The sequence below is a fragment of the Papio anubis genome, chromosome 2, assembly GCF_008728515.1.
Source record: "Papio anubis isolate 15944 chromosome 2, Panubis1.0, whole genome shotgun sequence".
In the NCBI taxonomy this organism is placed as follows: domain Eukaryota; kingdom Metazoa; phylum Chordata; class Mammalia; order Primates; family Cercopithecidae; genus Papio; species Papio anubis.
The window spans coordinates 91,734,549-91,793,515 of NC_044977.1; the positions used below are offsets into that span (position 1 = coordinate 91,734,549).

The 58,967-nt window shown below is 47.9% G+C and overlaps 2 protein-coding genes across 2 annotated transcripts in view; both read left to right on the forward strand.

Moving 5' to 3' along the window:
- The first annotated feature begins 442 nt into the window (after nt 1–442).
- Nucleotides 443–42,678, forward strand: SLC25A20 (solute carrier family 25 member 20). Its single transcript, XM_003894462.3, has 9 exons — nt 443–747; nt 8,285–8,377; nt 18,244–18,371; nt 21,890–21,980; nt 36,921–37,038; nt 39,988–40,060; nt 40,408–40,517; nt 40,978–41,102; nt 41,831–42,678. The coding sequence occupies exons 1-9, from the start codon at nt 643–645 to the stop codon at nt 41,891–41,893; spliced, it is 906 nt and encodes a 301-aa protein (XP_003894511.1). The 5' UTR covers nt 443–642; the 3' UTR covers nt 41,894–42,678.
- A 9,965-nt stretch (nt 42,679–52,643) lies between these two features.
- The window catches only part of PRKAR2A (protein kinase cAMP-dependent type II regulatory subunit alpha), a 44,775-nt gene continuing 38,451 nt past the window's right edge, over nt 52,644–58,967 (forward strand). The window contains exons 1-2 of the mRNA XM_031662927.1: nt 52,644–53,356; nt 53,531–53,589. Coding sequence (XP_031518787.1) covers nt 52,966–53,356; nt 53,531–53,589 — 450 coding nt within the window. The 5' untranslated portion in view covers nt 52,644–52,965. The remainder of the gene's footprint in view (nt 53,357–53,530; nt 53,590–58,967) is intronic.

Below are 58,967 nucleotides of genomic sequence, written 5' to 3' on the forward strand. Positions count from 1 at the left end.
AGGTTCCTCACCCTTTACCCGGTTATGTATGAACAGAACTCCGTCTCTCATCTTAGGTCTTGAATCTTGTCACCTTTTCAGTTAAACCCTCCCTTATTCAACTAATTAAAATTGCAAATCACTTGTCCCACACGCCCTCTAACTCTCTTCCTGAATTTTTCTCGGTAGTACTTATTACTACTTGATACACTATGCATTTTTTGGTTATTTATCTTTGTTATGGTCTGTAAATTCCAGGACAGGGACCTGTGTATTGTACTACCAGAGGTGCCTCCAGCAGCTAGAAGGACGCCTGGTATTTGGCGGGGCGCAATTGATCTCTGTGGAGTGAGTGGATGAACCGGAGTTCAGAGGAGGAAACACTGAAGACTGGGAAGGCTTCCTGGAGGAATAGGCCCGTCGGCCGACACTCCCAAACCCCGCCCATGCGGCTTTGCGCTCTGCCGCGCCCATCGAGGCGGGGCCGAGACCGGAAGCAGCCCCGGGCGGAAGCCCGACAGTGTTCACTGGGCCCTCCTCCCGACCTGCCCCAGGCTCGTGCCCCGCCCACCCGAAAGTGGGTGAAAGGTCGGCGGCGCCGGCACTGCAGCTGGGGCTGAGACTGCCCGAGAACTGACAGACTGAGTTACAGACGGACTAACCATGGCCGACCAGCCGAAACCCATCAGCCCGCTCAAGAACCTGCTGGCCGGCGGCTTTGGCGGCGTGTGCCTGGTGTTCGTGGGTCACCCTCTCGACACGGTCAAGGTGCGGGAGGCTGGGTCGCAGGCTTTGGGGAGGAGGCGCGGGCGGGACGCGCAAAGCATGGTTCCCCGCGAGGCGCTGCCGCTGGGCAGAAGAGGGACCTGTGTGAGCTTCCGTGAGAAGTCTAGGGAATCTCTCTTTCAGGGGTGGGCAGGAAGCTGTACCTTCCGCCCCAAAGAGCCAGGCGGCGGCGCAAAGTGAGCAGCCTCTATCTGCCTGTCAAGAGCTCTGATGTAAAAAGTTCCCTGTCCCGCAGTCTCTCCTGATCCTGCGCCACTTCTTTAGGGATGGGAAAGAAAAAACGTCTCTCCATAGTTCTGGTTTCAGCCAACCCTAACATTATCATTAGGTTTGAAACAGGCCCCCTGTAAAGCCCGCCCCAGGAAGACAACTAAAGACAGGTGCGGTTGTTCTGGAGGTGTCCTTTGATACATTCCCCTGGGTCAAGAGTAACCATCTCTTTCGTACCTTTCCCGGCCCGGGGAGATACTTACTTGACACTCTTCGGCCTGTCACCCAACGGTGGCCTGCTCAGCCTACTGGGCAGAGGCATCCCTGTGAGAAGCAATGATGACCTCAGTGACCGAGCCCTTTCCACGGAAAGCAAGGTGATCAGCTTTGCACAAGGCCAACCACGTTCTCACAACTCCCAGATGAGGAAGCTATGGTCAGACTGAGGCTTGGGAGGGAGGCCTGATCAATGGATCAGGGATTGTTTTCTGGTCTTCCTCTTATCATATCTCAACTATTCCCCTTGCAACGCCTTCATTAATGCTTTGCTGGGGGACCAAAGTCCATCCCCCATGGCTTAGCACTCGAAGCTGCATCCAAGTTTTCTCACTTTATTTCTGGACATAGACTTGAAGGAAATTGATAAGTCATTGCCAGGGTGGGCCTGTGGGGAGCAGACATGAGTTTTAAAGGATTGGAAGCCCATGTGAGGGGGTTTGTTAGGATGTTGGGTCAGATTTCCTCCACAGCGAAATAGTTTTGTGGGCACTTCCTCTTGGCAGGCTTGGGCAGCAAGCTCTTTGCTGCCTTTCATCGAAGAAAGGAGCTGCCCTGAGGTAGAACTCATACTGGGGTCATTCTGTAGGAAGACCAGGGTTAAAGTAGCTGGACTGGCTACGTCATTGTGCAACATGAAATCAAATGTTTATTTAGCTGATGGTAAATGCCCTGTGTTAGTGCTTCCCTGACAGTGGTCATTCCAAGCAGCACTGTTTACTGAGGCACGATTATCTGGCCTTTCTTCCTGCTCTTGCTCCATATAGGCAGATATCTTATTAATTCTAGGCCTCTGCAGCCACCCTTAAAAAAAGGAAAAAGAAAAAATATATATACACGCATACATACATACATACATACCTACCAATGTCGCTCCTATCATCTTTGTCCTTGATGTCACTCCCAAGAAGGACTGGATGACTTCTGCACTGAAGTGCAAATAACTGAAATGCTCACTGGCATATTTAGCAACCAGAAAGCCTCTCTTTAGCTTAAACCAAAACCACAAATTGCTGACTGCTGTGTTTTTGGCCTTAGTAAGCTAGGTGGACTCCAATCAAAGCCTGACCTTAAGGTACTTTCAGAGGTCCAAGGTTTAGAAGAAAAAAAGAAGTCCAAGATAGTGTAACTGAGCTGTGGTCCGTGTGTCCTGACAAGCCAAAAGCTGCAATGCTTCAGAGTGGGGCATGAAAAGGCTCTATGGAAGGTGGTGCATTAGAACAAGCATTCAAGTGCTGGCTGAGTTCAGACTGAAGAAGTAGGGAGACCCAGACAGTCTGGTGTGGGGAAGGCAGGAGTGAAGGTGAGTGTGGCTTGCAAGTGGGGATCATAATATAAAATAATACCACCTAGGCTGGGCACAGTGAGCTCATGCCTGTAATCCCAGCACTTTGGGAGGCTGAGGTAGGTGGATCACCTGAGGTCAGAAGTTCAAGACCAGCCTGGCCAACATGGTGAAATCCCATCTCTACTAAAAATACAAAAAAATTAGCTGGGTGTGGTGGCAGGCGCCTGTAATCCCAGCTAATTGGGACGCTGAGGCAGGAGAATAGCTTGAACCCCCAGGGTGGAGGTTGCAGTGAGCTGAGATTGTGCTATTGCACTCCAGCCTGGGTGACAGAGTGAGACTCCTTCTCAAAAAAAAAAAAAAAAAAAACACACCTGCAAAGGACTTTAATGTCCTTGCTGGTTTGGTTGGATGGCTGATGTCCTGATGAGACAGGTATGAGGTATGAAGTGTATATAAAATCACAAAAAGGCAGCCTTGGCAACATGGCAAGACCTCATGTCTATAAAAAATACAAAAATTAGCTGGGGATGGTAGTGCACACCTGTAATCCCAGCTACTCAGGAGGGTGAGGCTGGAGGATTGGTTGAACCTAGGAGTTTGAGGCTGCAATGAGCCTTTGCACTGCAGTCTGGGCAACAGAATGAGACACTGTCTCAAAAGAAAAAAAATCACAAAAAAAGTATTAGTCAGTTTTTTTTTTTTTTTCTTTTTTTTGAGCCAAGACTCTCCCTCTGTCACCCAGGCTGGAGTACGGTGGCAGGATCTTGGCTCACAGCAACTTCTACCTCCCGAGTTCAAGCAATTCTCTTGCCTCAGCCTCCTGAGTAGCTGGGATTACAGGTGCGTGCCACCACGCCTGGGTAATTTTTGTATTTTTTTTTTTTTTTTTTTGAGACGGAGTCTGGCTCTGTCGCCCAGGCTGGAGTGCAGTGGCCGGATCTCAGCTCACTGCAAGCTCCGCCTCCCGGGTTCACGCCATTCTCCTGCCTCAGCCTCCCGAGTAGCTGGGACTACAGGCGCCCGCCGCCTTGCCCGGCTAGTTTTTTGTATTTTTTAGTAGAGACGGGGTTTCACCGTGTTAGCCAGGATGGTCTCGATCTCCTGACCTCGTGATCCGCCCGTCTCGGCCTCCCAAAGTGCTGGGATTACAGGCTTGAGCCACCGCGCCCGGCCTAATTTTTGTATTTTTAGTAGAGATGGGGTTTCTCCATGTTGGCCAGGCTGGTCTCAAACTCCTGGCCTCAAGTGATCCTCCTGCCTTGGCCTCCTGAAGTGCTGGGATTATAGGCGTGAGCCACTGTACCCGGTCTAGTCAGAAGCTTTGATCCATTTCTCTGTCTCTACTAACTAGGGAAGGTTATGCCTGACTATGGGAGGACAATATGAGGGATTTTGGATGTAAAGGTGTGGTGGCATCTGGGCATTTCTATTGTGTTCATAAACCCCTCAGACTTGCATGTCACCTCTGTTGCCCAGAGAGGGACTTCCTTGGTTTGATATGGAAGGCCCTGACAAATACAAGAATAAGAAATTCTAAAGAAATTTTAAAAAATGGTAGGAATGATGACATGGAAGGACCTGACAAATACAAGAATAAGAGATTCTAAAGAAATAAACAACATAGTAAAAATGATATTTTGGAAAGGTTAGTGTAATAGCAACCTTGAGAAGAATTTGGAAGCAGAACAGTGAGCAGGAAGAACATCCAGGAAGGGCTGCGTGTGGTGGCTCACGCCTGTAATCCCACTTTGGGAGTCTGAGGTGGGCAGATCACCTGAGGTTGGGAGTTTGAGAGCAGCCTGACCAACATGGAGAAACCCTGTCTCTACTAAAAATACAAAATTAGGCCCGGCGTGGTGGCTCACGCCTGTAATCCCAGCACTTTGGGAGGCCAAGGCGGGCAGATCACCTGAGGTTGGGAGTTCGAGATCAACCTGAGCAACATGGAGAAATCCTGTCTCTACTAAAAATACAAAATTAGCTGGGCGTGGTGGTGCATGCCTGTAATCCCAGCTACGTGGGAGGCTGAGGCAGGAGAATCACTTGAACACGGGAGGCAGAGGTTGCGGTGAGCCCAGATTGCACCATTGCTCTCCAGGCTGGGCAACAAGAGTGAAACCACGTCTCAAAAAATAAATAAATAAATAAATAAATAAAAACGAATATACAAATATAAAATTAGCCAGGCATGGTGGCACATGCCTGTAATTCCAGCTACTTGACAGGCTGAGGCAGGAGAATCACTTGAACCTGGGAGGCGGAGGTTGCGGTGAGCCAAGATCATGCCATTACTCTCCGGTCTGGGCAACAAGAGTGAAATTCTGTCTCAAAACAAAACAAAACAAAACAAAATTCAGGAAAAAGACTGCAAAAGTAACTGGATATATCAGTTATCTATTGCAGTTTAACAGTTTACTCCAATGAGGCAGGAGGATCACTTGAACCCAGGAGTTCAAGGCTGCAGTTAGCCAAGATGGCGCCCCTGCATGCCAGCTTGAGTGACAGAGCAAGACCTTGTCTCAAAAAAACCCAAAAAACAAAACCAACTTACCCCGAAACTTAGTGACTTAAAGCAACAATAAACATTTATCAGGGCCAAGCCGGTGGCTCATGCCTGTAATCCCGGCACTTTGGGAGGCCGAGGCGGGTGGACCACCTGAGGTCAGGAGTTTGAGACCAGTCTGGCCAACATAGTGAAACCCTGTCTCTACTAAAAAAAAAAAAAAAAAAACAAAAAACGAAAATTAGCCGGGCGTGGTGGCACGTACCTGTAATTCCAGCTACGTGGGAGGCTGAGACAGGAGAATCACTTGAACCCAGGAGGTGGAGGTTTTGGTGAACTGAGATTGAGCCACTGTATTCCAGCCTGGGTGATAGAGTAAGACTCTGCCTCAAAAAAAAGAGACAAATAATCCAATTAAAAATGGGCAAAGACTCCAGTCTGGGTGACAGTGTAAGAACCTGTCTCTCTTTTTTTTTTTTTTTGACATGGAATCTTGCTGTGTTGCCCAGGCTGGAGTGCAGTGGCGCCATCTTGACTCACTGTAAGCTCCGACTCCCGGGTTTTCGCCATTCTCCTGCCTCAGCCTCCTGAGCAGCTGATGCTATAGGCTCCCACCACCACGTCCGGCTAATGTTTTGTATTTTTAGTAGAGACGGGATTTCACCCTGTTGGCCAGGATGGTCTGGATCTACTGACCTCATGATCTGTTCACCTGGGCCTCCCAAAGTGCTGGGATTACAGGCATAAGCCACCACACCTGGCCGACCCTGCCTCTTAAAAAGAGGGGGAAAGAGAGAGAGAGAGAAAGAAAAAAGGACAAAGGATCTTTTTTTTTTTTTTTTTTTGAGAAGGAGTCTCACTGTTTCGCCCAGGCTGGAGTGCAAAGGTGCGATCTTGGCTCACTACAACCTCTGCCTCCTGGGTTCAAGCAATTCTCCTCCCTCAGCCTCCCTGGGCTTATAGGTACATGGGATTATAGGTGCATGCCACCATGCCTGCCTAATTTATGTATTTTTAATAGAGACAGGGTTTCGCCATGTTGGCCATGCTGGTTTTGAACGCCTGATCTCAGGTTATTGACCCACCTGAGCCTCCCAAAGTGCTGGGATTACAGGTGTGAGCCACCGCGCCTGGCCTTCTTTTCTTTTCTTCTTCTTCTTTTTTTTTTTTTTGTTTTGTTTTTAAAAGAGGCTGAGTCTTGGCTGGCCACGGTGGCTCATATCTGTGATTGTAGCACTTTGGGAGGCTGAGGCAGGCAGATTGTATGAGTCCAGGAGTTTCAGATCAGCCTGGGCAACATGGTGAAACCCCATCTCTGCAAAAAAAAAATTAGCCAAGCATGGTGGCCTGCACCTGAGGTCCCAGCTACTTGGGAGGCTGAGGTGGGAGGATCATCTGAGCCTGGGAGGTAGAAGTTGCAGTGAGCCAAGATCATACCACTGCATTCCAGCATGGGCGACAGAGTGATACCGTGTCTCAAATAAATAAATAAATAAAAAGAGACTAGGTCTTGCTCTGTTACCCAGACTGGAGTGTAGTGGCACCATCACAGCTTTCTGTAATTGAACTCATGGCCTCGGGTGATCCTTCCACCTCGGCTTCCCAAAGTGCTGGGATTACAGATGTGAGCCACCACACCCAGCCATGGATCTAAATAGACATTTCTCTGAAGAAGATGGGCTAATAAGCATGTGAGAAATTGTTCAATGTCATTATCCATCATGGAAACGTAAATCAAAATCACAATGACATACCACCTCATACCCACTATGATGGCTTAAAACAAAAGATAGATATAGCCTGAGCAATATAGTGAGATTCTGTCTCTACAAAAACAATAAAAATTAGCTAGGCGTTGTGGTGTGCACCTGTAGTCCCAGCTACTTGGGAAGCTGAGGTGGGAGGATTGCATGAGCCCAGGATGTCAAAGGTTGTAGTGAGCTAGTGACCACACAGCCTGAGTGACAGAGTGAAACCTTGTCAAAAAGGCCCGGGTGAGCTCGCCTGTAATCCCAGCATTCTGGGAGGCGAGGATCAAGGTCAGGAGGTCGAGACCATCCCTGGCTAACACAGTCAGAAACCCGTCTCTATTAAAAAAATACAAAAATTAGCTGGCACGTGGTGGCCGGTGCCACTGTAGTCCCAACTACTCGGGGAGGCAAGGTAGGAGAATAAAGTAAACCCAGAAGGCGGAGGGTTACAGCCGAGCGAGATCAGCGCCACTGCCTCCAAAGCCTGGAAGTGACAGAGTGAGACTCTGCCTCAAAAAAAAAAAAAAAAGAATTTTATATATATATGTAAAGATAATAAGTATTGAAGATATGGAGAGATTGGGACCCTTCCTAGACTGCTTATGGGAATATAAAATGGTGCAGCGACTTTGGAAAACAGTCTGGCAGTTCCTCAAAAGGTTTAAACAGAGTTAACATATAAGTTAGAAATTATGCTAGTGGATAAATACCTGTGATGGTGAATTTTATGTGTCATCTTGACTAGGCCACAGAGTACCTAGATATTTGGTCTCACATTTTTCTGAGTGTGCTTGTGAGGGTGGTTTTGAATGTTAACATTTGAATCTGTAGACTGATTAAAGCTAATTGTCCTCCTTAATGTGAGTGGACCTCATCCGGTTGAAGGCCTAAGTAGACCAAAAAGCTGACTGATACTTCCCTGCAAGCAGAAGGGAACTCCTGCCTGGATACTTGAGGTGGGACATTAGTCTTTTCCTGCCTTCAGACTTGAACTGAATCTTTGGTTCTTTTTGGGTCTCAAACTTGCTGACTACAGATCTTGGGACTTCTCAACTTTCATAATTGTATGAGCTAATTTCTTATAATAAATCTCTTGATATATATCTCCTGTTGGTTCTGTTTCTCTGGAGAATTCTGACCAATACAATACAGAAGAGAAGTGAAAACATATCCACACAAAAGACTTGTACACAAATGTTTATAGCAGCATTATTCATAATAATAAAAAAGGAAAAACACAAATGTCTATCAACTGATGAATAGGCAGGCATACAAAATGTGATTTATTCATACAATGGGATATTATTTGCTAATAAAAGGAATGAAGTACTAATGAAAGAGAAGTTTGAATCCAGCAGGTTAAGTGAATGCCAAAGACATGTACATAGGTACAGCCTTCCCTGTTCAGTTTGGTAGACAGTTGGGCCATTGCCTCTGACAGGCAGTTCTGATTCTGGTAGGTGACTGCATTTTAACTTCTGGTTTCAGGTCCGACTGCAGACACAGCCACCGAGTTTGCCTGGACAACCTCCCATGTACTCTGGGACCTTTGACTGTTTCCGGAAGACTCTTTTTAGAGAGGTTGGTATCTGGTGCTGGGCATCCTCTTACTCAGAACACATTCATGGGGTTGGTTTGTTACCCCCAAGGAGAGTAGGGTAACTGTGGTTCTGCTGGTCAGCTGGCTCACAGCTGCTGCTCCTTCAGCATGCCACCCTGTGCCCCCCGTTGTCATCTGCTTTGGGGTCTCTGATAGTTCTAGCTACTGTTTTATATAGATGAGTCAAGCTAATAAAATGGTTCTCTCTTTTGGAAGATGGAATTTAGACCACAGAGAACTAGTGAGTAATAATTGAGATGTGAAATGGAAGAAAATGTACATCTGAGCTGGGCGCGGTGGCTCACGCCTCTAATCCTAGCACTTTGTGGGCCAAGGCAGGTGGATCACTTGAGGTCAGGAGTTCAAGACCAGTCTGGGTAATGTGTAGAGAGTGTCATCTCTACAAAAAAATGCAAAAATTAGATGGGCGTGGTGGCGCGTGTACATCTGTAGTTCCAGCCACTCAGGTGATTGAGGATCACTCCACCAGGAGGTAGAGGTTGCAGTGAGCCAAGATTGCACCACTGCACTCCAACCTGGGTGACAGAGTGAGACCCTGCCTGAAAAAGAAAAAAGGCCAAGCATGGTGGCTCACGCTTGTAATCCCAGCACTTTGGGAGGCCGAGGTGGGTGGATTGCCTGAGTTCAGGGGTTTGAGACCACCCTGGCCAACACAGTGAAACCCCGTCTCTACTAAAAATACAAAAATTAGCTGGGCATGGTGGCATGTGCCTGTAGTCCCAGCTACTTGGGAGACTGAGGCACGAGAATTGCTTGAACCAGGAGGGAGAGGTCCAGCCCTGTGGGGCTTAGTGGGTGTTTTCCCCGTGTGCGGAGACAAGAGATCATAAGAAAGACACAAGACAAAGAGATAAAAAGAAAACAGCTGGGCCCAGGGGACCACTACCCGCAAGGCAGCGGAGATCTTTGAAGTGGCCCACCTCTATTAGTAGACGCTATTTGTGGAGATACTCCCCGTGAGAGGCAGCTGGTGTGGTGGCTCATGCTTGTAATTCCAGCACTTTGGGAGGCTGACGGGTGAATCCAAGATTGCGGAGAATCAAAGCCATACTAGCTAACATGTGAAACCCCGTCTCTACTAAAATACTGAAAATTAGCTGGAGTGGTGCAGTGGCGGGCGCCCTGTAGTCCCAGCTACCCAGGAAGCTGAGGGAGCAGGGGAGAATAAGCATAATGAACCTGGGGCCGGAGTTCCTGATGAAACCAAGATCATCACTGCCAGCCTTAACGTGAAGACAAAGAACAGGGACAGGTAAGAGGTGGGCTTCAGAAGTGATTGATAAGATCAAAATCACGGCAGTCAGGACAGGGAGAGAAGAAGGGGAGGGAGAAGAGGGGAGAGGCCCCGATGCCGCAAGAGGGGAAGGCAACCTCCGTCGAATTGATTTTCCTCATGCACTTGTAAGAAAGATCAGGCTGGTGGCAGCTCACGCCTGTAATCCCACTGGGAGGCGAGGCATGGATCCGCGAGGTTAGGAGGTGAGACCATCCCTGGCTATTACAGTGGGCTCTGTCTCTCTACCAAAAAATACAAAAAAAAAAATTAGCGAGGAAGGCGTGTGGTGGTGGGCCTGTAGTCCCTACTCAGGGAGGCTGAGGCAGAGTGGCAGACACAAAGGAGAAGGGCTTTGTTACCACTGCTGCACTCGAAGTCTAGGTGACAAAAGAAGTGAGATCAAGAGGAACCAGGGTGGGAGGAACATAGAAAGTGGTGGACAGGAAGGAGGAGGAGCGGTGAAAGCTCAAGCCCTGTAATCCCAGCTTGGGAGGCGAGGCAGAGGCGGATCAGTCAGGAGATGAGACCATCCTAGCTAGCAGTGAAACCCCGTCTCTACTAAAAAATACAAAATTGCTTGAGGCCCGAGGTGGGGCGCCTGTAGTCCCAGCTACTCGGGAGAGGCTGAGGCACAGGAATGGCGGGAGCCCGGGCGGGCTTGAAGTGAGCTGAGATCCGGCCACTGCACTAGCCAGGCAGAGGAGGCAAACTCCGTCTCAAAAAAAAAAAAAAAAAAAAAAAGAAAGTGGACAAAAATGTGACCCGCCAGAGCACGAAAAGCATCACAGGGAGGGTTTTGCGGCCTCCGGATAACACAATAGTTGAGCCTGGATATCAGCCTCCCAGAAGCTGGTGGAGTAGAGTGTTCCTGACTCCTCCAGGAAAGAGACTCCCTTCACGGTCATTTCGTGTAGTTGCCTTCAGGCACTGGCATTACTGCTTGACCAAGAAGGAATCTTAAAGCGGCCCTTGGTGTGACAAGAGGGCTATCTTGCCTTCTTAGTCACCTTCTCACAATGTCCCTTCAGCACCTGACCCTATACCTGCCGATTATTTAAAATAAAAGAAAAAATAAAATCATACACCTGCATCTGGATCAGTCAGTTTGTTAGGGATCCATGTCAGAAGTGCCTGTGAATGAAGTCTGAAGGAAAAGTTAGCCAGTCCTGAAACACTGAGAGAAGCTATCAGAGTCTCTAGTTCTCCTAGACAGGGACATTAAATTGGTTTGGAGTTATTATTATATACATTTTTTTTTTTTTTTGAGATAGAGTCTGGCAGCTGCTCCTTGGGAGCAGTGAAAGTGATCTCTGTCACTGCAAGCCCGCCTCAGGTTCCGCCATTCTCCTGCCCTCCCGGCCTGGTATGGAGTTCTGGCTGCCGGTAATTTTTGTATTTTTTAGTAGAGGAAGCGGGGTTTCACCGTGGTCTGATCTCTGACCTTGTAATCCAGCCGGCCTCCCAAAAAGTGCTGGGATGGGCTGACAGCATGCCCTCGCTTATGGTGAGACAGAGTCTGCTCTGTCGCCAGGCTGGAGTACAGTGGCAAGAGTTGCGGCTCACTGCAACCTCTGCTTCCCAGGCTCAAATGATTCTCCTGCCTCAGCTTCCTCAGTAGCTGGGATTACAGGCGTGTGCCATCATGCCTGGCTAATTGCACTCCATCCTGGGCAAAAAGGATAAAACTCTGTCTCAAAATAATAATAATATTAATAATGGCATAACAATGAATAACTGTTAACACAGAGTTAAAGACCTCATTGAGATCTTTTCCTTTGCTTCTAAATATAACCTTTTTTTTTTTTTTTCCTGAGATAGGTTGCTCTTGTTGCCCAGACTGGGTGCAATAATCAGCTCCTGCAACCTCTTTTTTGTTTGTTTGTTAATTTTTTTGTTTTGAGGCGGAGTGCCTGGAGATGCAGCGACGGATCTCAGCTCACCTGGCTTTCACCGGATCGCCATTCTCCTCAACCCGGTAGCTGAGAACTTCAGCGCTCCTAACGTAAGGGTTTTCACCCGTGTGTCAGCCAGGATGAGTCTCGATCTCCTGACCTCGTGATCAGCCATCTCGGCCTCCCAGATGCTGGGATTACAGGCGAGCTACAGCGCCCGGCCACAGCTCACTGCAGCCTCTTGAACCGTCTCCTTGGTTCCAAGTGATTCTCCTCCTCAGCTTCCTGAGTAGCTGGGATTTACGCGGGCTTTTTCCACCATGTCTGGCTAATTTTATATTTGTAGTAGATAGGGTTTCTCCATGTTGGTCAGAAGTGGTCTCAAACTCCTGACCTCAAGTGATCCCGACCTCCCCAAGTGCTGGGACTACCTGGCGTGAGCTGCCAGTACTGGCCCTAAAATATGACTTTTAAATTTTATTTTACAGGCAGGTCTTGCTCTGTGCCCAGGCTGGAGTGCAGTGGCCACTGATCACCGGCTCCTGCAAGCTCCACCTCCTGGGTTCATGCCATTCTCTGCCCTGCCTTAGCCTCCCGAGTAGCTGGGACTTCTGGCTTAGCCACCAGCCTGGCTAATTTTTCTGTTACCCAGAGTAGAGGCCGCGTTTTCCCTTGTTAGCCAGGATGGTCTCAATCTCCTGACCTCGTGATCCACCCGCCTCGGCCTCCCAAAGTGTTGGGATTACAGGCGGGAGCCAGCGCGCCTGGCCCTAAAATGTAACTTTCATATAAACACTCTATTATACTCTATAAATTTATAGCCTTGATTAAATATGCGGAAACTAAGTAGTTGTCATCCAGATTTAAAAGGGGGTGATGGTAAATGATGGACTCAGCCTTGGAGAAGTTGTTCCCAGGATTCCTGTAGGACTTGGGTGCAGAAGAAAGATCTTTTTGCCGGGCGCGGTGGCTGGAGCCTGTAATCCCAGCACTTTGGGAGGCCGAGATGGGCGGATCACGAGGTCAGGAGATGGAGACCATCCTGGCTAACACGGTGAAACCCCGTCTCTACTAAAAAATACAAAAAACTAGCCGGCGAGGTGGCGGGCACCTATAGTCCCAGCTACTCCGGAGGCTGAGGTGGGAGAATGGCGTAAACCCGGGAGGCAGAGCTTGCAGTGAGCCGAGATCTGGCCACTGCACTCCAGCCTGGGCGATAGAGCAAGACTCTGTCTCAAAAAAAAAAAAAAAGATCTTTTAAAAATGTTTATTTATTTATTTAGAGACAGAGTCTTGCTCTGTTGCCCAGGCTGGGGTGCAGTGACGTGATCTCAGCTCACTGCAAACTCTGCCTCCCGGGTTCAAGCGGTTCTCCTGCCTCAGCCTCCCGAGTAGCTGGGATTACAGGCATCTGCCACCATGCCTGGCTAATTTTTGTGTTTAGTAGAGATGGAGTTTCACCATGTTGGTCAGGCTGGTCTCAAACTCCTGACCTTGTGATCTGCCCACGTGGGCCTCCCAAAGTGCTGGGATTACAGGCATGAGCCACTGCGTCTGGCTTAGAAAGAAGATCTTGAGGCAGTGCCTGCCTGACCATCCTTGAGTGAGATGGTGCTACCCTTCTTTTTTTTTTTTTTTTTTTTGAGATGGAGTCTTGTTCTGCCACTCAGACTGGCATGCAGTGGTGCAATCTCGGCTCACTTCAACCTCCGCCTCCTGGGTTCAAGCGATTCTCCTGCCTCAGCCTCCCAAGTAGCTGGGATTACAGGCACCTGCCACAATGCCCAGCTAATTTTTATATTTTTAGTAGAGATGGGTTTCGCCATGTTGGCCAGCTGGTTTGAATCTCCTGAGCTCAGGTGATCTGCCTGCCTCAGCCTCCCAAAGCGCTGGGATTACAGATATGAGCACCATGCCCGGCCTGCCCTTTCTTCTTTTTCTTCATCGTCTTTTTTTTTTTTTTATATGGAGTCTCATTCTGTCACCCAGGTTGGAGTACAGTGGCATGATCTCAGCCCACTGCAACCTCCGCCTCCCGGGTTCAAGTGATTCTCTCTGCCTCAGCCTCCCAAGTAGCTGATACTACAAGCGCCTGCCACTACGGCCAGCTAATTTTTGTATTTTTAGTAGAGATGGGGTTTCGCCATCTTGGTCCAGCTGTTCTTGAACTCCTGACTTTGTGATCTGCCCTCCTTGGCCTCCTAAAGTGCTGGGATTACAGGCGTGAGCCATGGCACCTGGCCTTGTCCTTTCTTCTTTAAACTCCTCTTCCTTACATCTCTAATGTCCAGGGTGGAGTCTGATCAGTGTCTGATGGAGGTTCTAGGCTTCAGGTCCACTCAGAGTCCTCTACCCTTACAGAAGGAAGGTAGGCTTACCTGCCTCTTGGTCGTTAGATGTTATTGAGCACCTGCCTAGGGGTGGGCAATGTGCTGAGTCCTGGAGTCGTGGTGAGAATGTCTTGTATAAACCCAAATCTTTGAAGAGTTGAATAGGCTTCCTTAGTCCATATTTGTGCATGTCCTGGTTTTTGCTGTGCCAGATTTGAGCTTTCTGCTCTCTGGAGCTGCCAGGCAGAGGTCTGTAGGTTGTGCTACATGGAACTGGGTTGGCCATTCTAGTGGAAGGAAGACTAGACAAGTTGTTCAGGAGGAATGGGCTTGACCTCTCAGGACCTGCTCATCCTTTTAGGTCATGTAGGGAGCTATGGGAATGGCTTTGAATGGACTTCGTCATATGCTGCTTTTGTAGATCTTCCTCAGATCTCTGTCCTTTTCCCATTTACTGCCTCTATACTTTGTTCTTGGAGTTCACCTGCAGCCTGTAGCAGTTTAGGCTTTTGCAGGAATTAGGAGGAATGCTGACAGGTACAGTTGTGCTCCCTTGATTCTGAAAAGAAAGTTTGGATACCCAGGGTCTGCAGTGAGGCAGGTTCTTCAGCCTGGGTCTGTGGAGCCTTCCCAGTGTGCAGCCTCACCTTGATTCTCCTGCTACTCTCTATAAAGATCAACTTTAAAAGTTTTTGTATTTTTTTAAAAAAATGGTTTTGAGATGGGGTCTTGCTATTTTACCCAGGCTGGTCTTGAACTCCTGAGCTCAAGTGATCCCCCCATCTTAGCCTCCTGAGTACCTGGGATTATAGGCCCTGATACAGGCACTTCATTTGTTACTGAGAAGCTTATAACAAAGTAACAAAGTGATATTTATCTCTTTCCTTCGTTCTCCAGAGGCAACTACTTTCAATTTTTTCAGTTGTTCATGCTGTTCTCACCTATCTACATAATACACATTTACTTTTTTTTTTTTTTTTTTGAGACGGAGTCTCGCTGTGCTCCCAGGCTGGAGTGCAGTGGCGTGATCTCGGCTCACTGCAAGCTCCGCCTCCCGGGTTCACGCCATTCTCCCGCCTCAGCCTCCCAAGTAGCTGAGACTACAGTCGCCCGCCACCACGCCCGGCTAGTTTTTTTTTTTTTGTATTTTTAGTAGAGACGGGGTTTCACCATGTTAGCCAGGATAGTCTCGATCTCCTGACCTCGTGATCCACCCGCCTCGGCCTCCCAAAGTGCTGGGATTACAGGCTTGAGCCACCGCGCCCGGCCTACACATTTACTATTATTTTTATTTTATTTATTTTTATTTATTTATTTTTTTGTTTGAGACGGAGTTTTACTCTTGTGACCCAGGCTGGAGTGCAGTGGTGCAATCTCGGCTCACCGCAACCTCCGCCTTCCAGGTTCGAGCCTTTCTTCTGCCTCAGCCTCCCTAGTAGCTGGGATTACAGGCATGTGCCACCACGCCTGGCTAATTTTGTATTCTTAGTAGAGACGGAGTTTCTTCATGTTGGTCAGGCTGGTCGTGAACTCCCGACCTCAGATCTGCCTGCCTCAGCCTCCCAAAGTCCTGGGATTACAGGTGTGAGCCACTATACCTGGACATTGCTGTTATATTTTATACATTTATATATTGTTTAGCTACCTATTTGTGGTAGATTATTTTATATTTTAGCTCTTATACTCCCTATCCCCTCCTTCTGCCCTGTCCATCTATATGATTTTATCACCCTTTGTGGTTTAATCCAATTTACCATTTTCATGATTACAACTTTATATATATATTTTCTCTTAAGTATGAAGTATGATGTGTATTCCATTCCTTGTGTAACTTTTTGTTTCCCTTAGGATTGGGTTAATAATTGTGTTAAATCTTTTGTTTGTTTGTCTTTGAATCACTCTCTGTCATTCTGTACCCTAAATGCTCTGTAGTGTACCTCTCTGTTTGGTTTGCTACACACTGCCTTAGGAGTTATTTTCTGTTGTTCTAGTGTGTGTTGTTTTGTTCTGTTTTAGTTTTAGTTTAGTTTTGTTTTTTTGAGATGGAGTTTTGCTGTATTGCCAGGCTGGAGTGCAGTGGCACAATCTCGGCTCACTGCAACCTTTGCCTCCCAGGTTCAAGCTATTCTCGTGCCTCAGCTCCTGAGTAGCTGGGATTACAGGCATGCACCACCACACACAGCTAATGTTTGTATTTTTAGTAGAGATGGGGTTTCACCATGTTGGCCAGGATGGTCTTGGTCTCCTAACCTCGTGATACGCCTGCCTTGGCCTCCCAAAGTGCTGGAATTACAGACGTGAGCTACTGCACCCGGCCTTGTTCTGTTTTTCTTGCAAACATCACTTTTGGAGTCCTCTACTACGCTGTGGACTGACTATTTCCCAGGTCCACTGCACCCATTGCCATCCTAGAAACCCACTTCATCTCTCTTGGACTGGCCCCCTGGTCTCCCGGGTCCTGAATCTTCCTCCTTGTTTACTACCTTGTTTGGTAGTGTATTTATGTATTTGTCTGTCTGTCTAATTATTTATTGGTTACTACATAATTCACTTTCTTTTTTTTTTTTTTTTTTTTTTCCTGGAGATGGGATCTCACTCTGTCACCCAGGGTGGAGTACAGTGGCAAGATCATAGCTCACTACAGACTTGAACTTCTTGACTCAAGTTATTCTCCTAACTCAGCCTTCTGACTACCTAGAACTACAGGCACACACCACCACGTTTGGCTAACTTTTATTTTTTATTTGTTTTTGTAGAGACACAGTCTTGCTATGCTGCCCAGGCTCACCTTCCCTTTCATTACTAGTGAAACTGTACTAGTGAAAATTGCTGTGCAGTTCTAACAAAATTCTCATCTTAATACCTAGAAAATTTAATACATTTTCTTTTTTTTTTTTTTTTTTTGAGACGGAGTCTCGCTGTGCTCCCAGGCTGGATTGCAGTGAGCCGAGATCACGCCACTGCACTCCAGCCCTCGAGTTCACTTCTCCCGCCTCAGCCACTCCAAGTAGCTGAGACTACGAAGCCATCACCATGACTGGTTTTTTGTATTTTTTAGTAGAGGCCGGGGTTTCACCATGTCCAGCCAGGATAGTCGATCTCATAGGCTATAGTGATCTACCAGCCTCGACTATCCCCAAGTGCTTTCAGGGATTACTGGAAAAGCGAAGAGCCACAGCCGGTAGCAAAACATTTTTTAATCACTTGTAATCTTACCCCAAAGAAGGTAGATCACATCGTGTATCCTGTTTTGTAGCCTTTTTTTTTTTTTTAACTTAATAATCTCTTCTCCTGTTATAATGTGATTTATAAGTTTATAATTTATCTCCTATTTGGCAGCTTTTGTTTTTTTCCCCAAAGTTTTGGTACCTTATAAATGCCTGAGGTTATTTTTACACCTCTGAGTATCTCCCTAGAGTAAATTCCTTGCAATAGATTTTCCATACAAAAAAATTTCCAGGTGAAAGAGTATGCTACATATTGGCAGATTGCTGGCCGGGTGCAGTGGCTCATGCCTATAATCCCAGCACTTTAATAGGCCAAGGCAGGAGGATCACTCGAGCCCAGGAGTTCGAGACCAGTTTGGGCAACATGGCAAAACCCTGTCTCTACAAAAAATACAAAAATTAGCTGGGCATGGTGACGCACGCCTATAGTCCCAGCTACTTGGGAGGCTGAGATGGGAGGATCACTTGAGCCCAGGGAATCAAGGCTGTGATCAGCTGTGATTGCACCACTGCATCCCAGCCTGGGTGACAGAGTGAGACCCCGTCTGAAAAAAAAAAATCCCCCAAAACAAAAACAGATTGCCTTTGAGAATGGAAACTGCCTTCAGTTTCTCCAGCAATACATAATAGGACAATTATTTCTGATAAATGTGGGAGATATTCTTCCATTTAAAATTCTCCTTGTGGCCGGGTGCAGTGGCTCACGCCTGTAATCCCAGCACTTTGGGAGGCCGAGGCGGGCGGATTACGAGGTCAGGAGATCAAGACCATCCTGGCTAACACAGTGAAACCCTGTCTCTACTAAAAAAATACAAAAAATTAGCTGGGCGTGGTGGCAGGCGCCTCAGGAGGCTGAGGCAGGAGAATGGCGTGATCCCAGGAGGTAGAGCTTGCAGTGAGCCAAGATCATGCCACTGCACTCCAGCCTGGGCGACAGAGCGAGACTCTGTCTCAAAAAAATAAAAAATAAAAATAAAGTTCTGCTTGCTTCAAGAAGAGGTGAAGGAAGCCACAGGTTAGAGGACACACTGCTTTCCTCTTTCAGTGATTTAAAAGGTGGTGGTGTCTGTAAACAGCTTCTGCTTCTGTGATTCCTTGCAGGGCATCAGGGGGCTATATCGGGGAATGGCTGCCCCTATCATCGGAGTCACTCCCATGTTTGCTGTGTGCTTCTTTGGGTTTGGTTTGGGGAAGAAACTACAACAGAAACACCCAGAAGATGTGCTCAGGTGAGTACTTACAGGCCAGGAGCACTCGCTATTCTGCCTGGTAGTGTGACATGGGTTAAATTAAAGAAACTTGGGCAGGGCACGGTGGCTCACACCTGTATTCCTAGCACTTTGAGAGACTGAGGCGGGTGGATCACCTGAGGTCAGGAGTTCGAGTCCAGCTTGGCCAACATGGCAAAACCCTGTCTCTACTAAAAATACAAAAAAATTAGCTGGGCACTGTGGTGGGCGCCTGTAGTCCCAGCTACTTGGGAGGCTGAGGCAGGAGAATCGCTTGACTGGGAGGCGGAGGTTGCAGTGAGCTGAGATGGCACCACTGCACTCCAACCTGAGCAACAGAGCAAGACTCCGTCTAACAAAAAAAAAAAAAAAAAAAAAAAAAAGAACCTTGGTGGGTCCTCCTGGGCCCTTAAGCCTGACTCCTGGGAGTTTTTTTTTCTTTCTTCCCTGAGACAGAGTTTTGCTCTTTTTGCCCAGGCTAGAGTACAATGGCATGATCTCAGCTCACTGCAACCTCCGCCTCCCAGGTACAAGCAATTCTCCTGTCTTAGCCTCCCAAGTAGCTTGGATTACAGGCATGCGCCACCACACCTGGCTAATTTTTTTTGTATTTAGTGGAGAGGGGGTTTCACCACATTAGGCTGCTTGCGAACTCCTGACCTCAGGTGATCCACCTGCCTCGGCCTCCCAAAGTGCTGGGATTTCAGGCGTGTGCCACTGCACCTGGCCCAACTCCTGGGAGTTATACATGAAGGAGTACTTGAGTTTTAAATTTTTTTAATTTTTAATTTTTTTTTTTGTTTGAGACTGAGTCTCACTCTGTTGCCCAGGCTGGAGTGCAGTGGCTTAATCTCGGCTCACTGCAAGCTCCGCCTCCCCAGTTCTCGCCATTCTCCTGCCTCAGCCTCCCTACTAGCTGGGACTACAGACGCCTGCCACCACGCCTGGCTAATTTTTTGTTTTTTTGTATTTTTAGTAGAGACGGAGTTTCACCATGTTAGCCAGGATGGTCTCGATCTCCTGACCTTGTGATCTGCACCCCTTGGCCTCCCAAAGTGCTGGGATTACAAGTGTGAGCCACCGCGCCTGGCCCAAGTACTTGAGTTTTTGAGATGGGGTCTTTGTTTGTCACCCAGGCTGAAATGCAGTGGTGCAATCACGACTCACTATAACCTTGAACTCCTGGGCTCAAGTGATTCTTCTGCCTCAGCCTCCCGAGTAGCTGGGACTACAGGCACACACCACCACTCTGGGCTAATTTTTAAATTTTTTTGTGAGACAGGGGCGGGTCTCATTATCTTGCCCAGGCTGGTTTCGAACTCCTGGAGCCAAGCAATTCTCTTGCCTCGGCCTCCCAAATTGCTAGGATTACAGGTGTGAGCCACCACACCTGACCAGTTTTTCATATTTCTTTTATAAGGTAGTATCAATTATTGGAGAGATTTGTAACCTCACGAGGCTGTTGAGAGGTCTGAATGCTTAAATATGTGTAACATGTCATAGGCAGCACCTGGTGCTGCCCTAAAGCCAAAAGCAGTCTTTCTATCACCTGATTGAGAGAAGAGAAGGTTCCAACTTTTGTTGTGCTTCATTTTTACAACATGCTAATATGACTATAAAGATTTCAGGTATTAGTTTCTGTGTTAAAGTGGAATAAGTTAATATGTTTTCCTTTTTTTTTTTTTTTTCTTTTTTTTTTTGAGACGGAGTCTCACTCTCTCGCCCAAGCTGGAGAGCAGCGGCGCGATCTCAGCTCACTGCAAGCTCCGCCTCCTGGGTTCACGCCATTCTCCTGCCTCAGCCTCCCGAGTAGCTGGGACTACAGGCGCCCGCCACCGCGCCCAGCTAATTTTTTGTATTTTTAGTAGAGACGGGGTTTCACCGTGGTCTCGATCTCCTGACCTTGTGATCCACCCGCCTCGGCCTCCCAAAGTGCTGGGATTACAGGCGTGAGCCACCGCGCCCGGCCCAATATGTTTTCCTTTAATAAACTTTAAGAAGTTGGATTTGGGTATGAAGAGGCACCTGAGACAGAATTATAGTTCAGAATTTACAAAGTAGCGAAAACAGAGGCTTCTCAGGATGCAGGGGAATTCTAAGTGGAAATATTGGGTGAAAATGTATCCACAATCTGAGCTGTGCAGGGTGCCAACCCCTGGGAGGGGCTATAGGCAGTACAGGAGCTACAAAGGCTGGCCTGCCCTCAGATCCGGGATCTCAAGGGAGGAAGCCCAGGGTGCCATGCAGTTGTATTCTGTCACCACTCTAGGCCACAGCAGGCTGAGTGAGGGTCTAGGATGTAGATGGAGGTGCTTGTAGAGTGAAACTCTATTTCTAGGATCCTTGTGACCCTCTGAATGTCCCTAGATTCTATAAATAGCCGCAAGTGGCCTGAAACGTGGGTGGGGTTGTTTTGGAGCTGCATCTGCCCATTGGTAGTGAGTGGATCACTTGAGGTCAGGAGTTTGAGGCCATCCTAGCCAACATGGTGAAACTCCGTTGCTACTGAAAATACAAAAATTAGCTGGGTGTGGTGGCGGGTTCCTGTAATCCCAGCTACTCGGGTCCTGAGGCAGCAGAATTGTTTGAACCCAGGAGGTGGAGGATGCAGTGAGCCGAGATCGCTTCACTACACTCCAGCCTGGGGACAGAGTGAGACCGTGTCTCAAAACAAACACAAACAAATAAACAAAAAGAAGAAAGAAAAGAAAAGGAGATGCCAGAGGTGGCACAGACAGCTTGGGGTGATAGATGGGTAGGAGCCTCAGATTGCTGTTTATACTCAGGGTTGTTCATTCTGTGGGGGCCAGAGTGAAGACCCATACCTCTTGCCACTGGGGGACTATTTCCCTGTACAGGGGCCACAGGACCTGTCATGCCTGCCTGGGTATCATCCCTGTCTGGTCCTTTCTCAGCATCTTACAGCATATTGCGTGCAGTTGACTTGGCTATCCCTTAGCCTTTAGAGGTGGCCACAGCCATCCTCCTTGGCCTTGAAGCTGTCCTGCTTGAGTCTTGGCTTAGAGTGTTCTCAGGCCCTTGGTAATCCAGGGGAAGTGAGACTGGAGGGGAACTACTGGGGGAGATTAAAGTCCAGATCTTGGGTTAGAGACTTCCCCCTCAAAATCCCCAGCACATTAACTATGGGGAATTGAGGCTCAGAGAGGCCTGGAAACCTGTCCATAGTCACTGTGCCTGGCAGGCGCATGGATGGAAACTGTGTTTTACTGTAAAACTTCTCTTACAGGTCAGGGATTCAGAGCATACACCGCATGGGGTGGGCCTTGTGACCAGACTCCCATTGCTCTTGCCACTGAGACCCTTGCTCTGGGAAATTTGACATTAAAATATACCTAGAACTGAGTTTTTGTGCGAAATCTGATTCATTTGTGGCTAGGCTTCTACCCAGTCCAAGTACTTATTTTTTTTCTTACAAAACTGTCCTTTTTGCTGGGATTGGCCCCTGTCCTCAGTGGTTAGTCACAGGTGCTTGCTTCTGGTTTTTGTTTTCAATGCAGCTATCCCCAGCTGTTTGCAGCTGGGATGTTATCTGGTGTATTCACCACAGGAATCATGACTCCTGGAGAACGGATCAAGTGCTTATTACAGGTAAGGTTGTGATTGAAGGGGAAATAGCTAGCTTTTTCCTTTCAGTTTATAATTTCATGTACATGTTTATGTCCTTTCACCCTTTATAGAGGCTTCAGGGTCGGGTGCAGTGGCTCACACCTGTAATCCTAGCACTTTGGGAGGCCAAGGTGCGAGGATTGCCTGAGCCCACGAGTTAAAGACCAGCCTGGGGGCCAGGTGCAGTGGCTCATGCCTGTAATCCCAGCACTTCAGGAGGTCGAGGTGAGCAGATCACCTAAGGTCAGGAGTTCGAGACCAACCTGACCAACATGGCGAAACCCCGTCTCTACTAAAAATACAAAAATTAGCCAGGAGTGGTGGTGCATGCCTGTAATACCAGCTACTCGAGAGACTGAGGCAGGAGAATCACTTGAATCCAGGAGGCAGAGTTTTCATTGAGCCAAGATCATGCTATTGCACTCCAGCCGAGCAACAAGAGCAAAAATTCCATCTCAAAAACAAAAACAAAACAATACAGAACAACGATGTTATTTTTTTATTTTTATTTTTTTTTGAGACGGAGTCTTGCTCTGTCACCCGGGCTGGAGTGCAGTGGCCTGATCTCAGCTCACTGCAAGCTCCGCCTCCCGGGTTTACGCCATTCTCCTGCCTCAGCCTCCCGAGTAGCTGGGACTACAGGCGCCCGCCACCGCGCCCGGCTAGTTTTTTGTATTTTTTTTTTTAGTAGAGACAGGGTTTCACCGTGTTAGCCAGGATGGTCTCGATCTCCTGACCTCGTGATCCGCCCGTCTCGGCCTCCCAAAGTGCTGGGATTACAGGCTTGAGCCACTGTGCCCGGCCAGAACAACTATGTTATATGAATGGAATCGTATAGTATATAAAGTCTTTGGATTGGCTTGTTTTTTGTTTTTGTTTTTGTTTTTTGTTTTTAGATGGAGTCTTGCTCTTATCGCCCAGGCTGGAGTGCAATGGCACAATCTTGGCTCACTGCAACCTCCTCCTCCCAGGTTCAAGTGATTCTCCTGCCTCAGCCTCCCCAGTAGCTGGGATTACAGCACCTGACACTATGTCCTGCTAATTTTTGTATTTTTAGTAGAGACAGGGTTGCATCATGTTGGCCAGGCTGGTCTCAAACTCCTGACCTCAGGTGATCCACCCACCTTGGCATCCCAGAGTGCTGGGATTATAGGCATAAGCCACCACGCCTGGCCTGGATTGGCTTTTTAAATTTTTTTATTTCTTTATTTATTTTTGAGACAGGGTCTGGCTCTCTGTCACCCAGTCTCTGTAGTACAGTGGCTGGACTCAGCACACTGCAATCTCTGCCTCCTGCGATGAAGCCATTCCTACCTCAGGCTTCTGAGTATCTGAGACTACAGGTGTGCGTCACCATGCCCTGCTAGTTTTGTTTATTTTTTTAGAGATGGGGTTTTACCATGTTGCCCAGGCTGGCCTTGAAACTCTGAGCTCAAGCGATCTGCCTGCCTTGGCCTCCCAATGTGCTGGGATTATAGGCATGAGCCATCATGCCCAGCATAGATTGGATTTTAAACTCAGCATTGGCCAGGCACGGTGGCTCACACCTGTAATCCCTGCACTTTGTGAGGCCGAGGCGGGTTGTTCACCTGACGTCAGGAGTTCAAGACCTGCTTGGCCTACATGGAGAAACCCCGTCTCTACTAAAAATACAAAAATTAGCCGGGTATGGTGGTGCATGCCTGTAATCCCAGCTACTCGGGAGGCTGAGGCACGAGAATTGCTTGAACCCAGGAGGCAGAGGTTGCAGTGAGCCAGGATCGTGCCACTGTACTGCAGCCTCGGTGACAAAGCGAAAAAATAAACAAAAAATAAAAATAAATAATAAATAAATAGGCCAAGCGTGGTGGCTCACGCCTGTAATCCCAGCACTTTGGGAGGCCGAGGGGGGTAGATCACGAGGTCAGGAGTTCAAGACCAACCTGGCCAAGATGGTAAAACCCCCGTCTCTACAAAAAATACAAAAATTAGCCGGCCATGATAGCAGGCGTCTGTAATCCCAGCTACTTGGGAGGCTGAGGCAGAGAATTCCTTGAACCTGGAAGGCAGAGATTGCAGTGAGCTGAGATCACGCCACTGTACTCCAGCCTGAGCAACAGAGCGAGACTCTGTCTCAAAAATAAATAAATAATAAATAAATAAACTCAGTATAATTTTTTTTTTTTTCTCTCTGAGATGGAGTCTCATTCTGTTGCCCAGGCTGGAGTACAGTGGCACAGTCTCGGTTCACTGCAACCTCCGCTTCCTGGTTTCAAGCGATCCTCCTGCCTCAGCTTCCTGAGTAACTGAGATCACAGACACGCACCACCAAGCCCGGCTAATTTTTGTATTTTTAGTAGAGATGGGGGCTGGGGTGGGTGCGGGTCTCACCATGTTGGCCAGCCTGGTCTTGAACTCCTGACCTTAGGTGATCCTCCTGCCTCTGCCTCCCAAAGTGCTGAGATTATAGGCATGAGCCACCATGCCCCGCCCTCAGCATAATTTTCTAGAGATTCATTCGGATTATCACATATATGAATACTGCATTCATTTTTATTGCTGAATAGTAGTCATAGTATGGATTATCATAATTTAACTATTCTTCCACCTAACATCATCTGTGTTGTTTCTAATTTGAGGTTTTTAGGAATAAAGATGCTATAAACATTTGTATACAGAGGCTTTTGTCAGAAAGTAAGTCTTCATTTCTCCATTTCTCTGGGATAAATGCCTAGGAATGCAATTGTTGAGTTTTCTTATAGTTGTATCTCTAGTTTGTTGTTTGTTTTTTTTTTTTTTTTGGACAAGGTCTCACTCTGTTGCCTAGACTGGAGTGCAGTGGTGTGATCATAGCACAATATAACCTTGATCTCCTGGGCCTAAGTGATCCTCCCGCCTCAACCTCCCAAGTAGCTGGGACTACAGGTGTGTTCCTCCATGCCGAGTTAATTTTTTATTTTTATTTATTTATTTAGAGATGGGGTCTTGCTTTGTTGCCCAGGCTAGAGTGCAATGGCACGATCTCAGCTCACCACGACCTCCTCCTCTGGGGTTCAAGCGATTCTTTTGCCTCAGCCTCGAAGGTAACTGGGATTACAGGCATGCGCCATCATGCCTGGTTAATTTTTGTATTTTTAGTAGAGACAAGGTTTCGCCATGTTGGCCAGGCTGGTCCTGAACGCCTGACCTCACGTGATTGACCTGCCTCGGCGTCCTGAAGTGCTAGGATTATAGGAATGAGCCACCACGCTCGCCCTAAGTCTAAGAATTCTTTACTTAAACCTAGATCCTGAAGATTTTCTTGTATATTTTTTCTACAAGTTTTATTTTATTTTATTTTATTTTCGAGACATTATCTCACTCTGTCACCCAGGGTGGAGTGCAGTGGTGCGAACTCTCCTCACTGCAGCCTCTGCCTCTTGGGTTCATGTGATTCTTCTGCATCAGCCACTCAAGTAGCTGGGATTACAGGCACACACCACCGTGCCCAGCTCATTTTTGTATTTGCAGTAGAGACGGGGTTTCTCCATATTGGCCAGGCAGGTCTTTTTTTTTTTTGAGATGAAATCTTGCTCTGTCGCCAGGCTGGAGTGCAGTGGCGCGATCTCAGCTCACTGCAACCTCCGACTCCCTGGTTCAAGTGATTCTCCTGCCTCAGCCTCCTGAGTAGCTGGGATTACAGACATGCACAACCACGCCCAGCTAATTTTTGTATATTTAGTAGAGATGGGGTTTCACCATGTTGGCCATGATAGTCTCGATCTCCTGACCTTGTAATCCACCCTCCTTGGCCTCCCAAAGTGCTGGGATTACAGGCATAAGCCACTGTGCCCAGCCGCCAGGCCAGTCTTGAACTCCTGGCCTCAAGCGATCCACCTACCTTGGCCTCCCAAAGTGCTAGGACTACAGGCATGAGCCACCACGCCTGGCATATTTTATTTTTTTCAAATGGAGTCTTGCTCTGTTGCCCAGGCTGGCGGGCAGTGGCGTTATCTTGGCCCATTGCAACCCCTGCCTCCCAGATTCAAGTGATTCTCCTGCCTCAACCTCCCCAGTAGCTGGGATTACAGGCACACACCACCACACCCAGCTAGCTTTTGTATTTTTAGTAGAGACAGAGTTTCACCATGTTGGCCAGGCTGGTCTCCAACTCCTGATGTCAGGTAACCTGCCCATCTTGGACTCCCAAAGTGCTGGGATTACAGACATGACCCACTACATCCGGGCCTTCTACAGGTTTTATTTATCATTTTATGTTTTACATTCAAGCCTGTGACCTCATTTGAGTGAATTTGTTTTTGTTTTTGAGACAAGGTGTTACTCTATTGCCCAGGTTGAAGTGCGGTGGTAAAATGGCTCTCTGCAGCCTCAGCATCCTGCGCTCAAACAGTCCTTCTGCCTCATCCTCCTGAGTAGCTGGGATTACAGGCATGTGCCACCAAAAACAGCTAATTAAACACCTTTTTTTTTTTTTTTGTAAGGATGGGGTCTTGCCATGTTGTTCAGGCTAATCTCAAACTCCTGGGCTCAAGCATTCCTCCTGCCTTGGCCTCCCAAAGTGCTGGGATTACAGGTGTGAGCAACCATGCCTGGCCAATTTTTGTGTAATATATGAGTAGTAGGACAGAGTTCTTTTTTTTTTTCCTTTTACCTTTGACGTCCGCTTATATCATTTGAAAACACTGTCTTCATTCCACTGAATTGTGTTTACATCTTTTAAAAAATCAACTGGGGGCTGGGCACCGTGGCTCACACCTGTAATCCTAGTGCTTTGGGAGGCCAAAATGGGTGGATCACTTGAGGTCAGGAATTTGAGATTAGCCTGGCCAACATGATAAAACCCTGGCTCCACTAAAAATACAAAATTAGCCAGGCATGGTGGCATGCACCTGTAATCCCAGTTACTTGGGAGGCTGAGGCAGGAGAATTGCTTGAACCTGAGAGGTGGAGGTTGCAGTCAGCCAAGATTGTGCCACTGCACTCCAGCCTAGCCTGGGCGACAGAGCAATACTGTCTCAAAAAAAAAAAAACAAAAAAAATCATTGGGCAGGCCAGGCACAGTGGTTCACACCTATAATCCCAGCACTTTGAGAGGCCAAGGTGGTGGATTGCTTTAGCCTATGAGGCTGAGACCAGCTTGTGCGGCATAGCAAAACCCCATCTCTTTTTTTTTTTTTTTTTTTTTGAGGCAGTCGCTGTGTCGCCAGGCTGGAGTGCAGTGGCGATCTCTGACTCACTGCAAGCTCCGCCTCCGGGTTCCGCCATTCTCCCGCCTCAGCCTCAGTAGCTGGGACTACACGAAGCCGCCACCACACCGGCTAGTTTTGTATTTTTAGTAGAGGCGGGGTTTTCACCATGTTAGCCAGGATGGTCGATCTCCTGACCTGCGTGATCACCCGCTCGGCCTCCCAAAGTGCTGGGATTACAGGCTTGAGCCACCGCGCCTGGCCAACCCCATCTCTTAAAAAAAAAAATTAGCTGGGCATGGTGGTATGCAGCTGTAGTCCCAGCTACTTGGGGGTGGTGAGGTATGAAGATCAACCCGGGAAGTTAAGGCTGCAATGAGCCAGGATTGCGCCACTACACTAAACCCTAGGTGAAGGAATGAGACCCCATCTCAAAAAAAAAACAATCAATTGGGCATATTTGTATGATCTGTTTCTCTCTCTCTCTCTGTTTTTTTTTTTTTTTTTTTGAGATGGAGTTTCACTCTTTATTGCCCATGCTGGAGTGCAATGGTGTGATCTCAGCGCACCTCAACCTCTGCCTCCTGGGTTCAAGCTATTCTGCCTCACTCTCCTGAGTAGCTGGGATTACAGGCACGCACCACCATGCCAGGCTAATTTTGTATTCTTGGTAGAAATGGGGTTTCTCCACATTGGTCAGCCTGGTCGTGAACTCCCGACCTCAGGTGATCCACCCACCTCAGCCTCCTAGAGTGCTGGGATTACAGGCATGAGTCACTGCGCCCGGCCTTGTTTCTCTATTCTACTCCATTTATCTATATGTCTATCTCTTCACCAACACCACATAGTCTTGATAACTATAGCTATGTATAATAAACTTTGAAATTCAACAGACTTATTCCTCTCACTTGATTCCTTTTTTTTTTTTAATTGTTCTGGCCTCCTAGAACAATTTTCTATTCCCTTGCTTTTCCACATAAATTGTAGGATAATTTAGGAAATTTAGAAAAATCTTCCTGATATTTTGATAGGAATTATGTTAAATGTATAGATCAATTCGGGCAGAATTGACACCTTTATTATTTTGAATCCTCCAATCCAGGAAGAATGGTATATCTTTCCATTTATTTAAAAATCTGATTTCTGCCCAGGCATAGTGGCTCACACCTATAATCCCAGCATTTTGAGAAGCTGAGGCAGGTGGATCACATGAGGCCAGCAGTTTGAGACCAGCCTGGCCAATATGGCAAAATCCTGTGTCTAATAAAAATACAAAAATTAGCCATGCATGGTGGTGCAGGTCTGTAATCCCAGCTACTCTGGTGGCTGAGGCATGAGAATCACTTGAACCCGGGAGGTGGAGGTTGCAGTGAGCCGAGATCACGCCGCTGCACTCCAGCCTGGGTGACAGAGTGAGACCCTATCTGAAAAAAAAAAAAAAAGAAATCTGATTTCTGGCCACACTTGGTGGCTTGTCATCCTAGCACTTTGGGAGGCCAAGGCAGGTGGATCGCTTGAGCTCAGGTGTTTGAGACCAGCCTGGGCAATATAGTGAAACCCCATCTCTTAAAAAAAAAAAAATTAGCTGGGCGTGGTATTGCATTCTGTAGTCCCAGCTACGTGGTGAGCTAGGGCAGGAAGATAGCTTGAACCCAGGAGATGACAAAGTTGAGATACTGTCTCAAAAGAAAAAAAAAAAAAAAGGAAAAGAAAAAGACATCTGATTTCTTTCATCACCATTGTGTAGTTAGTTTTTAGCACATAAACCTTGTACAGGTTTTCTTTTTTTTTTTTTTTAGACGGAGTCTCTCTTTGTCGCCCAGGCTGGAGTGCAGTGGCCGGATCTCAGCTCACTGCAAGCTCCACCTCCCGGGTTTACGCCATTCTCCTGCCTCAGCCTCCCGAGTAGCTGGGACTACAGGCGCCCGCCACCTCGCCCGGCTAGTTTTTTGTATTTTTTAGTAGAGAGGGGGTTTCACCGTGTTAGCCAGGATGGTCTCGATCTCCTGAGCTCGTGATCCGCCCGTCTCGGCCTCCCAAAGTGCTGGGATTACAGGCTTGAGCCACCGCGCCCGGCCTGTACAGGTTTTCTTACATTTACACCTAAGTGTTTCTTTTTCTGTTTGCCTTGTAAAATGGTGTTGTAAATGATACTATAATTTTATTTGGTTGTCCACATGTTCATTGCTTGTTTGGGAAACACGATTGATTTTTGTATAATCTTGTATCCTACAACTTTCTGAACTTCCTTATTAGTTCTGTGATTTTTTTTTAAAGATTCCTTGGGATTTCCTACATAGACAACCATGTCATTTGGAAGTAGGGACAGTTTTTTTTTTTTTTTTTTTTTTTTTTTTTGCGAGGCGGTGGCTCACGCCTGTAATCCCAGCACTTTGGGAGGCCGGCCCGGGCTGAGGATCACAAGGTCAGAGATGAGACCACGGTGGGGTAAGCCTGTAGTCCCAGCTTCTCGGGAGGCTGAGGCAGGAGAATGCGTGAACCCGGAGGCAGAGCTTACCCAGTGAGCGAGATGGCGCCACTGCCTCCCAACCTGGGCGACAAGCGAGACTCTGTCTCAAAAAAAAGAAATTTTTTTTTTGAGACAGAGATGTCCTCTGCCCTAGGTGTGTGATCTTGTGGCTGCTCCACTGCAACCTCCACCTCCTGGGTTCTTTGATTCTCACCTCATCCCCGAATAGCTGGGACTATAGGTTCATGCCATCATCACTGACTAATTTTTGTATTTTTTGGTAGAGATTGGGCTTCGCCATGTTGGCCAGGCTGGTCTCAAATTCCTGACCTCAAGTGATCCATCTGCCTTGGCCTCCCAAAGTGCTGGGGTTATAGGCGAGAGTCACCATGCCGAGCCTGTTTCTTCTTTTGAGGCAATACCTAGGCTGAAGTGGAGAGGCATGATCACAGCTAACTGTAGCTTGATCTCCCAGGCTCAGGCAATCCTCTCACCTAGCCTCTGGGTAGCTGGGACTATAGACATGTATCACCACACCTGGCTAATTTTTTAGTTTTTTTGGTAGAGATAGGCTCTTCCTTTGTTACCCAGGCTGGTCTCAAACTCCTGGGATCAAGCAATCTGCCCACCTTGACCTCCTCAAGTGCTGGAATTACAGGTATGAGCCACCGTGCCTGGCTTCTTTTCTTCTTTCTCTTTTTTCTTTTTTTTTTCTTGAGACGGTGTCTCGCTCTGTCGCCCAGGCTGGAGTGTAGTGGCCGGATCTCAGCTCACTGCAAGCTCTGCCTCCCGGGTTTACACCATTCTCCTGCCTCAGCCTCCGGAGTAGCTGGGACTACAGGCGCACGCCACCTCGCCCAGCTAGTTTTTTTGTATTTTTTAGTAGAGACGGGGTTTCACCGTGTTAGCCAGGATGGTCTCGATCTTCTGACCTCGTGATCTGCCCATCTCGGCCTCCCAAAGTGCTGGGATTACAGGCTTGAGCCACCGCGCCTGGCCTCTTTCTCTTTTTTCTAGAGACAGAGTCTCACCCTGCTTATTTGCTGCTCTGCTGCATGGCTGGAGTATAGTGGTCTGATAATGGCTCACTGCATCCTCAAACTCTTGGGTTCAAGTGATCTTCCTGCCTCAGCCTCCTATTAGCTGGGACTACAGGTGTCACCCAGCCTGGCTAACAAAAAGAGCGACCCTGCCCGGCCGCCCTGCTTGTTTCTATCAAGGATGACCTGTGCTTCTGCTTGATCCCAGGCCTCTTTGTGCACTGGATCCCATCCCCTCTTGCCCAGACACAGACATTGTTTGTTTTTTTTTCCCCTCAGCCACTGACATCAGTTTCTGCTCTCCACTCGATCATTCTCGTCAGGAATAAAGGCATAAACATGCTTGCATTTTTCATCTTAAAAATACAAACTGTGGGCCGGGTGCGGTGGCTCACTCCTGTAATCCCAGCACTTTGGGAGGCCGAAGCTGGTGGATCACAAGGTCAGGAGATGGAGACCATCCTGGCTAACATGGTGAAACCCCATCTCTACTAAAAATACAAAAACAAAATTAGCTGGGCGTGGTGGCGGGTGCCTTTAGTCCCAGCTACTTGGGAGGCTGAGGTGGGAGAATGGCGTGAACCTAGGAGGCGGAGCTTGCAGTGAGCTGAGATCGTGCCACTGCACTCCAGCCTGAGCAACAGAGCAAGACTCTATCTCAAAAAAAAAAAAAAAAAAAAGAAAAAACCAAACTTCAGGTGCGGTGGCTCATGCCTATAATTCCAGCACTTTGGGAGGCCAAGGTGGGTGGATCACCTGAGGTTGGGAGTTCAAGACCAGCCTGACCAACATGGAGAAACCCCATCTCTACTAAAAATACAAAAAAAAAAGTTAGCCAGGCATGGTGGCGCATACCTGTAACCCCAGTGACTTGGGAGGCTGAGGCAGGAGAATCGCTTTAATCCGGGAGGCAGAGGTTGTGGTGAGCCGAGATCTCACCACCGCACTCCAGCCTGGGCAACAGGGGCGAAACTCCATCTCAAAAAAAAAAAAAAAAAAAACCAACTTTGGGCGTGGTGTCTCACGCCTATAATTTCAGCACTTTTGGAAGCTGAGGTGTATGGATCACCTGAGCCCAGGAGTTTGAGACCAGCCTGGGCAACATGGCAAAACCCCATCTCTACAAAAAAATAGAAAAATTAGCCAGATGTGGGCGAGGCACGGTGGCTCACAACTGTAATCCCAGCACTTTGGGTGGCCGAGGCGGGTGAATCATCTGAGGTTAGGAGTTTAAGACCAGCCTGGCCAAAATGATGATACCCCATCTCTACTAAAAATACAAGAAATTAGCCAGGCGTGGCAGCAGGTGCCTATAATCCCAGCTACTCAGGAGTCTGAGACAGGAGAATTGCTTGAACCTGGGAGGCAGAGGTTGCAGTGAGTCGAGATCATGCCATTGCATTCCAGTCTGGGCAACAAGAGTGAAACTCTGTCTCAAAAAAAGAAAAAAAAATAGGTGTGGTGGCATGCATCTGTAGTCTTAGCTACTTAGGAGTCTGAGGTGGGAGGATCGTTTGAGCACAGGCAGTTGAGGCTACAGTGAGCAGAAATCATGCCACTGTACTCTAGCCTGAGCAGCAGAGTAGGACCTTGTCTCAAAAAAACAAACTTCTCTCTAGTCTTTTCCACACCAATTTCTATGCTTCATGACTTTGCTCCCTCTTACACGAAAACTCTTTGAAAAAGTTGTTTCTGTTTTTTTTTTTTTTGAGATGGAGTCTTGCTCTCTCACCCAGGCTGGAATGTAGTGGCCGGATCTCGGCTCACTGCAACCTCTGCTTCCCAGGTTCCAGCGATTCTCCTGCCTCAGCCTCCCGAGTAGCTGGGAATACAGGTGCGCACCACCACGCCCTGCTAATTTTTGTACTTTTAGTAGGGATGGGGTTTCGCCTTGTTGGTCAGGCTGGTCTTGAACTCTTGACCTCAGGTGATCCACCCACCTTGGCCTCCCAAAGTGCTGGGATTACAGGTGTGAGCTGCCACACTGGCCTGTTTCTTGTTTTTTTTTCTACCTGCCATTTCCAGTTCCTCTTCTCTAATTGTTAAACCTGCTCCAATCTGGCTTTTGCCTCACAACTGCAAATAAATGGTTTTATCAAGGTCACTAGTGACTTTTTTTTTTTCTTCCTTTTTTTGAAACAGATTCTCGGTCTGTTACCAGGCTGGAGTGCAGTGGCGCCATCTCAGCTAACTACAACCTCCAACTCCCTGGTTCAAGCAATTTTCCTGCCTCAGCCTCCTGAGTAGCTGGGATTATAGGCATGCACCACCATGCTTGCTTAATTTTTTTTTTTAATTTTTAGTAGAGACGGGGTTTCACCGTGTTGGCCAGGATGGTCTCCATCTCCTGACCTTGTGATCCACCCGCCTCGGCCTCCCAAAGTGCTGTGGAATTACAGGCGTGAGCCACTGTGCCCAGCCGGTCACTGGTGACTTTTACACTGCAGCGGTTAGTTCTCTCTTTTCTTTTTTTTTTTTTTTTTTGAGACAGAGTCTTGCTTTGTCTCCCTGGCTGGAGTGCAGTGGCGCGATATCAGCTCACTGCAACCCAGACCTCCGGGGTTTAAGTGATTCTTGTACCTCAGCCTCCCAAGTAGCTGGGACTACAGGCACATACCACCACACCCAGCTAATTTTGGGTGACTTTTTTTTTTTTTTTTTTTTTTTTTTTTTTTAGAAACAGGGTTTTACCGTGTTGACCAGCCTGGTCTGGAACTCTGGCCTCAAGTGCTCTGCCCACCTCAACCTCCCAGAGTGCTGAGATTACAGGAGTAAGTCACTGCACCCAGCCTTGTCTCATGACTTTTAGACACCATTTTTATGCTGATGACTCAAATTTATATCTCTGGCTGGACGCCGTGTCTCATGCCTGTAATCCCATCACTTTGGGAGGCTGAGGGAGACGGATCACGAGGTCAAGAGATCGAGACCATCCTGGCCATCTCTACTAAAAATACAAAAATTAGCTAGGTGTGGTGGTGCGTGCCTGTAGTCCCAGCTACTTGGGAAGCTGAGGCAGGAGAATCACTTGAACCCAGGAGGCGGAAGTTGCAGTGAGCCGAGATCGTGCCACTGCACCCCAGCCTGGTGACAGAGCAAGATTCCGTCTCAAAAAAAAAAAAAAAATTATGTCTCCAACTCAGACTTTTCCTGAACTCCAGACTAGTTTATCCAACATTTCTATGTGGATGCTAATAGGTGCCTCAAAGTCATCATGTACAAAACCGAACTCCTGGTCTTCCCCGAACCTCCTCTACTCTCAGCATTTTTCAGTTCAGTTGATGACAATAGTATCCTTGTAATTATTCAGACTTATAGCCCAGGAGTCCTCCTAAATTCCTCTTTTTCTCCCACAGTTTAGATTCCATCTCTTGAGCAATTACACTGGTTTTCAACATTATACCAAATCCATCCCTTCACACCATCTCCATTGCGGCCATACTGCTTCAGGCCACCTTCATCACTGTCCTGGATGACAGTGAGGGCCTCTTTACTTGTTTCCCTTCTTACAGTCTCTACATACATAACAATGATAGGATTCTGTAAATATGTTATTCCCATGCCCAATCCTCCATGGCCCCCAAGGTCATTGTGAATTGGCTCCAGCATTCTCAGATCACATGACCTTCCTTCTGTTCTTCAGACATACCAGGTACATATGTCCAGATCCTTTGCAGAAGTTATACCAAAAACACCCATTGATACTCAATTGACATTATCTTAAATTTATTATTTTTAGAAAAATAGAAATCTTTCTGATTGAAAACTTTTCCCAACTAGAATTAGGACTCTTTTTATTGACCTCTTATTTTGTAATCCTCAGATATGTTAGAGTTTTATTTATACAAAGCCTATTGCTTAATTCACATATATTTTATTGCCTTTTTTTTTTTTTTTTTTTTTTGAGACAGAGTCTTACTCTGTCACCCAGACTGGAGTGCAACGGTGCAATCTCGGCTCACTACAACCTCCGCCTCCCAGGTTCAAGTGATTCTCCTGCCTCAGCCTCCTGAGTAGCTGGGATTACAGGTGCCTGTCACTATGCCCAGCTAACTTTTGTATTTTTGGTAGAGATGGGGATCTCACCATGTTGGCCAGGCTGGTCTCGGAACTCCTGGCCTCAGGTGATCTGCCTGCTTTGGCCTCCCAAACTTCTGGGATTACAGGCGTGAGCCACTGTGCCCGGCCTTTATTGCTATTTTGAATGGGATCCCTTTCCTTGATTGATTGACTGATTGATTGAGACAGAGTCTTGCTCTGTCTCCTAGGCTGGGGTGCAGTGGCATGATCTCAGCTTACTGCAACCTCCACGTCCTGGGTTCAAGTGATTCTCCTGCCTCAGCCTCCTGAGTAGCTGAGATTACAGGCGTGCGCCACCACGCTTGGCTAATTTTTGTATTTTTAGTGGAGACAGGGTTTCACCATGTTGGTCAGGCTAGTCTCAAACTCCTGACCTCGTGATCTGCCCGCCTCAGCCTCCTAAAGTGCTGGGATTACAGGTGTGAGCCACCGTGCCCAGCGTTTTCTATTATTTTTTAACTGGTTAATCCTGGTATGTAAAAAAACTATTTGGTTTATATATTTGTAAGTGTTTCTCCTTGGAACTGTTAAAGTTGAACTCCCTTTCCAGCTTTAATTATTGTTTGGTTGATGCTCTTGTGTGTTCTGACTCCTCTTGGCCCTGAACAAGCGGGATCCCCGTGTGGATCCTGCACGGAGCTGTCTTTCAGATTTTTCCTGGGATTACCCCTGCCTACCCCAGGTTCTTGGCTCTGAGGGACAGGGTAGGAGCCTCTCTTTGGCCCTCCTCTGGCTCTGCATAGGAGCCCTCTCTGTACAGGACCCCTGTCTGGGCACTTAGAGCTCTGAGTGAAATTTTCTGTTCACCTTTTCTTTTCTTTTCTTTTTTTTTTGAGACAGAGTCTCGCTCTGTCGCCCAGGCTGGAGTGCAGTGGCCGGATCTCAGCTCACTGCAAGCTCCGCCTCCCAGGTTCACGCCATTCTCCTGCCTCAGCCTCCGAGTAGCTGGGACTACAGGCGCCCGCCACCACACCCGGCTAGTTTTTTGTATTTTTTAGTAGAGAGGGGGTTTCACCGTGTTAGCCAGGATGGTCTCGATCTCCTGACCTCGTGATCCACCTGTCTCGGCCTCCCAAAGTGCTGGGATTACAGGCTTGAGCCACCGCGCCCGGCCCTGTTCACCTTTTCTTAACCAAGCCTCATGACCAGGTAGGCTTGGAATGCAGTTGGTCTTCAGGGGCTATTTATTGAAGGAATAAATGAATGACTAAACTATTTGTTGCTTCCGTTTTAGACCTTCCAAATAGCTTTATTGTGTTTGACAGATTTCCTCAACTTATTATTTATTTATTTATTTATTTTTAAATTTTGAGACAGAGTCTCACTCTGTTACCCAGGCTGGAGTGCAGTGGTACAATATGTTTTCTTTTTTTTTTTTTTTTTTTTGAGGCGGAGTCTCGCTCTCTTGCCCAGGCTGGAGTGCAGTGGCCGGATCTCAGCTCACTGCAAGGTCCGCCTCCCGGGTTTACGCCATTCTCCTGCCTCAGCTTCCCGAGTAGCTGGGACTACAGGCGCCCGCCACCTCGCCCGGCTAGTTTTTTGTATTTTTTAGTAGAGACGGGGTTTCATTGTGTTAGCCAGGATGGTCTCGATCTCCTGACCTCGTGATCCACCCGTCTCAGCCTCCCAAAGCGCTGGGATTACAGGCTTGAGCCACCACGCCTGGCCAAGGTACAATATGTTTTCTAACTGCAACCTCTGCCTCCCAAGTTCAAGCAATTCTCCTGCCTCAGCCTCCTGAGCAGCTGGGACTACAGGCACCCACCACCATGCCCAGCTAATTTTTATATTTTTCGTAGAGACAGGGTTTCACCATGTTGGCCAGGCTGGTTTCAAACTCCTGAACTCAGGTGACCTGCCTGCCTCGGCCTCCCAGAGTGCTGGAATTATAGGCATGAGCCAGCATGCTCGGCCTCCTCAACTTGTTTTTCAGATTTTCTGTTGGTTTTATTTCTAGTCAATGTGAATATTTTCTGATCTTTTCACCTAGCCTTATTTCATAGTACCTGCCCCAAAATCACACATTCCAGATACTTTTCAATTTGACAGTGAAGTCTTTCATTGCTCTAACACATAATGGCCATACTTACTTTGTAGTCTCCTGTAACCTGCTGGGCCTGTGACTCTAATGTTGTTTCTGACTTAATGATCCTCTCCTCCCTCCCAGATTCAGGCTTCTTCAGGAGAAACCAAGTACACTGGTACCTTGGACTGTGCAAAGAAGCTGTACCAGGAGTTTGGGATCCGAGGCATCTACAAAGGGACTGTGCTTACCCTTATGCGAGGTAACCTTTGAGGCCTCCACTTGAGGTCACCTGGAGAGGTCACCTGAGGTGGGTCTGCCGCAGAGGGTCTTGCCTGAATTGCCAGATTAACCTCGGCACCATGCATGTCACATCTCTGAGAATACTGGCAGTAAGTGTCTCATCCTGGCCAGCATGGACATAGATTAGGATGAAGGGACCTTCCATCTTTCCCAAGCATTTGCAGGGGTAGAAGTCATGGCATCACAGTTGGAAGGGAGTGGCAAGTAGATAGAAATCATTGCTGTGGGGAGGAGTGGGAAGAAAGAGTGACTTGGGGACAGTGGTCATCTCCCTGATTTTGAGAAGTATGTCCTGTTTTAGTGGCAGTAGGAAAGGCAGAGACAGTCTTACTCTTGTCCTGAGCTGGCAGCTTAGAGGAAGGCCAGATACACCAACTGTGCTTATAACTGTGGGCATGTCAGTTGCCGACATGGACCATCACCACTCAGAGAGAACCTTATTTATTTTTTAACATTTTTATTTTATTTTTTGACATGGAGTTTCACTCTTGTTGCCCAGGCTGGAGTGCAGTGGCACAATCTTGGCTTACTGCAACCTCTACCTCCCAGATTCAAGCAGTTCTCCTCCCTCAGCCTCCCAAGTAGCTGGGATTACAAGCACATGCCACCATGCCTGGCTAATTTTTTGTATTTTTAGTAGAGATGGGGTTTCACCATGTTGGCCAGGTTGGTCTCAAACTCCTGGACTCAGGTGATCTACCCGCCTCAGCCTCCCAAGGTGCTGGGATTACTGGTGTGAGCCACTGGACCTGGCCTTATTATTATTTTTTGAGACAGAGTCTTGCTCTGTCAACCAGGCTGGAGTGCAGTGGCACAATCTCAGCTCACTGCAGCCTCCACCTCCCGGGTTCAAGCGACTCTCCTGCCTCAGTCTCCTGAGTAGCTGGGGTTACAGGTGCGTGCCACCATGCCTGGCTAATGTTTGTACTTTTAGTAGAGATAGGGTTTCACTACATCGGCCAGGCTGGTCTCGAACTCCTGACCTCAGATGATCCACCTGCCTTGGCCTCCCAAAGTGCTAGGATTATAAGCGTGAGCCACCAAGTCCAGCTGAGGGAACTTTAATGAAATTATATCATGTGTGTTTGTACTCACTTACACCAGTGCTTGGCCCAGAGCAGCATCTCATAGCTGCAAAGTGATTATTGCAAATAGGATGTGGCTGCTGAGGACCCTCTCAGGAATCCCTGAAGGGTCTAGTGCCAAGCTTGGCATTTCTGCATTCAAGAAATCTGTGGGGGCCGGGTGTGGTGGCTCATACTTGTAATCTCAGCACTTTGGGAGGCTGAGATGAGAGGATCACTAGAGCCCAGGAGTTCGAGACCAGCCTGGGTGAAATAGTGATACCTTGTCTCTATTAAAAAAATAATAGCTGGGCGTGGTGGCTCATGCTTGTAATCCCAGCACTTTGGGAGATAGGCAGATCATGAGGTCAGGAGTTCAAGACCAGCCTGACCAATATGGTGAAACCCTGTCTCTACTAAAAATATAAAAATTAGCCAGGCGTGGTGGCACATGCTGTAATCCAGCTACTCAGGAGGCAGAGGCAGGAGAATTGCTTGAACTTGGGAGGTGGAGGTTGCAGTGAGCCGAGATTGCGCCATTGCACTCCAGCCTGGGCGACAGAGCGAGACTCTGTCTCCAAAAAAAAAAAAAAAAAAAAAAAGCAGATCAATTATAAATAAAATAATACTATTTTTAAAAGAAAAAAAAAGTCTGTGGGGATTTTTTTTTTCTTTTTCTTTTTCTTTTATTTTGAGACAGAGTCTTGCTCTGTTGCCCAGCCAGAAGTGCAGAAGTGCAACCTTGGCTCAGTGCAGCCTCCACCTTATGGGTTCAAGTGATTCCTGTGCCTCAGCCTCCTGAGTAGCTGGGATTACAGGCATGTGCCACCAGGCCTGGCTAATTTTTGTATTTTTTGTATTATTATTATTATTTTTTGAGATGGAGTCTTGCTCTGTCACCAGGCTGGAGTGCAGTGGCTCGATCTCGGCTTACTGCAACCTCTACCTCCCGGGTTCAAGTGATTCTCCTGCCTCAGTCTCCTGAGTAGCTGGGATTACAGGCACATGCCACCATGCCTGGCTAATTTTTGGTAGATATGTAGTTTCACCATGTTGGCCAGGATGGTGTCAATCTCTTGACCTCGTGATCCGCCCACCTCGGCCTCTCAGAGTGCTGGGATTACAGATGTGAGCCACCACGCCAAGCCATTTTTGTATTTATTTTTTTTTTTTTGAGATAGAGTCTCACTCTGTCACCCAGGCTAGAGTGCAGTGGCGCAATCTCAGCTCACTGAAACCTCCATCTCCCGGGTTCAAGGGATTCTCTTGCCTCAGCTTCCTGAGTAGCTGGGATTACAGGTGCCCGCCACCACGCCTGGCTAGTTTTTGTATTTTTAGTAGAGATGGGGGTTTCACCATGTTGGTCAGCCTGGTCTCGAACTCCTGACCTCGTGATCCACCCGCCTCGGCCCCCCAAAGTGCTGGGATTAAAGGCATGAGCCACTGTGCCCGGCCCATTTTTATATTTTTAGTAGAGACAAAGGTTTCGCCATATTGGCCAGACTGGTCTCGAATTCCTGGCCTCAGGTGATGTGCCCGCCTCAGCCTCCCAAAATGCTGGGATTACAGGCATGAGCTACCATGCCTGGCATTTTTTTTCTTTTTAATGCTTTTTTAGTCTACATAAATTACTACTGTAGGCTAATGTTTAGAAAGCAAATAAATTGAACCAAATCACCCAATTAAAAAACAATTTTACTAATAATTCAGACCAGGTGTGGACCTCCTGGCCTCAAGCAATCCCCCTCCCTCAACCCCCTAAATTGCTGAGATTACAGGTGTGAGCCACCATGCCTGGCGAAGAGTTTATGTACTTTAATTCACCTCTTTCTTGCCACTAACAGATGTCCCAGCTAGTGGAATGTATTTCATGACCTATGAATGGCTGAAAAACATCTTCACTCCAGAGGGAAAGAGGTGAGGAAAACAGAACTTGGAAGCTACTTTCCCCGGTCATGGGTGTGTTGCTCTCTCCTGTGTGTGAATCTGAAAGTAGTAGTTGTTGTTCCTGGCTCCATATCTGCTTTTCTCTTGTGGCTGCTGAGGTCCAGCTAGCTCTTACTCTGTGCCTCAGCCAGTGGAGCAAGTATTTGAAACAGGTGCATGAAACCTCCTTCAAGGAGTGCCAGCAGCACTGGCCTTATACCTCCTCCTTCCATCCAGTTTCTGCTTCTCTGTAACTGCCCTGTCTGCCACAGGCAGGATAGTCTGAATGCCACTCTCACAGCCTTTGTCTAACTGGGGCTGTTGTTGGTGTTATACAGGGTCAGTGAACTCAGTGTCCCTCGGATCTTGGTGGCTGGGGGCATTGCGGGGATCTTCAACTGGGCTGTGGCAATCCCCCCAGATGTGCTCAAGTCTCGATTCCAGACTGGTGAGTGGAAGGTAGTGGGGTGGACAGGGGCAGAGTGGGTCCCCAGCACTGGCTAATCCTGGGGTGCAAAGCTCATAGGGCCCTAGGGATACTCACTCTCCATGGCAGCACTCAGGATCTGCCTGACTAACATTCTCCCTCACAGTTATTTGCATTCTAGGAACCCTAGACTCATTTTCATGACAGCCTAAACACAAGGTAAGTGTGATAAGAAGTCAAGTCTAGTCTTCCTCCCCCACATGAACAGAAGGGCTGTTTCATTCTTCTTCCCTCTTTTCTACTCCCTTGGCACAAGTAATCCAGGCATTTGTGTATTTGTCCCAAGGTGAACTGTTTTCTATGGACTGGTCCCAGATGACCTGCAAGGTGTCCTTTCCCTGTGCTAGTCCTGACCCTTCAGGAAGACTTAACTACTAGTTTCTCCTTCCTGAAGCCTTAAAAATTGGGTTCTGCCCCACAGCACCTCCTGGGAAATACCCTAATGGTTTCAGAGATGTGCTGAGGGAGCTGATCCGGGATGAAGGAGTCACATCCTTATACAAAGGGTTCAATGCAGTGATGATCCGAGCCTTCCCAGCCAATGCGGTAAGTAGCTGGCAGGGCTGTGCTTTCCCTTTGGGGCACAGAGCAGGGTGCATGTGGTCTGATTTTGCGTGTTCCTGGGATAGGACTGGGGTCTCAGTTTTACCAAAGCCCTATCTTCAGCCAGAGCATTCCTTATTTGCTCCCTTCCCTGAAGCTATCAGGAGGACTTGCCTTTGGGGATCTCTGAGGTGAGGGGCTTTGATTTCCTGACCTGGCCATTAGAAGTGGGCAGTTGTGAGGCCAGGCATGGTGGCTAGTGCCTATAATCCCAGCACTTTGGGAGGCTGAGGCAGGTGGATCATCTGATGTCAGGAGTTTGAGACCAGCCTGGCCAACACAGGGAAACCCCATCTCTACTAAAAATACAAAAATTAACTGGGCGTGTAGCAGGTGCCTGTAATCCCAGTTACTCAGGAGGCTGAGGAAGCAGAATTGCTTGAACACAGGAGGCAGAGATTGCAGTGAGCCGAGATCGTACCATTGCATTCCAACCTGGGTGACGAGCAAAACTCTGTCTCAAAAAAAAAAAAAAGAAGTGGGCAGTTGTGGGATATAAATTTTCTTCTCCTCTTAGGAATGAGAGAGCAGAGTTTGCATCCTTGATGTGGAGTGGGTGTGGGGTTAGGGAGGGGCTGTGGTCCTGACAGGGCCAGCAAAGCATAGTCCTTTGAATAGTCTATGAATAGTTATTCCTGCTGGCTTTTTTCTTCCTCCCAACCCCTTCTCAGGCCTGTTTCCTTGGCTTTGAAGTTGCCATGAAGTTCCTTAATTGGGCCACCCCCAACTTGTGAGGCTGAAGGCTGCTCAAGGCTGCTGGATGCTGGAAGCTGTCGCTGAGGAGAAGGAGTAGTGAGCAGAACTAAGCAGTCTTGGAGGGCAAGGGGAGGGGAATGGTGGGATCAGAGCCCTGTGCATGGACTTGGTGAGACCTTTACCTTAATGACATCCTGTACATTGTATAACTTTGTGTCACTTTGAAACTTGAATTCATTCTCGTCAATTTAAGGGATCTTAAAAGGATTTGGAAATGGAACAAGTAGCTTCTAGACCAGATACTACCTGTGGCAAGAATGCTGCCTACCAGTTGACTGCTGGTCCTACCATACCCAAAGTATTCCTCATTAAAGAGAGAATCTCAGGTTCTCACTGGAAGCACTGTGCAGATTTTCAACCAGATCACCAGGAGCTGAGATCTTCTTCAGTCCCTAGCCAGGAATACCCATTTGATTTCCAGGGCGCCATCTAATCCTGGGCTGTACGTGTGGATCTGGACTTGAGGCCCACCTCTGTGTCCAAGTGGACTAGGCATATATGCCTAGGAGGAGGTAGACTGTTAATCGTTGGATTTTGATTTTTTTTTTTTTTAATGCATGCAAGTAATCAAAAGTAAAACTAGAGTAGCCTGATTTTCTGGGAGCAGGTGGAGAACTTTCCCTCCTACACAGTGAGGACAGTCCCAGTCTGCTGGGATAAGTGAAAAAGCTCAGGATGTAGGAAGGTCCTTTTTACATACTCTTTTCTCATGAGTGCTCCCTATTTTAACAAGAAACAATAAACATTGTTTCTAATTTCTGCATTGTGTTATATTTTCTTCTTTTGATTCTGGGACATTTCAGTAGGCAGCCTGTGGCCTTGGTGGAGGTTTCCAGGGATCCAGTATTCTTCCCTGGGAACCTTAGGCTGGGGCATCCAGCAGGAGGAGGTGGAAGAGGAGGAAGTTTTGGCTGGTTCTACCTTCTGACTGCCCTAGCCCCAGCTGCTCTAGGGAGGGTGTGTGGGGTGGTGTGACTTGACTGGTAATTGTTCACACAGGCCTCAATGCAAGCCTGGCACACAGGCCCTCCCAAGGCCCAGCCTGCAACCCATTCCTTCATTTATTCCCCTCTTCCCTGAGCCCCATGGGTGTCTGAGCTAACAGATGGAGAGTCAGTTGTTCTAAAAGGACAAAAGCAATCTCGGGTTTTCATGTGGGCTTTGAAGTTGCTGTGCTATCTGAGGTAGCTAGCTTAACTTTGCTAATCAGGCAGATGATGCTATCCAGGTGTGTCCAGAAAAGGTGAGGGAGTTGGAGAGTCATAAAGCTAGGCTATTACTTTCTGGTGGAGGGGAGAGCTTGCTGAAGCTACTGGAGCTGGGCTTTTCTGGGATTGTCCCATCTGGTGGTCACAGTTACAGTTCCACTGGCACTTCCTGTCTCACTGCAGCTGCATAGAGACTCTTGGACTTTGGCTTTAGAACCATTACTCTGTCTCTAGTTTTGAACGGTTAAAAAAAAAAAAAAAAAGCTGGGCGTAGTGGATCATGCAACGCTTGTAATCCCAACACTTTGGGAAGCCAAGGAAGGAGGATCACTTGAGTCCAGGAGTTCAAGACCAGCCTGGGCAATATAGTAAGACTCTGTCTCTACACAAAATTTTTTAAAAATTAAAAAATTAGCCAGACATGGTGGTGTGTGCCTGTAGTCCCAGCTACTCTGGATGCTAAGGTAGGAGGATCGCTTGAGCCCAGGAAGTTGAGGCCACAGTGAGCCGAGTGTACATCACTGCACTCCAGCCTGGGCAACAGAGTAAGACCTGGTAAGAAGGGCAGGGACACACCCCTATCTGGGAGTTGGGGCTGTGATCAACCCAGCAGGAAGCTGAAGACTTGGGACTTTAAAGAAGGAGGCTTTATAGCTTGGAATATATTTCTAAATGACCAGATAGGAATTCTGGCCGAGTAGAAAATAACATTTTTGGCTGGGCACAGTGGCTCACGCCTATAATCCTAGTACTTTAAGAGACCGAGGCGGGTGGATCACTTGAGGTGAGGAGTTCAAGACCAGCGTGACCAGCATGGTGAAGCCCCATCTCTACTCAAAATACAAAAATTAGCCAGGCATGGTGGGGCATGCCTGTAGTGCCAGGTACTTGGGAGGCTGAGGCAGGAGAATCACTTGAACCCGGGAGGCAGAGGTTGCAGTGAGCCAAGACTGCCCTACTGCACTCCATCCTGGGTGTCAGAGTGAGATTCCATTTCAAAAAAAAAATTAATTTACTTTTTATTAATTAAATTTTTTAGAGACAGGGTCTCACTTTGTTGGCCAGGCTAGAGTGCAGTGGTGAGATCAGAGCTTACTGGTGGGCTCAAATGATCCTCACGCCTCTGCCTCCCAAGAAGGTGGAACTACAGGTTCCAATACACCTGTACAGTGCACCTGTAGTGTACTGCTGTGCCTGGCTATTAAAAAAAATTTTGTAGAGATGAGGTCTCACTATGTTGCCCAGGCTGAACAGTTTTTAAAGATGAAAATTATATATCCTCTGTCTGGCAAGGTTAATTAAATGTTAAGCCTGCTTCCTCTAACCCTGGAGGATGTCTTTGTTTAATATCTCATTGATTTGAAGATGGCCATATATGTGTCTCCTGAAGCTCTTCTTTTTAAATCTTATTTTATTAGAAAAAAATTTTTTGAGACAGGGTTCACTCTGTTACCTAGGCTGGAGTGCAGTGGCATGATCATGTTTCACTGCAGCCTTGACCTCCTGGGCCCAAGTAATTTTCCCACCTCAGCCTCCTGAGTAGCTGGGACCACAGGCATGTGTTACTATGCCCAGCTAATTTTTTAAATTTATTTTTTGTAGAGATGGAGTCTCCCTATGTTGCCCAGGCTGGTCTTGAACTCCTGGGCTCCCGTCTCAGCCTCCCAAAGTGCTAGGATTACAGGGATGCACCACTGTGCTCAGCCTGAAGCTGTTCTTGATATCACCCAGTCCTGAGGCTGTTCTAAATTTGAATTTTTTTTTTTTTTTTTTTTTTTTGAGATAGGGTCTCACTCTGTCACCCAGGCTGGAGTGCAGTGGCATGATCTCGGCTCATTGCAACCTCCACCTCCCTGGTTCAAAAGATTCTCCTACTTCACCCTGCCAAGTAGCTGGGTCTACAGGAACCTGCCACCACACCCAGCTAATTTTTTGTATTTTTAGTAGAGATGGGGTTTCCTCATGTTGGCCAGGCTGGTCTCGAACTCCTGACTTCAAGTGATCCGCCTCAGCCTCCCAAAGTGCTAGCATTACAGGTGTGAGCCACTGCGCCGACTGAGACTATTCAAAAACCTCAGCTTTTGCCTAGAAACCCCAGTAAATGTATTTGCATTTCAGCCAAATGCCAGCCATTCCCATGGCTTAGGATCACTTTTACAGTCTGTGCCTCTGGATAATTTGCCCTTGGAAACATTTTCCATTTTAAAATGGAGTATTTTGGTTCTTTCATGTTAGTGATGGTAGATTATTTTACTCCTTTGGGTGTTCAATAGATGTTAAGTCAAATAGGGAAGCCCCTGGAGGCATATTTGTGAAGGGAGCAGAGCAGATGTTGAGTAACTCCCTCCTGGCTGGTGCTTCCTTTTTATGATGCACTTTGAAATGCCACCTGTTCCTGATATATCTCTTCTCTTCCTGACAGGGTAAGGAGCGGGGGAAAATTGGGGCCCTCCCTAGCAATTTGTCTTTCACAGACAGTCACAACTGGGAGCCAGACAGTGATTTTTTTAAACAACCAACTGGTGATAAAAGCCTCACCCAGGCCCCAAGAGGCATATAACTGGGCCAAAGGTGAGGGAGGGAGCACAGGTTGTTGCAACAGTAATTGTTAAAAGCACAGTAGCAGCATTTCAGCTATAAAGTCATACTATCTCTACCCCACAGTTGTTTCCCTACAGCCTTTTTTTTTTTTTTTTTTTTTGAGACAGAGTGTCACTGTGTCACCCAGGCTGGAGGCAGTGGCACCATCTCAGCTCACTGCAACCTCCGCCTCTCAGGTTCAAGCAATTCTCCTGCCTCAGCCTCCCGAGTAGCTGGGACTACAGGTGCCCGCGACCACGTCTGGCTAATTTTTGTATTTTTAGTAGAAACGGGGTTTCACCGTGTTAGCCAGGATGGTTTTGATTTCCTGACCTCGTGATCTGCCCACCTCAGCCTCCCAAAGTGCTGGGATTACAGGCATGAGCCACTGTGTCTGGCTGCCTTACGGTCTTTTGAGGCTGGAACCCCCTACATCTTTTCTAACCTCCTTATAAATTTATTCTCTTATTTCTTTATTCCCTTGTAACTCAATGTTTAATGGGTAGGGATTTTTTTTTTTTTTTTTTTTTTAGATGGAGTCTCCCTCTTTTGCCCAGGCCGGAGTGCAGTGGCACGATCTTGGCTCACTGCAAACTCTGCCTCCCGGGTTCAAGTGATTCTCCTACCTCAGCCTCCTGAGTAGCTGGGATTACAGGTGCACACCACCACGCCTAGCTAATTTTTGTATTTTTAGTAGAGACAGGGTTTCGCCATTTTGGCCAGGCTGGTCCTGAACTGACCTCAAGTGACCCACCCACTTCAGCCTCTCAAAGTGTTGGGATTACAGGTGTGAGCCACAATACCTGGCCTTAATTTTTGTATTTTTTGGTAGAGATGGGGTTTTACCATGTTGGCCAAGCTGGTCTCGAACTCCTGACCTCAGGTGATTTTTCTGCCTTGTCCTCCCGAAGTGCTGTGATTACAGGCATGAGCCACTGCACTCAGCCTCTGGGTAGGGATTTTGACTCCCACTTTCAGATGTGGAAGCCAAGGCTCAGACAGGGTAAACTGATCTGCAAAGGTCATTGGCAAACTGATAATAAAGTGGGGATTGTCTGGGTCTCGAGAAGAAAGACTTGTGATGCTATCAGAGGCTGTCCTGAGGCTGCTTGATCCAGGCTCCAGCAGACCTGTCTGTACCACCTAGTCCAAGCTTAGGTACCTGGCCTGTGAGTCAGATCAGGGGTGGCACAGAGTCCTGACAGGCACTGGGAAAGCCCCAGGGCCAGGTGTCCCTGAGGGGTCCCTTTTCTGCTTTCTCTGCTCTGGTAAGCATGCAGACCTGTGATTTTCTAGCCAGTTTCGCTGTGCTTTCTAGGTTCTGTCCTTGCCCTGAGGTGTCTCAGATGCAGACCCTGGCTCTACTGCAGAAACTGACGCTTTCTCAGGACATAGTGTCTCAGGCATGGGGATGGCTCACAGGTACACAAATGTGGCCTGGGAACTAACTGCTCCCTGGAGCATGGGCACTTAAGACAGATCAGATTTCCTGTACAAAAGGCAGTGGCCTCACTGAAGGAGCCACAGTAGAGGCTGAAAGACAGCTTGGGTGAGGGCAGAGAAAACATAGCTCACTTCCTCAATCTCTTTTGCCAACTAGCGGCTCATGAACACTTCTAAGGCAACATAGAAACTGTTGCTGGTAGGAACTGAGCTGGGAGTACCAAATCCGGGAGGGCCTGGCATGTAGAGGTGGTCAGGTGACCAGCAGATCCCAGGAAATGGGTGGGGGACTGGAATGGCTTAGAAAAGTAGTCCCTTGATCAAGTAAGAGGGAGGTTTTCCTGCTGGACCTGAGTCCCACAAGTATGCAGAGGGCATAAGGTATTTAAGCTGGAGGATCTGAGCCAAGAGCAGGCCTTCAGAGGAGTTCAGGGAAGTTTAGGCCCCTCCCTTCATCTCGGAGAGACAGAGAGAAATGTTTGAATAATAAACCTGTTAAGAGCACACAAAATTCATTGTTTCATTGGAAACAGCAATGGTACCCGACCCATTTTCGTTTTCACCAAGACCCGTTGTTTTTGGGCTAAACAACATGTGTCCCACCTGTGCTGCTCTTCATCCATAGTTGTAAACAACTCTGCGAATTGGCCCCATTGTGTCCATATCTGTGCCTGTGGTTGGTGATATGGCAGTTTGTGCAAGATATTGACTGCCTGCTGAATTGTGAGTAGGATTAGATTTGAGTGTAGCACCCTCAGGGTTCTGGGGCCCCCTCCTGTGTACTTCTCTTGCTTCTAAGGGTCTCTGCTGTTGGCCTTTTCCACCGTCACTTGCTCTTGGCAGCTGTATCTCAGTTACTGGCTGCCTCTGGGTTTAGTTGCCATGGTAGCCTCCAGTGGTGCAGCTGGACAGGCTTGAATGCAGGCAGGATAAATGCAGGATAAGGGTAGAAGATGCGGGGTTCAGGCTCCTGGTGTTCCCTCCTGTTACAGCACCCTTTTCTTTAGCTAGCTCAGCTGGGCATTCATGAAGGCCCTGGGGGCTCTACTTGTTACTGAAGGGTTGGCCAGAAGTGAGAGAGATGGACCCCTGCTCTGGGACCAAGTACTGGGGGAGAGTGCCAGGTTGAAACTGGAGGCTGGTTGTCCATCCTTGCTCTGAGACTAGTCTATGGAGACCCATGAGGAGCAGCTATAGGTGGCTATATGGCAGACACACCTGTGTATGGTAGCTGCACCTGACAGCAATAACTTAAGCATACTCTGAGAATGACCCTGTATGGCAGATGCACCTGAATGTGTTGGGCGTTCCAAGCGAGGACAAGCCGGAGATTCATTACTTACCCATGAGGAATATCTGAGCCCCCATTCTGTCCTGTGGATGTACAGGGGATTGAGCCCCTTTGTTTTGGGTTAAATCAAAGTTGTTAGCGGGAGGGTGTTAAGTGAAAATGCTATATATACTCCATAATTTCTGCAGGTGGGGCAGTTCTCCTATCTAGCCCACCACCACTGGACTGCTCTGTAGGTAAATTCCCCTCAATCAGCCCTAAGTCTTGTTTGCTGGCTCTGGATCTCTTTTGGCCTCTCGAACCTGGTGCCATCCCTACTGAAGTTAATAGGGGTCTGGTGGCCAGGAGTGGTGGTTCACGCCTATAATCCCAGCATTTTGGGAGGCTGAGGCTGGCGGATCGCCTGAGGTCAGGAGTTCGAGACCAGCCTGGCCAACATGGTGAAACCCCATCTGTACTAAAAATACAAAAATTAGCCAGGCGTGGTGGCGTGCACCTGTAGTCCTAGCTACTTGGGAGGCTGAGGCAGAAGAATCACTTGAACCCGGGAAGTGGAGGTTGCAGTGAGCAAAGATAGTGCCACTGCACTCCAGCCTGAGCGACAGAGCGAGACTCCATCTCAAAAAAGAAAACAAACAAAAAAAAATATGGGTCTTTCTTGGCCGGGCGTGGTGGCTCACGCCGGTAATCCCAGCACTTTGGTGAAGCTGAGGCGGGTGGATCACCTGAGGTCAGGAGTTCAAGACCAGCCTGGCCAATATGGTGAAACCCTGTCTGTACTAAAAATACAAAAATAAGCCGGGCGTGGTGGCGCACACCTATAATCCCAGCTACTTGGGAGATTGAGACACGAGAATCACTTGAACCCGGGAGACGGAGGTTGCAGTGAGCCAAGATCGCATCACTGCACTCCAGCCTGGGCAACAGAGTAAGACTGTGTCTCAGAAAAAAAGCAAACAAGCAAACAAAAAAACCAAACAAAAAAAAAATGGCCAGGCGCAGTGGCTCATGCCTGTAATCCCAGCACTTTGGTAGGCTAAGGCGGGCAGATCCCAAGGTTAGGAGTTTGAGACTATCCTGGCCAACATGGAAAACCCCATCTCTACTGAAAATACAAAAATTAACTGAGCATGGTGGCGGGTGCCTATAATCCCAGCTACTCGGGAGGCTGAGGCAGGAGAATTGCTTGAACCCAGGAGGTGGAGGTTGCAGTGAGCTGAGATTGTGCCATTGCACTCCATCCTGGGTGACAAGAGGAAGACTCCATGTCAAAAATAAATAAATAAATAAATAAAGGCCAGGCACGGTGGCTCACGCCTGTAATCCCAGCACTTTGGGAGGCTGAGGTGGGTGGATCATGATGTCAAGAGATTGAGACCATCCTGGCCAACATGGAGAAACCCCATCTCTACTAAAAATACAAAAAAACTTGCTGGGTGTGGTGGTGCATGTCTGTAGTCCCAGCTACTCGGGAGGCTGAGACAGGAGAATTGCTTGAACCCGGGAGGCAGAGGTTGCAGTGAGCAGAGATTGCGCCATTGCACTTCAGCCTGGGCGACAGAGTGAGACTCCTCTCAAAAAAAAAAAAAAAGGTGGGGGGGTCTGGCACAACAGTAGCCCTCATTCCTCCAGGATGCCTTTGAATGCTCTGCTGGATGGGTGTTTGCTGAGCCATGGGGCATCTGAGAACAAGGCAGCCTGACTGGCCTGCTTCAGGCAGAGGCCAGTAGGGATTCCTTGGAACCACCTGGAAAACCCACCCATACTCAACTGTTGTCAGCCCTGGAGTGGTCTTTCTGTCCAGGCCACTCCTGGAGAGTTATGTTTTGTTTTTTTTGAAATGGAGTCTCACTCTGTCACCCAGGCTGGTGTCCAGTGGCGAGATCTTGGCTCACTGCAGCCTCTGCCTCCCAGGTTCCAGCAATTCTCCTGCTTTAGCCTCCTGAGTAACTGGGATTACAGGCGCCTGCCACCACGACCAGTTAATTTTTGTATTTTTAGTAGAGATGGGGTTTCACCATGTTGGCCAGGCTGGTCTTGAACTCCCGACCTCATGTTCTGCCCACCTCGGCCTCCCAAAGTGCTGGGATTACAAGCGTGAGCCACCGCGCCTGGCCTCTCTCCTCTATTTTGTAATCGAGGTCTAAGTCTTAACTGTACAGGTGCCAGTCTGCCTTTAAAACATATAAAACCAGCCAGGCCTGGTGGCTCACGCCTGTAATCCCAGGACTTTGGGAGGCTGAGGCAGGTGGATCACGAGGTCAGGAGTTCAAGACCAGCCTGGCCAACATGGTGAAACCCCATCTCTACTAAAAATACAAAAATTAGCCAGGCGTGGTGGCATGAACTTGTAATCCCAGCTACTCAGGAGGCTGAGGCACGAGAGTTGCTTGAACTCGGGAGGCACAGGTTGCAGTGAGCCGAGATTATGCCATTGCACTCCAGCCTGGGCGACAGAGCAAGACTCTTGTCTTAAAAAAATAAAAAATAAAAAAAATTATATATATATCACCTGACAATATGGGTAAACTAGGGAACAGAGTTGTGAATTTGCCTTTCCAAAGGGTTGGCTATTGGATTGCTTGAAGAGGGGCAGATCCCCAGGTGTGGTGGTACCATGGAAGTCACACCTAGGTTTTCTGGATATTGCTGTCAAGGCTGATCCCTGGAAGACTTGGGTCAGTCTACCCAAAAGCAGAGAAGAGGTGAGGGAAACTACCCCTCCAGCTCCACTTTGCCTGTCCTTAGTGAGGTCTTCATATTCTGAGAGCAGAAGCATAGCTTTAAAACAAGGGGTCCCAGCTGAGACTATGAGGTCAGGAGAGCAGTTTCATTGACTCTGCTTGCTGTGTCAAGATTTACCATTTAGTCAGTAGACCTTCTCCAAGAGTATGCAATAAGGACTGGGCAGGAAAAAAGTTGGAGACTGCTTCTCCCCTCACAAAGTTGATGATCCAAGGTTCTTCCCAGGGGTTAAGAAACTTGTCCAGGGAGACACTGCTGTTTATAATCACAGGCCTGCTTAGCCTAGAGCCTGGGCTGGCCTCTTCATCAGCGGGGATGAGGTGCTCCTTGCTCCCAGCTGCTCAGCTCCCAGTAGCATTGAGCTCCTGGGTGTGTGCCAAGCCTATATGGGAGGTGTTAGGGAGGATTTTAATTAATACTGGGTAATTACCATGTGGTGTTTAAGCATCCCAAATGCCCTTCAGGTTCCCAAACCTACAGCTACTCTCTTCCTGGCTGGGCCTGGAAAGGAGAGGGGGGACTCTGCCCTATGCCCAGTGGGCCTTTGGTTAGCATGTAGGCTGTGGCCTGGACATCCCAGGAAGGTCTCCACCTTTTTCAAAACCCTTCCAGTTTGGTAGGAGGAGGAGGGCAATTTGGGAAATAGTCTGGCCTCTACAGTTCACCTATACCATCTTCCTAGGGGCAAAGGATAACAATGCCTGTGGTCTGCTCAACTTCATCAAGCAGTGTTGGCCTAGGGCCCAGTGTAGAATGTGGGGAGAGGAGTGGGCAGACCTAGATCTGAGGACCCTGGTCAAAGTGCTCCAGGAAGAACAGGCACAGAGGTCTTTGCTGCTTTTGGCCTTATTTCCCTTTCTCACTGTACACATTTGGCAGACTGAACTCTTTCAAATTTATTTTTCTGCCTGTGGCTCTCAAATTATGATCTCTTTCAAACGCTTACTTCCTACAAGGCCTTCCCTGTGTGACATCTCAGAGACCTGCCAGACTCCTGAGTTATTCCACCATTCCACCTGGCAGCCCAGGTGGTCCTGACTCCACCAGGCCTTTGCTCTTGTTGTATGTTCAGATGGCTTTCCTCCAGATCTTCCCCTGGGCGGGTTCTGCTCAGACCTCGCGTCCAGCTTGAATGTCACTCCCGAAAGTGAGCCCTCTCTTGCCCTTCATCACAGAAGAACCACACTGAGGTGCTCGTATGTTTCTGCTTCTCGCTGTGTCTCTGGTGCTAAGTGCCGGCCAAAAGGAGGCTCTTGGCATCAGCTGAAAGAATAATGTAAAGGTCTTCAGGACCAGGCGAGAGGCACTAATCGGTCCCCTTCATGGGTAGACCATTCATTACCTAATTCCCCGGATTCCCGCCATGAGCCGGCATCAGGAACCGTCCACTGTCTCGACCCCCCGACAGCCTGAGGGGCGTGTCACCTAGTGGCGCAAGCGCACTGAGGGCCGATGCTACGCGGGGACGCGCACGCCCGCGGTCGCGTGCGTCACAACCAGGACGCCTGCCCCGCCGGTCCAGCTCGCCTCCCCGTCGGTCCCCGCGGCGGCGGCGGCAGCTGCCCAGTGACAGCGGCGGCGGTGCCAGGCCGGCCGTGGTAGCGTAGGGTTGCGCGGCCTGGAATCTCAGAGACGGCCAAAGAGCGGCGCGACGTGAGGAAGGCCGAGCCGGGGCCGCGCGGGAAGAGACCTCGCGGGCGCGGAGCGAAAGGCCGGCGTGAGTGAGCGCGGAGACAGTGGCCGCCGGCGGCCCAACCCGTCTATCCCCTCGGCCGCCGCCGGCATGAGCCACATCCAGATCCCGCCGGGGCTCACGGAGCTGCTGCAGGGCTACACGGTGGAGGTGCTGCGACAGCAGCCGCCTGACCTCGTCGAATTCGCTGTGGACTACTTTACCCGCCTGCGCGAGGCCCGCGCCCCAGCTTCAGTCCTGCCCGCCGCCACCCCACGCCAGAGCCCGGGCCACCCCCCGCCAGAACCCGGCCCGGACCGTGTCGCCGACGCCAAAGGGGACAGCGAGTCGGAGGAGGACGAGGACTTGGAAGGTAGGCTGTGGGCGGGGCCCTGGGGAGTGGTGCAGGAGGTCTCGAGGGGTGGCAGGGAGCCGGGTGTCGCGCCGGGGCCAAGCCGACCGCAGGCTGGGATTGGGAGCTCTGTAGCCGCGTTTCTAGCGTTTTCCTGAGACACCGCCGTGAGCCCGCGTGCGCCACTTCCAAATTGAGCTCCGCGGTCCTGCGAGCCCTAGAGCGCACCGAGTGATTTGTCAGATTCAGCCTTGAAGGAAACTTGCGCGCTGTCGGCCCTACCAGAGAGAGGATCCCTCACCTTTGCTTGAGATCCTTCACCAGGTTTGACTCCGAAGACAAGAGCGTTCACATCCAGTGACTCGTGTTTAATTGAAAGGACAGTAAGTTTGTTTGGAAATAATAATTTTTTTTGAAAAGTTACTGTGAAAACTTTTAAGCATAGACAGAAGAGGAAAGGTGAGATGAATCCCTATATGCCATCACCTACATTTAACAGTTGTATTTGTCACAAAGTTTCATCCATACCCTTTTTTCTTCGCCGAAGTGTATTAAAGCAAATCTCTCAGGTCATTTCATCTCTGCTTGCTTGAGTTTGTATTTCTTCAAACATGGTCCCTCGGAATATTCCTGTTTTTAAAAATTTGGCCAAAACGATTGAATCAAATTTGGTGAGAGTAAGTAATTATCTTGCCGGCTGTGGCAGTGGGTTCCTATAGTCCCAGCTACTCTGGAGGCTGAGGAGGAAATATCGCGTGAGTCCAAGAGTTCGAGACCAGCCTGGGCAAAATAGACACCCTATGTCATTTTTAAAAAGGAAAAACCCGGCCGGGCGTGGTGGGTCACGCCTGTAATCCCAGCACTTTGGGAGGCCGAAGCGGGTGGATCACCTGAGGTCAGGAGTTCGAGACCAGCCTGGCCAACAGGGCGAAACCCCATCTCTACTAAAAATACAAAAATTAGTCGGGCGTTGTCGTGGACGCCTGTAGTCCCACCTACTTGGGAGGCTGAGGTGGGGAGAATCGCTTGCACCTGGGAGGCGGAGGTTGCAGTGAGCCAAGATCATGCCACTGTACTCCATCCTGGGCCGCAGAGCCAACTCCGTCTCAAAAAAAAAGAAAAAGGAAAAACCCAATAGTTATCTTCTTGTTTAGTGGGTGGGTTGTAGCTTTAAAGGAAAGGATCCCAGCAGAGACTGAGATCAGGAGAGCAGCTTCACTGGCTCTGCTTGCTGTGTTGAGATTTATCATTTAGTAATAGTAAACCTTCTCCAAGAGTATGCAATAAGGACCGAGCAGAAAACAAGTTAGAGACTGTCCCTCCCTCACTGATTTGGTGATCCAAGATCATCACACCTTTTTTTTTTTTTTTTTTTTAAAGTCAGGATCTCGCTCTGTCACGCAGGCTGGGGTGTAGTGGCACAATCAGGGCTCACTGCAACCCCGACCTCCCAAGCTCAATGTATCCTCCCACCTGGGCCTCTCAAGTAGCTGGGATTACCTGGTGTGCCACCATGCCTGACTAATTTTGAGTTTTTATAGAGACGGGTCTCCCTGTGTTGCCCAGGCTGGTCTTGAACTCTTGCCCTCAAGTAATCCTCCTGCCGGCCGGGCGCGGTGGCTCAAGCCTGTAATCCCAGCACTTTGGGAGGCCGAGGCGGGCGGATCACGAGGTCAGGAGATCGAGACCATCCTGGCTAACACAGTGAAACCCCGTCTCTACTAAAAATACAAAAACTTAGCCGGGCGAGGTGGCAGGCGCCTGTAGTCCCAGCTACTTGGGAGGCTGAGGCAGGAGAATGGCGTGAACCCGGGAGGTGGAGCTTGCAGTGAGCTGAGATCCGGCCACTGCACTCCAGCCTGGGTGGACGGGGGAGGCCCCCAACAAAAAAAAAAAAAAAAAAAAAAAAAAGTAATCCTCCTGCCTTGGCCTCCCAAAGTGCTGGGATTACAGGCATGAGCTACTGCTCCTGGCCAAAATAACACTTTCTACATCTGATCTAAGCAAGAGTGTTAAGAAGCAATTACAATTTCCTTGGTTGCTTCAACATATGCTTTGTCAATTTAACAGTAGAATTAGCCTACTTTTGAACAACTAAAATTGAACAAAACCATTTGAGAGGCCAAGTTAGGATCTTAGTGTTATTAGATCAGACACACACACAACTAGTCTGAGTTGTATCTGGTCTGGCCCAGTATTCAAGTCACGGCTGGCAAGGAGTTAATTAACAGTCATTGCTGTGGGAGGTTACAAGCTTCAGTGCACTGGACAATCTCCCTAAGTGTATTCATGCTAAAAGAGTAACAAGGGCTCTTCTGGGTTTCCGTTGATTTATTGCACATTACATCATGGGTTTTAGGGAAATTAGAAATTATTTTCTAAACTCTGCCACAGGTTTGCTTTGTGGTCTTGGACAAGTTGTCAAACATGTTTGGTCTCAGATTTTCTTATCTTTAAAATGAGGACAGTGACAACAATCTACCAGGGACAAATGTGTTTTTAAAAGCTTTATTTCAAGTTTGTTTCACTGTCATCTCTGTAAATCACAAAGCAATAATCTGCTTTGAGACAATTTTTATTTATACAACACTTTAGGATTTTAGAAATTAGCCTCAGATAAGTAAAAGTTTACAAGTTTTTGTATTATATCTTCATTCTTTGCCATCTTTGATATCTTTTTCAAAATTGAGTTGACCTAAAATCTACTCTTTTATTGGTATTTAAGTATTTTTGGTGTCTCAAGTGGCTGCGCTACATAATTATAGAAATTACTACAAGGTGGGCCGGGGTGGTGGCTCAAGCCTGTAATCCCAGCACTTTGGGAGGCCGAGACGGGAGGATCACGAGGTCAGGAGATCGACACCATCCTGGCTAACATGGTGAAACCCCGTCTCTACTAAAAAAAAATGCAAAAAACTAGCCGGGCGAGGTGGTGGGCGCCTGTAGTCCCAGCTACTCGGGAGGCTGAGGCCAGAGAATGGCGTGAACCCGGGAGGCGGAGCTTGCAGTGAGCTGAGATCCGGCCACTGCACTCCAGCTGGGCGACAGAGTGAGACTGTCTCAAAAAAAAAAAAAAAAAAAAAAAAATTACTACAAGGTGGATTTCTATTTACAAATAATAGATGAAAAACACATTGCATACAATGAGATACTTCATACCTGTTAGGATGGCTGATACTAAAAACAGAAAATAGCCAAGATGTGGAGAAGTTGGAACCCTTGTGCATTTCTCATGGGAATGTAAAATGGTCCAGCTGCTGTGGAAAACAATTTGGTGGTTCCTCAAAAAGTAGTTAAAGATAAAATTATTGTAGATAGAGTAATTTCACTCCTAGGTATATAACCAAAATATCTTTTTTTTTTTTTTTTTTTGAGACAGAGTCTTGTTCTGTCGTCCAGGCTGGAGTGCAATGGTGGGATCTCGGTTCACTGCAACCTCTGCCTCCTGGTTCAAGCAGTTCTCCCACCTCAGCCTTCCGAGTATCTCGGATTACAGGCATGCGCCACCACACTTGGGTAATTTTTTGTATTTTTAGTAGAGACGGTGTTTCACCATATTGGCCAGACTGGTCTCAAACTCCTGACCTTGTGATATGCCCGCCTTGGCCTCCCAAAGTGCTGGGATTACAGGTGTGAGCCAAATTTTAAGCAGGGAGTTAAACAGATAGTTATACTCCAGTGCTCATTGCAGCATTATTTACAGTAGTCAAAAGGTGAAAACATGGCACACGCCAGTAATCCCAGCACTTTGCGGGGCTGAGGCGGGCGGATCATCTGAGGTCAGGAGTTTGAGACCAGCCTGTCCTACCTGGTAAAACCCCATCTCTACTAAATACAAAAAAAAAAAAAAAAAAAAAATCAGCTGGGTGTGGTGGCGGGTGCCTGTAATCCCAGCTACTCGGGAGGCTGAGGCAGGAGAATCGTTTGAACCCAGGAGGTGGAGGTTTCAGTGAGCCAAGATCGCACCATTGCACTCCAGCCTGGGTAACAAGAGTGAAACTCTGTCTTAAAAAAAAAAGGTGAAAACAAACTAGGTATCCATCAATAAATGAATGGATAAACAAAATATGGTATATACATACGTAAGATGGAGTGTTGCTTTGTCTTCCAGGCTGGAGTGCAGTGGTGTGATCCTGCTCACTACAACCTCCACCTCCTGGGTTCAAGCAGTTCCCTTGCCTCAGCCTCTGGAGTAGCTGGGATTACAGGCGTGTGCCACCATGCCCGGCTAGTTTTTGTATTTTTAGTAGAGACGGGGTTTCACCATGTTAGCCAGGCTGATCTCAAACTCCCGACCTCAGGTGATCCGTCTGTCCCGCCTCAGCTTTCCAAAGTGCTGGGATTACAAGCGTGAGCCACTGTACCTGACCATCCTTAAGAAGGAATGAAATTTTTATTCATGCTACAGCATTGAAAATATTATCCTAAATGAAATGAGCCAGATATAAAAGGACAAATATTGTATGATTCCACTTACAGAAGGTAACCGTAATAGCTAAATTCACAGGGATGGAAAGTAGAAGAGAGCTAACCAGGGACTTGGGGGAAGGTGTAATAGGGTGTTATTGTTTAACAGGTGCAGAGTTTCAGTTTGGGATGATGAAAAAGTTCTGAAGTTGGATAATGGTGATGGTTGCACAATATATGTACTTAATGACACTGAATTGTACACTTAAAATGGTGAAATGGCACATTTTATGTTATGTATATCTTACCACAATTTAAATTTAAAAAGGAAGGAAAAATGAATTGTATACCTAATGGCATTAGAATAACTCTACACTACTGAAATTAGAAATAGGATATGTTTCAACACCAGAGCCAATAAAAAAAAGGAAAGAACAAGAAGTATCATATGTAATGTTATAACTGTATATAGCAAGGAAGCTTTGCTTAGTAAGGTCCTTGTGACTAACCACCAATTCAGTTTATAAAATTGTATCCTATTGGAGTCAAAAAACTTACTAGCTGTTATTTTAATAACAGCTTTAATATCAAACAGGACATAACTTCAAAGTATAAAGTGTTATAATGAGTATTTAATGTTGAGAAATACTTGAAGAGTATGAACTTATTAATAAGTTACTCTAGCTGCACATAAACAATAAATTGACATTCAGAATTGTTTCATTTCTGGAATTACCATAAAGCATTTATACTTGCGGGTCTCTTAGCATTTTTTTTTTTTTTTTTGGTAACAGCTTTATGGAGATATACTTCACATACAAATCAACTATTTAGAGTGTGTAATTGGTTTTTCATATCTGTGCACAGCCATCATCATCATTTTTTTTTTTTTTTTGAGACGGAATTTTTCTCTTGTTGTCCAGGCTGGAATACAATGATGCGATCTCAGCTCACTGCAACCTCTGCCTCCCGGGTCGAAGCCATTCTCCTGCCTCACCCTCCTGAGTAACCAGGATTAGAGGCACGTGCCACCACGCCTGGCTAATTTTTGTATTTTTAGTAGAGATGGGGTTTCACCATGTTGGGCAGGCTGGTCTTAAACTCCTGATCTCAGGTGATCAGTCTGCCTTGGCCTCCCAAAGTGTTGGGATTACAGGCATGAGCCACTGCACTTAGCCAACCATAACCATTTTTTTTTTTTTCCGAGATGGAGTCTTGCTTTGTTACCCAGGCTGGAGTGCGGTGGCGCGATCTCCGCTCACTGCAAGCTCCGCCTCCCGGGTTCACACCATCCTCCTGCCTCAGCCTCCCGAGTAGCTGGGACTACAGGCACCCGCCACCATGCCCGGCTAAT

Excerpts from the sequence above, each read along its gene's own strand:
- SLC25A20 (XM_003894462.3), top strand. The coding sequence starts at position 643 with ATGGCCGACCAGCCGAAACCCATCAGCCCGCTCAAGAACCTGCTGGCC. Across the intron at positions 8,378-18,243 it reads GGAAGACTCTTTTTAGAGAG|GGCATCAGGGGGCTATATCG; the intron begins GTTGGTATCTGG and ends GATTCCTTGCAG. Across the intron at positions 40,061-40,407 it reads TTCACTCCAGAGGGAAAGAG|GGTCAGTGAACTCAGTGTCC; the intron begins GTGAGGAAAACA and ends GGTGTTATACAG.